At 41.9% G+C, this 64175-nt stretch overlaps 1 protein-coding gene across 3 annotated transcripts; it reads left to right on the forward strand.

Moving 5' to 3' along the window:
* The first annotated feature begins 9074 nt into the window (after window positions 1-9074).
* On the forward strand, window positions 9075-59074 carry nags (N-acetylglutamate synthase). Of its 3 annotated transcripts, XR_005941324.1 has the most exons (8): window positions 9075-9493; window positions 14127-14401; window positions 15695-15908; window positions 24379-24559; window positions 38999-39170; window positions 40411-40593; window positions 44303-44384; window positions 45659-45782. XR_005941324.1 is itself a non-coding variant. In XM_041173806.1 (7 exons), exons 1-7 carry the CDS (start codon window positions 9140-9142, stop codon window positions 59024-59026), a joined length of 1386 nt encoding a protein of 461 aa, XP_041029740.1. In that variant the 5' UTR covers window positions 9075-9139; the 3' UTR covers window positions 59027-59074. The 3 variants fall into 3 exon arrangements, 2 of the variants coding, with proteins under 2 accessions (XP_041029740.1, XP_041029739.1); XM_041173806.1 differs by lacking the exons at window positions 44303-44384; window positions 45659-45782 and adding an exon at window positions 59020-59074; XM_041173805.1 differs by lacking the exon at window positions 44303-44384 and having other exon boundaries at window positions 45659-46519.
* The last annotated feature ends 5101 nt before the right edge of the window (window positions 59075-64175 follow it).

Raw genomic sequence — 64175 nt, forward strand, 5'->3', positions numbered from 1 at the left:
GGCAGCTCACTCACACAAGATCACCTTCTACAGACAGATCACCTTCTATGTTCCAAGTATCTTCTGCACCAACTAGGTGACTTCAATGGGTACAGCATAAAATGGTGTGACGGTTAGGTTAAAATTAGCCACAAAGAATCAGCTTCCACATGTATATTGATAATATCCAGTCTCTCTCCATTTCAGGAAGATATAATAATTTTCATAGTGTTATTTGAGATTTATTGTAAAGTAGAGTAATAGTGGGGTCTGTGCCTATGTATGTGTGTGTGTCTGTGTGTGTGGGACTTAACTGAATTAAAGGCAGCTGGTCTGAAGGCTTTGATGTAAGAAGAGAAGCTAGGTTTGAAATGCTAAATAGGTAAACATGGGTAAAGTTTTAGAACGTGAGGCATAGGGGGGTATTTGCATTTTTAAATAAATCAGAGTAGCTGGAATTCAAAAGAGGAGGTGAAATGTTTCACCTAGCAGGAGGAGTTAAGAAACAGCGGCCTGAATTTTTCCTGCGTCGGGCAGGCTCGGTGGGAGCAGAAGGTGGGCGGTCAGGGAGCCAATTGGCTCCACACTGCGATTTCACACGGGTGGGCCAATTCAGGCCCGCCCTGCGTGGATCGCGAGCAGTAGCACGCCACCTGTGTGGCAGTGGGGAGGAGGGAGAGTTGGGCCTAGCACGCAGTTTGCACTTGTGCGTGAAAGAGTGCTTCAATCTCCCTGAGACATGGAGCTGCCTCAGGAAGATTGAAGTGCTTTTTAAAAAAAATTAATAAATGTAGCAAAAACTGAATGAAACACGTCCCCTTATGTGACTGTGCCACGTGAGATGGGACATGTTTTTAATGTCAAAATAAAGGTTTTATTTAATTAGTATTAGCTTTAGGAAACCTCGTACCGCTCGTGGATGAGGTTTCCTAAAAAATGTAAAGGTCGCTTGGCCTTTTTGCCTGCCCGCCAACCGTTAGGTTAGATGGGCAGCGTAAATTTCAAGTTAATTAGGTCCTTAATGGCCTTAATAGCCCTTTCAATTATCAGTGGGTACGTAGCTGACTCCAGCCCGTGCCTACCTAATGAAATATTGCGCGAGTGCGCAATGATGTCGGGACGCATGCCCAACATCATCATGCATCGTATTACGTTCCAGCATGTTGGGCACACGCCCGCACACCAAAAGTAAAGTTCTGGATGGTATGTTTATTTCTCCCAAAGATTACTTGTAAAATTTGTACTATGATAGATTTTTATTATTAGAGAGGTAAAGTCCAAAAACATAGTGAAACAATGGGAATTTGCATTTAAAGGAGAAAATATGTATAAAGGAGAGAAGGCTGTGTGCAAGGGAAGGCATTCTAAGATCTAGCAAGTGTGAAAAAGCCTCCAGCCTCTGTGCCCAAACTGCTGTCTGCAAGAAGTGAAGTTAAGAAAACTCACTTTGAATTCAACTGTTCAGGGCATTTTGTTATTTTGCCCAAGTCTTTTAAAATTATGTGTTTTACTGTTGCCTTAATGGAGGAGTAACTGGGAGTTAGATTAATTAGGGGATTTAAAATTTATTATAGCAATAATTTGTAGACCCATGAATGTGCTTAAAATAATTTATTTTATTAATAAATGTTTAATTTAGTTTAGTAAAAACCCTCTAAGCCTCGGTGGCCTTTTTACTGAATTCAAAGCTTCACCTCGAAATAAATACAAATTGCAAATAGTTGTGGCAGCTGCTTCAAGTTTCCCTCTGGGATTTGAGCAGCTTGGCATTTACCATCCACGTGCCATAACACTTCACTACCAAAACCAAATGAAGAGTTGTTGCTGTTCTGTCTCACTGCCCATCCAACATCAAGTCCTGCAGAGGATAAAGTTTCCCACTGATCAATGTTGACAACACCGCTCAGCTCTTTCCAACGCCCATGTATATCCAACACCTATTCCATCAGTCTTTTTTGCTACATCAAGCGTAAACAACATAATCAACCCGTCACCAAGACTGTCTCTTTTAAGCCTCTTTAATATTTTCTCTACCATGGCTCCTTCGCTTTGAAAATCAATTTCTCAAATGGTCAACTCATCAGTCACTCCACCTCCACCCTTTCAATTTTGACCAATTCAAAATCTTATATTTCATGTCCTCTCCCACACCCCATCACCTTGCCCTCATAAACTCCATGGAGTCCCTGTGCCCAGCAAGTCAATTTTGAGATCTCTTTCTTCAAAGTTTTCTCTGGCCTTGCTCCACTCTATCCAGGAAATTTTCACCAGTCCAACATACTCCAACTCTGAATTATTGCTTATTTCCCATTCAATTATTTCCACTATCAGAGGCTGATCCATAATCATGATGTTCGGTTCTCCTGAAATTCTCTCCCAGGACCATTTTTTCTTTGACGCTGCTTCCCTTACTTTCAAAAATCTCTTAATAAAACATTTTCAACCATTTAGGATTTAGTCAATCCTAAATAAACCTTCACTTCTTGGGATCCCTCTAACCCCCTTGTAAAGCAGGATGTCCACCCCACAAGGATGTAAGTTGTTGTTGAGAAGCCCTTTAATATTAAAATTGGAGCTATATTCTGGTAAGTATGAAATCATAAAATATGGAAAAACAAACACATAGAAAGAGTACATTAAAACAAGGAGTATGTCTCTGAATGAAAGATATCATATTGGTGCATGTGTAACCACTAGAGGCAGCATCTAAATGTTTACTTCACAGTGACAATGGCCAGGATTTTTCCCCTCTCAGGTGGGCTCGGTGGGGGTGGTCGGGAGCGGTCAGGAAGCCGACCGCCGCCCGCAATCGGGGCCAGACTGCGATTTCATGCTGTCGGGCCAATTAGGGCCTGCCGAGCGTGAGACGTGTACTTCAGCGCTCAGCACTGCCTGTGCGTTGGGGGGAAGAGGGCAAGTGTGCAACTTTGCACATGCGCACTGGAAAAGCTCCCTGAGGTGCAGAGCTACCTCAGGGAGTCGATGAGTTTAAGAATTAAAAACAAACAATTTTAAATTGTTAAAAAACATAACCCCTCGTGTCATGAGCAGGGACATGTTCTTAATGAAATATTAAAATGTATATTTTATTTTCAATTGCTGTTGGAAACCTCATCCCGTGCTTGGAACTCATTTCTTGCTATCTTGACTCCATTCTCTCTCCCCTTGTCCAGTCCCTTCCCACCTACATCCATGATTCCTCTGACACCGTACATCATATCAACAATTTCCAGTTCCCTGGCCCCAACTGCTTCCTCTTCACCATGGACGTCCAATCCCTCTACACCTCCATCCCCCACCGGGATGGTCTGATCGCTCTCCGTTTCTTCCTCGAACAGAGGCCCGAACAATCCCCATCCACCACCACTCTCCTCCAGCTGGCTGAACTTGTTCTCACACTGAACAATTTCTCCTTAAACTCCTCTCACTTCCTGCAAATAAAAGGTGTGGTTATGGGTACCCGCATGGGCCTCAGTTATGCCTGTCTCTTTATGGGATATGTGGAACATTCCTTGTTCCAGTCCTACTCTGGCCCCCTCCCACAACTCTTTCTCCGGTACATCGATGATTGCTTTGCTGCTGCTTCATGCTCTCGTCTGGACCTGGAAAAATTTATTAATTTTGCGTCCAATTTCCACACCCCCCCCCCCCCACCCCACAACATTTTCACATCGTCCATCTCTGACACTTCCCTTCCATTCCTTGACCTTTCTGTCTGAATTTCTGGTGATAGACTGTCCACCAATATTCATTACAAGCCTACTGACTCCCACAGCGACTTTGACTACGGATCCTCACACCCCGCTTCCTGTAAGGAGTCCATCCCATTCTCTCAGTTTCTTCGCCTCCGTCGCATCTGTTCTGATGCACCACTTTCAAAAACAGTTCCTCTGACATGTCTTCCTTGACCGAGGTTTTCCACCCAGGGTGGTTGACAGGGCCCTCAACCGTGTCCGGCCCATCTCCTGCCATCCGCTCTCGTACCTTCGTCTCCTTCCCAGAACCAAGATAGGGTCCCCCTTGTCTGCACTTATCACCTCACCAGCCTCCGCATTCAAAGGATCATCCTCCGCCAAACCCAACATGATGTCACCACCAAACACATCTTCCCTTCACCGCCACCCCCCCCCCCCCCCCCCGCCCGGCGGCATTCCACAGGGATCGTACCCTCCAGCACACCCTGGTTCACTCCTGCATCACCCTCTACATCTCAACCTCCTCCCACGGCACCTTCCCATGCAACTGCAGAAGATGCAACACCTGCCCCTTTACTTCCCCTTTCCTCACCGTCCAAGGGCCCAAACACTCCTTTCAAGTGAAGCAGCATTTCACTTGCACTTCCCTCAATTTAGTCTACTGCATTCGCTGCTCCCAATGCGGTTTCCTCTACATTGGAGAGACCAAACACAGACTGGGTGACCGCTTTGCGGAACACCTACACTCTGTCCGCAAGCATGACCCAGACCTCCCTGTCACTTGTCATTTCAACACTCCACCCTGCTCTCTTGCCCACATGTCCGTCCTTGGCCTGCTGCATTGTTCCAGTGAAGCTCAACGCAAACTGGAGGAACAGTACCTCATCTTCCGACTAGGCACTTTACAGCCTTCCAGACTGAATATTGAGTTCAACAATGTTAGATCATGAACTCTCTTCTCCATCCCCACCCCCTTTCCGATCTCCCTTTTTTCCAATAATTTATATAGATTTTTCTTTTCCCACCTATTTCCATTATTTTTAAGTGTATTTCCATCCATTGTTTGATCTCTGCCTTTTAGCCTATTTCGATCCCTTCCCCCCACCCCAACCCCACTAGGGCTATCAGTACCTTTATTATCACATTCCTTAGATAATATCACCAGCTTCAACCTCTTTGCCCTTTTGTCTATGACATCTTTTGGTTATCTCCAACTATCACTGGCCCTCTATTCAGCTCTACCTGTCCCACCCCCCCTCAAACCAGCTTATATTTCACCTCCTTTCTATTTTTCCTTAGTTCTGTTGAAGAGTCATACGGACTTGAAACGTTAACTGTGTTCCTCTCTGCAAATGCTGTCAGACCTGCTGAGTTTTTCCAGGTATTTTTGTTTTTGTTTTGGCCTTTTCGCCTGCCTGCCAACCATAAGGTTGGACGGGCAGCAAAAAACAACATTTAATTGGGTCTTTAATGGCCTTAATGGGCCTGTGAATGTCGGCGGGCGTGCTGCCAACTCCCTCGTGCACCCGCCGACTGAAATATTGCGCGAGTGCGCAATAACGTCGGGATGCTCACCCAACGTTATCGCTCATCATTTTACGCTCGAGCGGGTCGAGTGCCCGCCCGCCCGCTCAGCGAAACATTCTGCCCCATGTGTGATAAAATGCAATTTAGGGAAAGTGAGCATGGAGATGCAATTTCTCAATAACACTGAGGTCCTGATGTTTGTGGTGCTGAGGATAAGCACTTAACTTGGTCCAGATTCCTCTCACAAGGACGAGAAATTAGAGTGAGAATCATCACTGATAGACTATCAGGTAGAAAGAAGAAAACTTGCACTCATCTACTGCCTTTCACAGTTTCAGAGTGTGCAAAAGCACTTTACACCCAATTAAGTATTTTTGAAGTGCATCCACCGTTATAATATAGGAGGCATGCAGAGCAAGGTCCTACCAACAGCAACATGATAATGACCAGATAATTTGTTTTTTTTTAAATTCTTTCATAGGATGTGCACATCACATTTGTTGCCTTAAACTTAATGGCTTGCCCAGTCATTTCAGTGGGCAGTTAAGAGTCAACCACATTGCTGTGGGTCTGGAGTCACATGTAGGCCAGACCAGGTAAGGATGTCCTCCTAAAGGACATTAGTGATCCAGATGGAGTTTTCCAACAATCATTGACAGTTTCTTGGTCATCATTATTGAATCTAGCTTTACAGTCCAGATTTTATTAATTGAATTTAAATTTCACTACCTACCATGGTTTGATTTGAACCCATGTCCCCACGGCATTAGTCTGGGCTTCTGGATTACTAGTCCAGTGACATTACCACTACACAGCCGTTTCCCATTTCATGGTTTGGTGATGTTGATAAAGATATAAATATTGCCAATGCTAAGGAAAAACTCCATGCGGATATTCAAAATAATCATCCCAACTATCTTTTACATCTACCTGAGTGGACAGATAGAGTCTCGGTTTAACACCTCATCAGAGACACTTTCAACTGAGACAACACTGCACTACAGCTGCATTTTATGCTCAAGTCCCAGGAGTGGGAATTAAACCCTCAAACCTCTAGCTGGAAAGGTGAGTGTCACCACTGAGATATGGCTAATGGCAGGGGATTTCTCAGAATGGCCACAGTGCACAGTGTCTAATACTGCATTAAAAAAATACAAGAAATGTACATATCAGTTTTACATATAGTTTTTAATTAAAAAATATAAATGCTAAGAAAACATCTTGTAAATGTAACACATGAAGGACTATGGTTGTTAAGCTATTCAGTTTACTGAAAAAAGAGACATGCTGTCACAGCTTATCACTTATCAGGACAGATGCAAAAATACCAAATTTCAAAGAGAGCAACAATTTATACTGCATGATTAAAGGGTGCTGATTGGTTGGCAAGTATACTCTGCTTTGTAGAGGCATTGCCATGGCAACAACCATTCCATTTGCCCCATTATTACTATACCTCTTTCATTCATCCATCAGTTCATTAGAGAATTGCCAACCCTGGTTAGACATATTCCAGAATATGTCATCATATGACCTGCAGCCTCCAACCTCCAAGCACCCTGACCCCACACACTCCTGCCATCGGTTATCCAACATAACCATTAGAGTTCCAGGGAGAAGGTGTGGGAATGGTACTAAGTGAATTGTTCATTCACAGAACCAGCGCAGGCACAATGGCCAAATGACCTCATTCTGCACTGTAAAGATGCTGTGATTCTCTGATCTCAGTACCCCAACCTTCCAATGGCCGATTGGAAAGTGGACAAATCTTTCATTATCAGACTGGATGATTCTTGGCTGTCATCCAAGCAAGTCAGCAAAGATTAAATGCCTTTACGTTTTCTGCTCAGTTGCTCGCGGCTGTGTTCTCATGTTTCTCACACCTGAAAACCCCTGAGCAATCCTGGACGAATGAATGTTCATATGACTGTGGCTTTCAATTATTTTGCATTTTAGCTCTAGTAACTTCTTGCTGTTTGTAAATTCATTCCCTGTAGTGATGTTCCCATGCAATCCATTCACCCAACAAATTCTCCTAAATGTCATTAAAATGAAGGAAAATGCAGCAAATAAGTTTCAAAAACATGAATTCAAAAGCCAACTACCTCAAGGGCCTGCAGTTGGGGACGCTACCTGTGGGCCTACCCAATCTATGGAGCCATTTAGTTTCACTGAATCTACCGATGTATCCCTACTTTATTCCCTGTTGCTCACAAAGAGCCTTACACGGAAAATGCTTTGCCTGAGTCCAGATTAGAGTCCATAGAGGATCACACTGTTAGAGAGCTGGGGCCTTCCCAGGGTGAAAGTCAACTGGCATCCATACTTCAGTCCCAGCCGAAAGTCTACTTCTCTTCAGAGCTGGAGGGCAGCACAGAAACTGCAGCAGGATCTTTAGCATTTCAGAAGCTGCAGAATCCTATACTGCAATTGTGTCTCAGAGTTGATTGTCTACAAGAAATTCCTCTCATTAGAGATGAGGTGGTCTTGTCTCCATATTCTCAGCAATCCTTCCCATTGTCCATAATGAGTAACCTTGCACAGAGAGAAGTGGGGCTCTCTTACCACTGCTGACAAAAAGTAGATGGTCCTCCAGGAAAATCATTGGGAAATCATCTCTTCTTCTTTTCCTGACAGTCTTACAGGAAGTTGGTTGTTTTTTCCTTCATCATCTAAGTTCATTGAAATTTCAGATTGTCAATGTATTTTCAGTCTATGATACAGCAATCGATGATACAACTGTCACAGTCTTCCCTGGAGTTTGAAGATCATTCCTGTTCTAAAGCTTCTTCCCAAAGTCCTTTGAGAGAGCAACAAGTTCCTCAGAGTGTCCCGAGTTCTTCTCTTCTAGTCCCAGAGGGTGCAAAGGTTGATTCTCTTCAGTCTTCTCTTTTGAATCAGTCTTTTGTCAAAAAGCCTTTGTTGTCCTTACAGTTCAGTTATTCTGAAACCTACACTCAGCTTCCAAGCTATGCTGACAGCAATGCTGATGGTGTCCTATTCTGCAGATGATGATGTCCTACCAGATGTAGAAGAAAGCTCTGGTGCCTCCAAGATGTCTTCACTAAGGGCTGAGAATACTGAGGGAGATTGAATCCCCCAGCACTGTGACTTGGGGAGGGGAAAAGTGGGAATTGGAGTTGAGTAGAATCTGTAGTTATAAAAAGGGAGTTACAGAAATGTAATGTAAATAGTTAAAGACATAGTTTCATGTTGTTAAAAAGTAGGATAGCATTCTTGAGAAATGTACAATAAAGGGCTAACAGATGGGATATGCTATTGTATGACATAGATGATGATGATGTACCACTGACACTAGTTAGTCACGGGTGTTAGACTCCCAAGAGAGCTATTGGAATCATGCCTTGGAGCTGGGTGCCTATTATGTAACCTGTTTAGAAGTAGTGCTAATAACCAAGTGTTAAACAGATACCAGAGTATGTCTACAGTCTGTCTAAGAACCCAGTCGCATGCCTAGAGTTCAAGGACACAATCACAGAACTTTGCTGCCAGATCTGCTGGTTCTTTCCAGGATTCTCTGTTTTGAATTATTCTCTATTAATTACACCTGTCTAATGTGTATGTGTTGTTTTTCGGATTGCAATTCTTTTGCATTCAGTGTTCCCACCCCCCACCCCCCCCACCCCCCCAATAATTGGCAGTAATAATGTGAGATGTGACATATCCCGTTGAAGAGCAAGGAACCAACCAACAGGGTCTGGGATAGGTGGTTTGAGGTGCCCGGTACCTCCCAGTGCCAGGTGTTTTAAAGAGCTGACACTGCGACGCCCAGTCTGAAATCTGGGTGATTGACAGCGCCCTGTGTGCTCGTCAATTTCAACAAGGCAACTCCTCAGTTGCAGCGTTGGCGGTGAGGCTGCTGGATCCGAGCGCGGCATCGGTCAGACCGGACCGGGTCGGATCAGATTAGTCAGTCCATGGCTACCGCGAGTTCGGCATCAGCCGGCACAAGGGCCGTGGCCAAAGCCGGCCAGTTCCTCTCCTCCAAGCATGTCCTGAGTGCCGCCTCCTGCGCCCCGGTGCCCGGGCTCCGCCGGCTGAGCGCGGTGAAAGCCAGCGGGCACAACCGGTCGCGAAGCACTCCGATGCCGGAGGCGGATCGGTCGGTTCCGCTCGTCAGTCACCACCGGGCCACCCGCTCCCTCGTCTACAGGGACGTGAAGATGTTCCTGAACGAGATCGGCGCAGACCCCAGGGAAGCCCGGTACTGGCTCACCCAGTTTCAAAACGCCAGCACCAGCGGCAGCAACAAACTCTTCGCAGTGGTGGAGGTAAGAGGAGCAGCAGCAACAGCTCACAGCCGGCTGGTGGAGATTTGTAAATAACCTCTGCGCCTCAACAAACTTATCCGCTTTTAATTTCTGTCTACTTTTAGATTTGCCGTTCAGTTTTACAAAATACCATTGGAAAGTTACGAAACTTTCCTGTCATGGTTGGTTTTTGCCTATTTTTTTTTAAACAGTGTGTTCAAGCCCAAATTATTTGCCAACGTACTCATTGCGTTCAAAATAATTAGTGTTGTCAGCTTTGCCCGTTAAAATTATTTTTTTAAACTAGGCAAGTATTATTTGATTGTACTTGTTGCGTTTAATTTTTAAATTCTTCTGTCATGCTCTACTCGTCGGCTTGGTCAGGATGGAGGGAGGGAATGATGAAGAGTTCAGACGGACTCGAAACGTTAACTGTATTTCTCTCCGCAGGTGCTGTCAGACCCGAGTTTTTCCAGCCATTTTTAATTTTGTTTCGGAGGGAAGGAATCATGGCTTGTGTCCATGGGGATTCTAATCGTGGGCTGATTGCATCATGTTTAGAAAATTGGCAGGCTGGAAGCTCCTGCAAATACAGCCCCTCAACCCAGCTCGGATTAAAATGGTAGCTGTGCTTTACTGTTTCCCCCTGTGGAGCCACAAGGAATGAACAATAGGAGAAAATGGGCACCCAAAAATTTCTCTGGTTACCACGTTTGACAGATTGTTGGTGTAATTGTGGATCCAGCTCTACTGTGGCAGGATTTTGAAGGATTGAATCCTCTAAGTCACTCACCATCCTGACTTGGAAATATCTTGCCGTTCATTCAATGTCGCTGGGTCAAAATCCTGGAACTCCCTTCCTAACAGCACTTTGGGTGTACCTACACCACATGGACTGCAGCCGTTCAAGAAGGCAGCTCACCACCACCTTCTCAAGGACAATTAGGAATGGGCAGTAAATGCTGGCCTTGCCAGTGATGCCTGCATCCCATGAACAAATAATTTTTTTAAATGGTGAAGGGAGTTAGATGTGCTTTTATCTCTGGGAACTGGTTCAACCGCGGCTGTTGGAATGAAGGTGCCCCACTCATGTTGGTGGTAAATGTGAAATTAATATGGGCATAACTATCCCTAACTTAACAGCCAAAATGCAATAACATTGGAAGAAGCCATAGGGATGGCTGATCTACAGAATGGACATGTTAGACTTGTACAACGGTGGACAGTGCTTCTGAGTTTGGTACTAAGGTAGTAAATGCATATTATTAGGGTAGAGTGGAAAGATCTGGGAATTATACTGCTTTTTCCAGGAAGCTGGATTCAATTCATGGCAACAAAATCCCTCAATCTGAGAAGAGAATTCACCAGTAGATACAGAAGTATACAATTTTTTTAACCTAACAATGGTGTTTAGGCCTTGTCATTAAGACTGTTGAAAGCACAAAGAGCTATTAAGGAATTGATTTATTCAATGGTCAGTGATTCCCCTCATCTTCCACTTGATGGACTCTAGACCCACTTGAAGAATGCACAGAATCATGGCCTTTCACATTCGTAAAGTGAAGGCCATGCTAGTAAAGGAATAACCAAAATGCTTAATCAATGTGCTCAACTTCCCAATATGTGCACCAAGTTCTCAAAATGGAAAATTGTGGAGAGCACACAAATTCCCTATATGCACTCTCACAAGGTGGGAGTACAAATTCATAAAATTACTCCCATACTGTACAACCCTCTTCACTTGATGCACAATGCCACCACACACATTTCGCCTACCACATAACACCAGAGGATAATACATATTCTGCAGCATATTACAAGGGAATTGAGAGATGAGGAAGGTTAAGATGCCACTCTAACAATGAGATTAAAGTTTGACTATTTATCCTCTCAAGATCAAGAGAATTTTCTCTCTTGGACCTCAGTCTAGAATGTGTTATTCTGGATGACTTGCTGCAGCGTCTTTTCAGCCTTATAATCATAGACAAAGTTAATAGTCTTTTACAACTTGTATTTTTTTTGCTGGCTGGGACCAAGGACAGATAATACCTCCTGTGATACAATCATATGATTTCGCAAACCTTGATACTTCACCATGTGATGTGACAAGAAGGCCACTGACCAATACACACTGAATTTTAGGATTCTTGAAGCAGAAAACATCCAAACTTCTCAACTTCCAGCTTTGCTAAACATTGCTAAGTTTGATTGAGGGCAATGAACTCTTCAGTTACAGGGACAAGATGTTCTTCGAAATTGAATGGCATGCCTTTCTGCAAGGTGGCAATTTTAATCAGTTCATAATCTGGTGCTGCAGCAACTCGTGGATTTGCATTGTGAGTAGTCAAAACAATTCCGAACTCTTCTTCAACTACAAGAAGCTGTTTCCTCAAACCCCTACTGATTAAAAAAAAACATTTAGAGCATTACTACATCTAATGAACATGTTATCAACACGAATCCTAAAAATAAGTGATCGAGCCAAAACTGGAGTAGTGATAATAGTGAGCTAACAAGTTGGTGTTCCAGGGTTCCCTTGTCATCTGATCTTTTCTGTTTGTTCCAGGCTGCTTTGTGTTAAGTAATAGCAGAATCCTTAAGTGGGATCCACATAAATGTCTGGATGCTGATAAACTTAAAATATGAGAATGGTGTAATGCTTACAGCTGAATTAGAGGAAGGCTATGGAGCAAAATCCCACTTTGTCAGGAAGTGGTTTGAGTGCAGAAATATTTGTTGCACTGACTAAATATGTGCTTGCTCCATTCTGCAACAGCTTAGCAAGATTAAATTAGAAAGCATTACTTTGGAGTAAATGGTGTTCAAAGGGGCCTAACTAATTGATCACAGCAGACAGCTAGATTTACAAGATATACAGAATAGAACTGCACAGGCCTTGAATGCTGATGAAACGTGCTGGAATTCAGCAAAGGAAGACCTCATGGTGATAAACTAGCAAAACATATTCCTCCATCTTATTCATGCAAACTATAGTTGTCTATTCTTCTGATGCTGATTGAAGGTGATGCAGAACTTTTGAATCCAAGACAGAGAAAACTGCCAAAGATCGAGGAAGACTGTGTGTGCATGCTATTGTAAGCTTAATCAACAAAAACATCTGGGCAGTAGCATCAAATGACAACACAAGCAATGCCGGAGAACATTTTTATCATGGAATGGGGGCAGCTACACAAGCAGATGTTTAAAAAAATATAAAATAAAATGCTAGAAATACTCAGCAAGTCAGGCAGCACCTGTGGAGAGAGAACAAAATTAACATTTCAGGTCGATGACCTTTCACCAGAACTCAGAAAAGTTAGAGATGTTTTGAACAAGGGGTAGGTGGGACAAGGACAAAAGGAAGGTCTGTGATATCATGGAAGACAGATGAAAGTTAATGACAGAAGAGTTCATCTTACAGGGCCAAGGAATGATGATGGGACAAGAAAAGAAACAAAAGACCAGGTGTGAAACTGCCTGAAAGCAAAAATAAGAGAAAACCCAAAACATGGAAAGAAAAGGGGGGGGGGGGTGGTGAAGGGGGACAGAGTTTACCTGTCTGAATTTTTGAACTCAATGTTGAGTCCAAAAGGCTGTGAAGTGCCGAATCGAAAGAATGAGGGTCTGCTCCTGAAGCTTACATTGAGCTTCACTGGAACAGTGCAGCAGGCCAGGACACAGATGTCAGCGTGAGAGCAAGGTGGAGAATTAAATTGACAGGCCACAGGAAGATCACGTTCATGCTCGCGGACTGAACGGAGGTGTTCCACAAAGTGGTAACCCAATCTGCATTTGGTCTCCGCAATGTAGAGGAGACCACATTGTGAACAGTGACTACAGGATACTAAATTGAAAGAAGCACATGTAAATCACTGCTTCACCTGGAAGGGGTGGTTGGGGCCTTGGAGAGAGGAGATAAAAGGGCGAGCATCCTGAATGAATTTCAAACTTGTGCTTTGATAAATTTATATTTGAACATGAATGCTTATAGAAGGAGTGTTAGAAGCAAGAACATTGGGGCTGTTATAATATAACTGGGTGCTACAATTGGAAAGTTAAGGTATAAAAAGATGAACTTTGATGGACCAGATGATATTTTTCCATCCTGATTTTTCTTGTTTTCTAGTACTTTCTAACACCGACTAGGAGTTTCACCTCCAGTTTTAGTCAGGTGCCTATGACTCTACCAGCATAAAATACTGCGGGATTTTTTTTTTTTTGTAATACATGCCCTCTTGTGCTTCTGTTAATTAAAAGAAACATGAAACAGCAGGAGAAAATGCATGTCTTAAAAGAATAACTTTGCATTCTGACTCTACCACTTTTTCAGTGGATGTGTTGATATGGTAGAACCTTTGCATGAAAGTCTCTTTGTCTCTGTCTCATTCTGTTTTAAAATTCAGTTGAACCAAAATAGCAAGGAAATGTATTTTTGGTTGACTGAGAAGGACTTTTGAGGTTGTGAGAAGGCTACAGAAGGGCAGTCCCAACCTGACCCAGGATTCATATGACCCATGGTTTTAAAAAAACCCATTAACAGGCAGTGGGAAGTGGATGCTAAATATGTAATATGTTTGTCTAAAAATAGAACTATTGCAGTCACTACCTTATAACTGATTAGTGGTATTGGCTAACTTATCTTTATGTCTGTCAGGTGGACGAAGAGATCTTTTACTCAAAAGAAATGGTATCCAGTCTGGCTTTCGGCCTGGCCTTCCTGCAACGTATGGACATGAAGCCTGTGGTTGTGATGGGATTATCATGTCAGCATGCTGAAGACCGATCAAATTCATTCACTGAAACCAAATCCTTATTGCTCAGGAATTGCCGGATCCTGACTGATGCACTGCACAGGAATTCAGCTGTCACTATGCCATTTTTTAATGGGGGATCCTTACTGAGGGCAGAGCAGTCATCACCTCACAACAGGTACAGCTTTTTTAAGTATGAGCGGCAAAGTTGCTAAAATGCCAATGATTTATAGGAGAGGGCATGAAGAATCAAGTTGAATGTCAATAACATACTGTAAAGCAGAAATAATTGTTATCAAATCATTGTTGAAGTGTTAGAAATTTGCACGTTCTTGGTTCACTAAATTGCATAGTATATCACACAAACTAGCAAAATTATAAATTTCAAGACAGAGATTTCATTTTCCTTGCTCTAAAATTAGTTACACTGGAAAGGAGAAGGAGGGGGACGGGGGGAGCACTAAAGAGTGGACTGATTTTCCACCATCCTGTTCTCATGGGGATGAAATCATTGGCCGTAGCATGAAACTGTTATCACACACAACCATGTGGGGTACTGACTGCCTCTCAATAATTGTAGTGCTCAATTAGTAGTGTTAAGTAGCAACAAGTACTGAGCCTTTACAACTAAGCTCCAAAATATTGACCTATATATAATATTGGCCTATTAGCCATTCTTATAGAGAAGAATAGATATTCTGCCTTTATTCTTTAAAAAGAAATTTAATCCTCATGATCACATAATGTTTCAACCTCGGGAATGGAGTAGAAATGGATCCTCTATTCAGGGGTGCAGAGATTAAATTATCGATTAAATTTGCTTAAACTTTTAAGTTCTAGAATGTATTTGGAAAAATACAGGACTGTATGTCCATAAAGATTTTCTTTCACATTCAAAAGATAGAATATTTAGCCTAATAGGACCATTGTAAGACTTCACGGTATATTTCTTTCATCTTCTTATTTAAGATTCAGGGGTACGAGCAAGCTATTCAGTCACTCGATCCTGCTTCACCATTCAATTAGATTAAAACTGAACTGTATCTTAATTCCACTTACCCAACTTTGGTCAATATCCCTTAATACTCTTGCCTAATAAAGATCTATCATACCCATTTTGAAATTTTCAATTGACCTATAGCCCTAACAGCTTTTTGGAGAAGTGAGTTATAGATTTTCAACTGCCCTTTGTGTGAAGAAGTGCTTCAGGATTTTACCGCCAAATGGTCTCTCTCATTTAAGGTTGTTCTGAAATTGTTCGGAACTTCCCCAATAGAGGAAATAGTTTATGTCTACATGCCCTATAAAAACATTTAATAATTTTCATTCAATTTACATGCATTTTACAATGATGGTGAACCCAGCTCAAGGAGCGTTATGAGCTACTTATATTTCTTAAGTTCTTTGACTGCCAAACTCTGCATAAAAGACTTCAGCAGCAATTGGATTGACTCTGATTTCTATTGTGTAGTTTTGGGAACGTAGTTTCAGTGGAGGAAGATCTGTTAAATTGGAGCCTGGAGTCGGGACACATTCCTATCATCTGCTCTGTGGGAGAGACCTCTGATGGACAGTTAGTACTTCTAAATTCCTTGGGTGTGACAGCGACCATCGCCAAGTTAATGCAACCCCTGAAAGTGATGTTTCTGAACAATTCTGGAGGCATTCAGGACTATGAGAAAAAGGTGAGTGAAATCATTTTTCCTTGCTCAATCTATAAATTTGTTACTTCAGGATCTCCTAAAAAGGATAGATAATTAGGTTGACATTTCACACATGGAGTGTGAAAACTTATCAGTTGGTCACTTTTTCTTTGTTGTAAACAATTTAGAAAAAGGCATGGACTTGATGAGACACTGTATCTCTCCTACCCTTTAGCCTTTTCCCATTTCCCAGTCTACCCATGTCAATTCACCCTGATGTTAGCTTAAACCCTCTACACCCTCTCTCTACCAGTTCTCTAAATTGGTAATCCTTCTGTCAACCCTAAGTTGCTGCAGAGATCCTTTTCAGTCCTTGCTGCCCTCTGAGCTGCAATAATGTTCCTTTCACAATCAGGTGCTCAGTGAAGCGTTGCACAGGCAATATATCCAGACCTTGAAATGGTATACTATTTAACTTTTCCTCCCACCCCACCCCAACTTTGGGGCATCCTCCTTGGGAGAGCAAGTGTCAACATTACAGGTAAGTAGGAAGAAATGGAAAGTGCAAGTGAAGGTAATGGGCATTGGAGGGGATTTTCTGATACATGGAATACAGTTTCACACAATGCGGGTGGGAGATTCAAACCAAATAGTAAGGGCGGGATTTTCCGCACCCGCCCACTGCCGGGATCATCCGCACCCGCCCACTGCCGGGATCATCCAGTCCTGCCACAAGTCAATGGACCTCCGGCTGGGGTGCCGCCTTGCCCGCGGCGGGTCCTGCCCAAGACGGGGCCAGAAAATCCCATCCTAAGTATCTGTTGGATCAAGATATAGCTTTCACATACCAGAAACTGCTCTTGAAAGTCATGAACCTAAAACTAAAGAGAGGCAGCATTTCTCCCTGCGAAATATTAGATAATATGAATAACTGTATCACAGGATACTTGGATCTTTTATTCCCTAAACTGTGCCCAGCTTGCGCATGCATATAAGAAGATAATAAATGAATATTTCAGCATGATTTATTCTGCATTAGAGGAAGTGGGGCCAATTTAAAGTGTTTAGCTGAGGGGCTGAATGTAGGGTGGATCAGAACATGACCCTTTCAACTGTAGGACCGGCTTCAGATTTTCACTGGGTTGGTCTCACAAAGCAGCTTCAGATAATAATCTGGGACAAGGATAACTTGATATTTGTCTGTAATAGGAATCATTGTAACATTACATTCTACCATTAAGAACAGAAAATTCCTAATAATTCCTCATCCCCCAATTGTACAAGGCCAGACCTGTTGGGTCCTATCCCTGACGTGGCTATATTTTTCATTCATGCAGAAGGAAAGTGTGGGTGGAGTATTTTTAATGTAATGTACTCCTTTAAATTAACATCTGATATTCTGAAATTATATCATGAGATGTTAAAATATGAAAGCTTAATAAAATATGAATGCCTCTATTTCCTTTCTCCATTATTTTAGAAGAATAATTAGCTGCTTTATTTTAACTTGAAACAGGAATGAGAATATGCATGAATGCATTAAACTTTTACATGCTGAGGCATATCAGCTTGTAATATTAAAAGCTTGCTTTTTGGGAAATCCATCTTATATTTTGTTGTATTTTCAGCCATTCATTTTGGGGTCTTTCTACAATCGATCAAAGCAAGAGTTTAACAATAGTTAAAGAACCCACAAAGCAACATAACCAAAGGTGCAATAAAGAAAACCTTCCATAGTTTTGATTAATGTTTTCTCATACAGGATTCAAAGGTTGGCATAAGGAGTAATATATAGAAATACAGAGAAATTACGATGCAAAAACAAGCCATTTACCTCCACCAGACTAAGCTGTTAGTTCTAATGCCAGTTACCCGTTTTGTTCCCAAACCCCTACAACCCTTTCTTCCTCCATCCACCTATCCAGATTAATCTTCTGTATCAACTAAGTTCCTAGCTCAATCACAACCCTGGAAATGAATTTCTAATGCTCACAACTTCCTGTGTAAGGAAGTTTCTCTTATTCTAAACCTTTAGCGTTTAATTTTGCATCTCTGGCCCCTCATACCTGACCCTTCAACTACAGGAAACAATCTACTCTTCCCTACCTTGTCCCATTATTTCATCATTTTCTATTTATTGGCCCATAATCTTGCATTGTTCTAACAAAAAAATTTCTCAAGTCTTTCTGCATGTTTGTATTTCCATATGCCATGTGGCATCCAAGGGAGCCTGAGTTGTACCCTCCCTAAAGTCTTAATAGCCCTCCTATAGTGTGGAATCCAATACTTCATTCAGTACACCAACTGAAGCATTATTCAACATTTATATAGACTAATCATCTTCTCTTAATTCTTATATTCTATACCCCAATTTCTTTATTTATAGCCATATCAGCCCGAGGTGCGGTTTTTACTGTCTTGTTAACCTGTAACCCTAAATTCCCTCTACTCTCCCACAGTAATGAGCCAACTTCCATTGACATTAGTAAGTCACCTCATACTTATAGTAAATTCTGTCTGTCACATCTTAGCCCATCTCACCATCTTATCAATATCCCTTTGCAGCTTCCTTTGGTCTTCTATACCTTCTATTCATCTGGTATCACCTGCGAATTTCAACACCCCTCCAAATCATTCATGCACACAACAAATAGAAATGGCTCCAGAATTGAACCCGTTGAGGAACCAGTGCCCAATCCAATCCCAAATACTCTGAAATACTCCGATTAACTCCTGCTCTCTATTTTCTGCCAAATAACCAATTTTTAATCCAGTTTGCTAAGCTCCGTCTAATTCTATGTCCTTTAATGTACTCCAATAATATGTACAACATTATTAGTAAAACAACCAGATTAAAATAAGCAATGATTTTCAGCCGATAGCAGCACAAAGCAATATGTGTGCCCAGAGGAGTTGTGTAGTGCAGTAACATTGCTGAAATAGACATTTATGGAAACACTGATTAGATATGGGTTTTGTATGTATTGAAAGTACTCCCTAACACTTTCCTTTTACTTTAATTAACAGTGGTGCATGGATTTCTTTTGTTTATGGATTTGAATAGCACACTTCAGGAATCTGGATTTCAATCATCCCAGATGAAAGCCTTCTCTCTCTGGCTGTAAAGATCCCATGTGCAATGAGTTTGCGCAGCCTCGTTCCAATTTTTGATTGAGATATGCCTATACCACAAAAGCCCAACCTTCGGCACAATTTGGCACTAAATTTGCAAAGTAATTCAGAGATCATAAAAATGGCAGGCATGGGAAATGGAGTTGGGATTATAACATGTTGCTCAGGGAGAGTAAAGGGAGCTTTACTCTACATCTGACTGTACTATGTCTGACCTGGGAATGCTTAATGCTGACATCGGGTAAATAAATTAGGAAAGGTGTTGCATTGTCCAATTTTATCAGCACCAATATCCCTCATTTTGATGAGCACAACAATTCACCAAAGCTTAACTTTAATGATGCAGATCTCCCCGGTTTCAATGTAATCAGATATCTTGTTTCATTCCATATCCAGCATATCATGTGCCCCTAGCAGTAAGTCTGGGTCACTAACTAGGAGAGTGGCCATAGCCATCACTTCTAGCATCATTTGTGAAAGGTGCCTTCCCTCGCATTGCCAGTTTCAGAGTCTCTTCTGCAGCTGGCCTGCATTAGACAAGAAGACCTCACTGTAATTGTTTTTCAGTTTCGTCGTTCTCAACGCGTTGCTTCAAGTGCAAATGGGCGTTTTCAACGTCGAATCTCTCTTGGTACCAGATGTATGGAGAACCCTCAGGTAGGTTGGTGTAGTCAATTTTGGCACCAGCCCATTAAGAAGATGGTCGGACATGTACCCTACTTCTTCCCTGATAAATCTGCTTCTGCTGTCAACAGTAGAGATTGGTAGGAGTGAACTTGTCCCTTTTATGGAAGATCAAATCCAATTACTTTTACATGTAGGCCAACGTTTTGATAACACAGATCCCTCGAGGCTTTTATGTCATTAGTTATTATTGTATTTTCTTCCAAATCCATAAGATCCACAGAAGCAATACGTTGGAGCGCCAAACCTCAGTTGTACATAAGGTGAGGCACCAAGTCAAAGTAAAAATGTTCCCCCTGACAAGATGGAGGGAAATTTGAGGGAAAGCAGTCAGTATAGAAACAAGATTTGGAGATGTCTGACTAGCTTGCCTGCTGTCTTGCCTACGTTTGCATGGAAAACAAATTTACCCGGGTACTAAACAAGTTAAATCCACAGATGAAAATCCATTCAATTTAATGATTTTAAAATACTTTAATGGTGTTTGAATTAGAACAGAAGATTATTATATAGAAGAGAAGATGATTGAGAGCAAGTATCAAAGCATCTAATTACTTATTCACTAATTTTAAATTATTATTTTCCCTTTTTGCCCTCTTATATTTTGCCTGAAATCCTCTCTCTACCCTTCTGGGAAGAGATGTCTCACAGGATTACAAGCAGCTTCTAAATGGTGCGTGAAAGCTACCTCAAGAAAACATTTCTGATTTTCTCTTTTTTCTGTATGGGGATATGCCTTGGTTACATTCACCAACAGTGGCAATTTGGGGTCAGGAACTCCCTGTACGAGGACCTCTCAAACACCTCTTGCTGTCCTAGATGGGACCTAGAAAAAAGGTGACCTTGAAAGGAATCTCAGTTTCAACACAATGAGGACCTAAGGAAAGGGTAAAGTTTGTAACCATTCAAGTGTGGAGCTCAAGAAAGAAGGGGGGAGCCATGACCTTTGCAGACAAGAATGGTTACGATGAAGAAAGAGCCAGAGAGTTTGAGGTGAATGAATTGCCATTATTGCATCTCCAAAAGCAGAGTCAAGGTGATCCCTTAAAAATAAAGTTTGTATTTTGTTACTCAAAACTCCACTTTAAATGCTTGACTGCAACTGATAGTGTCCAAATTCCACCTTAATTTATTCAGTCAGTTTACTATATCTAGGAGCCATTTGCAACGCCTTCATTGAATTATTAGCCTTCCCCTCAAGAAAGTATGATGCATTGCACTGATGAATGCAGGGAAATTACTTTGTGAGCTAATTAAAACATCATCTGTCTCTAGTGTAGTAGTTCATTCAAAATGCACAGTAAGCTATAAGATATTTTAATTGTCTGATTGGTAGAGATGTTAAGATGGGCATGATTGACATGAGATCTTGAGTGAAAGGATTTTCTTTTTTTCTTTCCCTGCACTAAGGTAAAAGCTATGCTGCAGAGTCTGATTGTGTTCAGTATTTATTGCGCAGTGCATTTGCAGTAGTCATACTTAGGTTGTAATTCTCAAGCTAATATTTCAGAAGGATCTGAGATCAAGATCCCAATATTTGAACTAAATGGCTATCATTAAATCCAAGGTAGTATATCTAAATCACACTTAGCACCATTTAAAATATGGACCAGGTACTGACATTGCCCACAGAACAGTTCAAGCTTTGTGTGGTCATGGGTGATCCAATGTGCTACAATATGGGGTGGGTTTGGGACTGTAAACCGCATTGATGAGCTCAATTGGCCGTGGCTTTGAAGGAAAGTTGATGAACGGAGCTGAACAATTCCTGCATGAGGGAAGGAGAGAAAGTCACACAGAACGTAAGAAACAGGAGTAAGAGTAGGCCATTTGAACCTGCTCCACCATTCAATAAGATCGTGGCTGATCTGATTGTGGCCTTAAGTTCACTTTCCTGCCTGCCCATCATAACACGTGACTCCCTTGTAGATCAAGAATCTGTCTAACTTAGCCTTGAATATATTCAATGACCCAGCCTTCACCACTCTTTGAATGCCAACGATTAATGACCCTCTGAGAGAAGAAATTCCTCCTCATCTCCATCTTAACTGGAGACCGCTTACTTTGAAACTGTCCCCCCGAGTTCTGGTTTCCTCCATGCACAATTCCTACACATTATCTCCTACCTGGCATCAGTAGCTTGCCAACAGATTACCCATATGCTTGTTCAGCAGGGTAATGTGTGGGGACCTAAAATACAGGGACTGCAGTCCCCAGTAAGTTTATAAAATTACTCATAATTCCTTTTCATTATATCATACTACCTGCTTCCTCCTTTTCTTTTTGAAGTTGGTCACTTCTCCAACTGAATGGTTGCCCCCACAGCTACACCTGCCAACCCCCAGGACTCTGCCAGGGCTGCACTTAATATACTGGCACAAGACAGATAACAGTCACTTATGTTTGTTCACCTATTTTAAAAGGAATAGTTCTTGCTGCCTCAGCATGACAAATAAATTTGGAACAAGCGACAACCTTTAATGTAATCTATAATTTCTAACATTTCATATAAATTGGTTGAGATTAACTATACAGTAAGCTTTTTAAAATGGGAGTAATCATTTAATCAAGGATATTTGATGATAACTATAAGGAATTGATGTTTGTAACAGAATTGAGTTTTGTCGAGCCTACCTAAAGTGAAATAAGCACCAAAGCCAGAGTCTTCTGTTTGTGATCTTGCCAGCCCACAATTTCTCTCCATACATTTTGTGGTTGGAACCCAGTCCATTGCTCTATTGCCAACAAGTGCTTTTAGCATGTGCCTTTTAAATGGCCTTTTAAAGTCCTTTAGTTGCCATGCGTTTATTTGTGTGACTTCATTTTGGCGTTCTTTTGTGTGCGGATTAAGCCGATGGTGTATGATCTGCACTGTATGAGATTTGAGTTGGTTACTGCTAATGGCAGTAGTGAGGTAGGACATGTAGAATGTGACAGCTGTTATTGTAGAGGGTAAGCTCCTATTACAAGCAAATGAAGTGGATGTAATGGTTGCTTGGCTGAGGCAGCATTGTGCATGCCATGTGCATGGTTGAGATATTATTGTGTTGGATTTTTGAGCAGACAGAATGTAGATTATTATATAATGTATAGTTTATTTCTCAATGATCGTGCCTTGTCATATTTTGTAGTCACATATCAATCTGCTTTATTACTGTTTCACATACATTCTATCATGCACACTGGTCAGCCTACTGTTGTGCATCATTATCAAAGTTTTCTTTTAACTATACATTATATAATGTAAAAAAAAGTGAATCAGTGATATAAATTCACAGTACTAGTTTTTCCAGATGTTCCATCAAGTTAAAGTGAGCATCTGATTATCAAAAATTGTTCCTAATGCATAAAAAAGACATTCCTTACATATATAAAATGTCATGATAAACAGTGACAATTGGATAAAAATAACTAAACTTCTCATAAAATATATTTACAAAATTTTGTAATAGGATGTACAATAAGTAAGGAGCTCAAAATTCTATGTGGTCGATGGAATTGGATTGGTACAGTGAGAGCAGAGACATTGAAGTGTCATTGGATCATTCTGCGTGTAATTTTCAAAACTGCGGATTTTGCTGTAGCACTTTGAATTTTACTACATAGTGATTCATTAGATTGTCAATCTGTCCTATAAAAATGGGCATAAGACGTATCTCCAACAAAAAAATTCTACATTTTGACATTTTTAGCTGTGATTCTATTCAGTTGAGAGTTCCTCTTTTGAATGATCTATCCAAGTGTTACATCTATTGAGGAAGCATATCCTGAAAACTCCAAACTGACAGTTTGTGAAGTCCACTGTGAACCATTTTAAGGTTCCGTGGTTTCCCAAGAGCCCCACCAGAGTACCTGCCAAACTCCTTTCTTTGATGCCTCTGAAACAAATACAGGGCAGTCTAGCTTCAATGTGCCTCCTATGAGGTGCAAGTTGCACAAAGGAAACCTATTCCAAATTTGGGATTTACTGTTGGATTTTCAGCGGTAGCATATACAACATATTTCAGAATGATTCCTGCCTGACTAAACGATCGGTCTTGGACATTCCTGCTATTTGTTTGTTACGTTTAAATAGCATCTGTTTTAAAAGTGCCTTTGGTTATTGCTGAATCTTATGAAACAGTTACTTTAATATTTTAACCTTAAAAGTCAGTCTCTCTGCTTTGTAATCTTGTTCTGAGTATCTACAATGAAGACAAGGAAGTAACTGTTTAATCTGTGAGGACCACACTAAACTTTCAATCTAAACAGATAGTTGTGCTAAAACTGTGCTTCCCGTCAAATAGATCTTTCATTTTTCTTCCTCCTGAAATTCTTGACCTAAAATATAAACCCTACTGCCCAGTGTCCATATAGCAGTATATTGTCATTCCTGGGGGCAAAAACGTTGAAGGGGATGATTCCAAAATTTAGTGCTCCTGAAGTGATTTGGTACCTATGGCTTTTTTTGAAAACAGGGGAAATACCAGGTTTCACAGACTCAAATTGTCAATCATGTTGTACAATACACAGATAAAATAAGGCACATACTACAGGACAACATTCCCTGATTTATCCAAACCATAATCAACAATTCATTTCCAGCTCTCACGCTAAGTTCTGTGTGAATTAAGACCTATGTAATCTTCATGTCTATGGCTCTCCATTTCAATACCTTCCTAGGTGATTGATAAGCATGTTCTTTTGCACGGTACAGGTTGTGGGACAGGTCAATCTTCCATCTGATCTAGACCTTCTTTCACATGCAAACTGGATTAGTCAGAAAGAGGAAGAGAAAGCAAAAGTGATAACAGATCTCCTCAATCACATGCCATCAGAATCATCTGCTGTCATCACTTCTGCCGACACCATACTCACAGAGCTCTTCAGTCACAGAGGTATAGTTCTGTCATTTAAGATTTTTGCTGTATTCTAGACATTTATGTATTATAAATAGGAAATATTCAAAGCTAGTCAGTCAATGAAATGATATGCTACGGGTTTTAAATGCAATAATTAGATTCTACTTTTTTATAGATTGCAGTATTTATTACATACAGTGCAATTACCCATAAATACATAAAATCAACAAAACAGAAATAAGCCATTCAATCTAACTGGTCTATGTCAGTGTTTATTCTCCATACTCTTTTCCTCCAGCTTTAATTACCTCTGCTCATATAATGTCTGCTTGAAGTGTTTATTTGGATAGCAGACATAATAACAGCAGTAGCTGGCAATTGCATGGGGCAAGGAACCATCAGAATGGTTGGTCTAGTGTCAGTGAAATATACCAAAGCTCACTGTGCAGAAGCTACCAGCTTAAAAAAGAGGAGAAAACATGAGATAAGTCAGTAGGTAGTCATCAAATTATGCCATGTTTGGCATCAAAGCTTGTATGTTGTAGAAGGAAGCAAAAGTTGTGGGAGTAAGTAGATTCAGTCTTCATGTTCTTTGTAAAAGCCACTTCCAAAAGTAAATAGATGCATCATGATCTCAACACAGTGAGATAGAGGGAGGAGGACAGTATATTTGAAGCTTAGCCCAAACATGAGAGAAACATTCAGAGGATCAATGACCAGGATCTTGTTGATTAATAGAGATAAGCTGGGTTGCAATGGAGGCAGAGTGTGTGATTGGAAGGTACAAGTTTAGTAGGATATTCTATGATATCACAAACCTTATTCTGTCTCTTGTCCCGGTGCATAAAAAAAGTTCTATAAGAACCTTCACAGATCGAAAAGCAGTTTAAGTCTTGAATGGTCTTATCACTACAGAGGATTGATCACTCCTGTGCTCATTGAACTACATTAGCTCCTGGTCCAGTAATGTCTCATTTTTCAAATTCTCATCCTTATGTTCAAATGCATCCATGGTCTCGCCCCCCCACCCCCTCTATTTCTGTAATTTCCTCCAGCCCTACAACTCCCCAAGCACCCTGTGTTCCTCCAGTTCTCTCTTGTATATCCCACTTTCTGTTGTTGTCACCATTGATGACCTTGCCTTCAGTGTTCTGGGCCCTAAGCTCTGGAATTCCCTCCCTAAAATTTTCCACCCCTCCTCCTTCTTAAGATAGCTCCTTAAAACCTATCTCTTTGACCAAGATTCCACATCTCCTAATATCTCCTGAGGTGGCTTGATATCAAATATTTTCTGATAACTCTCCTATGGAGCCCCTTTTACAACAGTAAAGATTCTACATAAATGCAACTTGCTGTTGTTGGAGGGGGAAAGATGCTTTTGGCACAAAAGAGCAACCAAAAATTTTCAGAGACAGCTTGAACAATAATGGAGATGAAATGTAAGATCAGTTTGAGATAGTACGGCCAAACATAGATGAAGAACTAAGAGCAGCAACGTCAATGGGAACAAGTGAAACTGTTGGTTGAATTTCTGCAAAGCATGAAGAAATTGTAGCTTCTGATGAACTGAAAGAAGCAAGACTTTCATTGCTCTGTCAAAACATAGATGAGGTCAACATGTAGTGAATCAACCACTGTATTTTGAAAAGACGCAAGGTTGTGTGCACTGAAGATATTCAGTATGACAAATGTTGATGATCAACATCAAAAGTGGATCGGATTAGATGATGGGCAGAATTTTATGGCCCTGTTTCAGCGGGGATGGGGGCCGTAAAATGTGGCGAGCCTTTATAAACCCCATTGACAACAGCGGGAATGTAAAATCCCACTGTCGTAAAATTCTGCCCGATGGGCGGAAACAATCATTGATATGGAATAGAAACAGTGGGGTGAGTTGATAACAACATTGTGATGGAAAGAGAAAAGGGTGGAGAGAGCAACTTAGGGAAAATGTAATTGTATAGGCTAATGGAGTGTTGATATTTATCACAAGACCGTGGAATACAAAAATGATGAAGTGATGCTTCAACTGTATAGAACCTTGGTCAGACTGCACCCGAAGTATTGGGTTCCGTTTTGGGCAGCACATCACATCGGAGGGGGATCAATGAAGTTTACCAGAATGATACCAGGGTTTAAAGAGTTGAATTATGAGTTTAGATTGCGTAAACTTAGGTTGTATTCCTTTGATCCAATCAAGGTCTTTAAAATGACAAAGGGATTTAATCGGGTAGATGCAGAGAAATGATTTCATCTTGTGGAGGAATCCAGAACACGGAACTTAACCTTTAAAAGTAAGCTAGGCTATTTAGAATTGAAATCAGGAAACATCTTTAAACACAAAGGTTAGCAGAAATCTGGAACTTTCTAGTCCAGAAGACTGTGGTTGCTGGATCAATTGAAATTTTAAAGACTGAGTTTGATAGGTTTACATTGGTACCAAGGGATATTGAGCAAGGGTGGGTATATTGAGTTGAGGTGCAGATCAGCCATGATCTAATTGAATGGTGGAACAGACTTGAGTAGCTGAATAGCCTGTTCCTATTCCTGTGAGCTACTATCTACAGCATAAGTATATGTAGTATAGACAGTTCATGTTGAGAGGAAAACCGCATTGCTGTGTCTATCACTTTGGACAAAAGACGCTTAATGGTAACTTCCTCAGAAGTATACAGAGAAGATACTTTAAAAAGCTTTGGGGATTTCAAAGATGACAACAAAAATATGCATGAACAGAGTTCCAGAGCAGACGCACAACTTGAAGATATGAGGGATATCATTAAGACCAGGAACTTTGTTGGAAGATCCAACAGACATTGAGCAACAGAGCAAGGATCATTGCCAAAATCCTCAGAACAGACTTGAAGAGAAACATGAGACATAGGCTATTTTTCCTTTAGGCTGCTTGCAATTGAACTGATGAACGGCGGTAAAAATAAATTACAGAATTTAAAGAGACAGCCTGGGCAAAGAACTAAAAATGGAGAGATTTCAGAGGAGCAGGAAAGGCAGCAATTGATACTTCATTGTTACTGTTATCAAGTTCAATAGTGGACTCATAGATGTTATGAGCAGTGGCCAGGCTGGATTCAGGCAGATCAAGGTGCTGTGTGGAACAAACATGATGTTAGGATATCACATCATCACAGTTCACACAGTTAAACATCATTTTATATTGCTCAATAATCAATAATTGATACTGAAGGGTAATTTCATAAATTCTCACTCCTAAATTGAAGTTCCATACTGTGAGCAAAAATTCATAAAATTATTACTTAAATAATACAAATATTGTTAATGATACAAAACAGTTCCCAACTCCATGAATCCCACACCTTGCTGGGTTTTTATGGATGACTATTTGTTGCACTTTCTGCGCTACCTTTGTTCGCACTTTTTAGTCTGGAATCCTTCACCAGTCCACTCCATGTTTGTTTGGAAGGCCATTTTTGTTAACTCGTCATATAATTACTAAATCATTCTAGGTAGCCTGCCAAGTTTATTTTGTGTCACAAATCGAATTTGGATATGAGGTAACTGCCTCTGATGCCCCCCTTCCAGATCTGGGATTCAATGGTTCTGTGTGAACCATCTCCTCCAGCACATCCAACTCCCCTTCTTTTGAAAACTTGGTTTTCCAGAATCATAAGGCTATTTTCTGTACCATTTTCTGATGATTGTGTACGTAGAATATTCACATTTGTCTATATTGGGGTAATGGGTTAATTTTTAGTATGTTGATACCATTTGTCAGTATGCTGCTAAATAATTAGTGGTATAATTTTATGTTATCAAAATGATTGCAGCATCGTGTTGAATAACTTGGTAGAGAAAGTCAAATGGAATTTTAGCACAAAGGCAGCAGAAAATCCACCACAAGTTCATTCTATTGTTCCCTGAAAGCGCTGGAATTGTTTTGTCAAGGGAAAATGTGTTGAATTTGCAGTTAAAGTTTCTAGTTTTAACTCTGCTTCACCAATGGGTTGGGAAAGCTATTTGCAGGAAGTAAATATATATTCTGAGCGATAATTGATTGTGTGTTTATGACTTTCTGTAGGAACTCCTAAGTTGTCTGTCTTGTTGTGCACTCCTTTCTGCATTTTACCCTATTTGTTTCTTAGTGCTCGAATCCACAAATGTCAGTCTCCCCCTGGAAAGCTTATGCTGAGGTGCTTTGTGGCAAATTGACTAGTGCTTCAAGTAGTATATGGTACTCATCATCTCCTGTGTCTAAGACTGAAATAATTGCCACGCACTAACAGGCTATTTCCTAAAGTCAACTGAACACTTCTTTCCAGCCTGGAGCTCTCCAGGATGGTTTCCTTACTCTATACTCCTGATCTCTTATTTTTGAAAAAAACACTTCATAACCTTTCTTGAAATTGTAATATTAACCAAAATGGACACTTGCGCAAACCCCACTGGACGCTTTCAAATAATCAGAGGGCGGAATTTTCCGTGCCAGCTGGCATCAGGCATTTTCAGCAGCGTGAGTGGACAGGCTGGCATGAAGGCCAGAAATCAGTTTCACGACGTCCTGAAACCAGTTTGCGATCATTCACGCAGCCCACTGATGGCAGGCCGTGTTTCCCACCATCGGACTTCAGGAACCTCGTCGTGATACACCTGCATATCTTTATAAGGCCAGCCCCACGGAATCATCCCCCTCCACTGGATCATCCGCCCGCGTGTTTCACAACAGCATTGTGCACTTGGTGGGCTGCATTTTGAGGGGAACTCGGAGGTGAGTGCACAGTAACGTTGCATAGCGCTCGCCTGTTGGAGGGCGGGGGAGCAAAGGCTGCCCTGTGGTTGAAGGTAGTGCACAAGCACATGAGGGACAGGCAGCCACGGATTAAGAAAACCTTGTACAAAGTGACCATTCCTCTGCAGCTGAGACGGTTCAGACCCAGCCACATTGACATGCGTGGTGTCTGGCCTCCAGCATATCTGCCCACTCAAGCAACACAGAAGCATGAAAGTGCCACCATGTGGTCCAGAGCTTTTTACTCCTCAGGCACAGACTACAAACTAATGAGCATTTTAATGGACGACAGAACAGTTGGACGACTGGGCACATTGTACAGTCTCCTTGCTGAAGCTGGCCATGCAGCAGTCACTGGTGGAGGCGCTCACAGCCCCTCGCAATGTCATCATACCAGTCTCCCCCATGGTTCAAGCCAACAATGCAGCCTTGAGCGTGGGTTAGGAGAATGCTGCGTCTGAGCTGAGGGCACAGCATGCAGTCCAGTGGGCAAAGCTGCTGCCAATCGGTCAGGCGGAGTGGGGCAGAGCTAGTTTGGGTTTTAGGCAACCACGCAACACACTAATCTCTGGCCATCAAAGTGGTGGCCAGCACTCTCCAGGATGCGTTAAATGCATCCATGAGGTCACTGATGCCATCTTTGCGAAGGCACAAAACTTTGCTAATTTCACCCGGGACCAAGAGAGCCAGGATGCAAGAGCGATTGGATTTGCCCAGATCCCAGGTTTCCCACAGGTGCAGGGTGCATCGACTGCACTCACGTGGCACTCAGATCATTGTCACAACAAGCAGTCAACTATGTCAACTGCACGGGATTCCATTTGCTGAATGCGCAGCTGGTGTGCAACCACCACAAAAACACATCCTGCAGATTTGCGTACGGTTCCCAGAGACTCCTACATTCTCAGTCGGTCACAGATCTCTGGAGTCTTCCAGGGTCCACAGAGGTTGCAGGGTTGGCTCCTCGGGGACAAGGGCCATCCGCCGAGGTCGTGGTTGATGACACCCGTGCAGCGGCCTCAGACTGCAGCAGAGCAAAGGTATAATGAGGCTCATGCTGCAACTCGCAACTTGTTTGGAACAAATCATCGGGATGCTGAAATGATGTTCCGGTGCCCGGACCGGTCTGGTGGAGCCCTGCAATACCGTCCGCAGAGGGTGCCACTCATTGTCATCACCTGCTGTGCCCTTTACAACCTGGAGCTGCAACAGGGAGAGGAGCTGGCTGAGGAGGAGGTGCAGGAGCTGGAGATCTCCTCCGATGAGGAGGATGTCGACGGTGGTGACGATGAGGAGGCCCTCAGGTGATAATGATGGCAGTGAGGCCCCCACACTGACCAGACGAGGCCGACGTGGGGAGGCCCTCATCGCTGCTGGATTTGTGGAGGATGATGACAACATGCAGTGAACAGTAACCATGTGTCCTCACATTTCATCTGTGAATGTTTGACTCCAGTGTGGCTTATGGCAGCACCAATACCCTCTGTGAGAACGCTCTTGTCATGGAGACACAGTGGAGGCCCTAATAGCCGCTCGATTGCAGAAGGATGATGACGACATGTGAGGACACTCCATAGATCTTCACATAGCCTCTAAGAATGTCTGACTCCTGTCTGTCTAAGGGCAGTTTGATATGCTCTGTGATAAGGGTCATATCATAGAGACACGGCCATGAATCTTTAAAATCACCTGATCCTTTGTCTTCCTTCAGCACCTGACCCACTTCAGGAGGACAGTGTCATTGGTCACAGATGCTGAAGAGCCAGCCCCACCTTAAAGGTGCTGAGAGCACACAGATAGAATGACGGAACTCTGTGATGCCTGCCCACAACCTTCTGGCAGCAATGACAAGCACTGCCGAGGTGCAGGTATCCCTACTATGTCCAGGGAGTGTGAGGCTGGACCATCACTTCAGTCTGAAGGCTGCACAAAGCACAGGGAAGAGGCCCTGGACTGAAACATCTGCCTTTATCTTGTGCATAAAAGTTTCACATCTAAGTGACATGAACACTGCTCATCAGAACAAGGATCCAAAGGGTAGGGACACATTCTTGTTTACAGTAGTGAACATTATGTACAAGTGGTTAATATCCGTGCCCAGGCTGTGCAACTACATCTTCTTAACTTTCCTAACCCTGCCATTATGTGTTGGTGCTCCCCTGACATCCATAGTGGAGGTGGAGGCAGCCTGCTGACTGCTCTGCCCTGTCTGTGATGACCCTGGCAGGCATCCTTTGGAGAGCCGAGACCTGGAGGACCCCGGCCTGCTTTCAGGGTCCTGCTGTGTGGCAGTGACACCCTCCTCGGCGGTGCTTGTCATTGCTGCCAGAATGACAGTGGCACCCTCCTCGACTTGTGGAGCTGGAGCTGCTGCGGTCACAGGAAGAGGAGATTCGGACGGGCTGGACACCCTTGAAGTCACCTGGATGGACTTCCTAAACCAAAGTCTCTGTGGCAGATGCTATCCTAACAGTGTTGACCTAGGTGCATTGGCGTGCCGGCACTATCACCTCGGCCTGAAGGTAGACAGATTCCTCCAACTTGCTTTGCAATAAGGAGTGCAGCGGACATCCCTTCCTAATGTTCCTGAGTATGCCTTTGCAGCAACTGTGACATGACTGAGTCCAGACGCTTCTCATCTGATTAAGACTCAGCAAATTTCTGCCCTCCAGCAATCCTCCGAGCACCTTGGACCTGGGAAGTCCCTGTAGCCACCTGCTGTGGATCAGACAGTGCGATGTGCTCACCAGATTGTTATCCCAAGGCTACTGTAAAGCTAGGTCCCACTGAGGTATGTGACTCTGCGTAGGTGTAGGGTGTGGTGAGCACTGTGACGGGACTTCAGAGAGGGTTTCAGCAGATTTCTCTTCTGAACTTCCTTTGGAGGACCTGGGTCATGGACTTTCTTCATAGTTTCCCAGATGTGCCTGCGAAAGCAAGGAGAGATAATTAGTGCATGGCAGCAGCCTGTGAAAGAGGACACATCACTCATGGCATGTTTATCTGTTGGATGTTTCACTACTGGATCCTCACTTGGTTAAGAATCGCCGACCTCACTGTCAGCACAGGAACGGTCCAGATCCTCGTCGACCAGTTAGATGACTCACTTTTCGAAGTCCGTGAGGACCTTGATGTCAGGCATTCCTCCACCGGTCTGCAACCTCTCCCTGTTGTTGTGTACCAGCTTGTCCTGTATGAATAGAGATGGAGAGAGTGTAAGCAAGATGCCTGCCAGACCAGATGATAAGTATGTCTGGCGTGTGTGGGTGATGAGTGGTCCCATGGCTGGGATGATGACAATGACAGTACATGTGAGAGAGTGAATGGTGATGTCCCTTATACTGGCAGTGAGTGATTTGATAGAGTGAGAGTCAAGAGTAATGAAAAGAGTGACATACCCTGGTGGAACGGAGGAGATCATTCACCCTGTTTCAGCGCTGGGTGGCTGTCCTCTTTTGCAGGGCATTGGTGCTAACCACTGCTGCCACCATCTCTCAAACTAAATTGGTGATGCAGCTGGCCCTCCTGCGGCCAAAGTGGGGGGTAGAGGACATCACGGCAGGCCTCCACAGCATCCAAAAGGCACTTCAGGGACACCTCACTAAGCCTGGGGTTGTCGTCTTTTTGCCTTTCACGGCCATCTGGTCTCCCGTGTGGCTGACCTGGGCTGAAAGAACTGAGGTGTGCGCCTGGCTGCACTTAAATGTGGCGCCTGGTGTAATGTAGCAGCAAGGCGATGGCATGGCGGGTAAATGAAAGCCTACCTGCCATGGAAACAGCATGTTTCCCGGGAATGCGTGATTAATGCAGTGGGTTTGGGAAGATATGGCGTGAGTAGCCTCCATTGCGGCCAACAGCTAAAACTTGGTTTTCCCCGCCCACGAATGCTTTAATGCCAATCTGTGACGATTCCACCCAGAGTGTTGAGAAATCTCACTTGGGCTTCATGCAAAATCAAGCTACTTTTATAAGCTTCTCTGACTATCTGGTGTTCGGGGTTTGCCAGTGACAATTCCCGTGGGATGCATTCAAATCTTTTTTTGTATAGCCCATATCTCACATCTATAAAGATTAGAATAACTTAAAGATGGGCTTGGATTTTACAGCATGTTTTTGGCGAGGGCTGGGGTAATCATGTAAAATATGATGGAAGGCTAGCCCACCGCCTTCCCACCCACCCCTGACCTGGTCCCCATAATACAGTAGACAGTGGAAAGCAATTAGGCCATTAACTAGCCCACCTCACACCCAGGAACAACTTGGGAAAGGCAATGGAGCAAAAACACGAGATCTGAACATTATATAGTCACTGCGTAGACTCTTTTACAACAATGACATCATCAGGTTGTATTGCATTCTACAATCAGGCTAGGCCAAAGCAACTGAGCAACTTTCTATATTCAAGGTCTGTTCTTCACACTGGCTTGCAAGCAGCCACCCTTCTCTATCCATTTCATTAGAATGTTCATCTTGTCTTCTGTTCCACATGCATGACCAGTTTGTGTTACTGTTGCAGTAAGTTTAACATTTAGTTTTTGTACCGTTACTTATTATGCTTCTCAATGGAATCAGGAATGCAATATCAAAGTCTGTGGATGACTTCAAGTTGGGCGAGGAGGTCTAACAAAATTCAAGACATTAACAAACTTGCAGAATGGGCATGTAAATAGCAAATTAATTTCAATATAGATGAGTGGGAAGTTGTCCATTTATGATAAGAGGAATATGGATGCCATTTACTTGAAAAATAGTCTAATTGCAATAAAGGTACAAAGGGATTAAGAAACAGATTCACAAATCATGAGGAGGAGCTATGCATGTTAACAAAGCCATAAGAATGCAAACCAAGCACTGGGGTTCGTTTCTGGAAGAATAGAATTCAAGAGAAGACAAGTTATGTTAAATTTACAGAGAATGGCACTTGCAGTTCTATGTGCAGTTCTGCTCTCGATGTTAGAAAAAAGACACAGAGGCACTGGAGAAGGCGCAAAAAATGATTTACAAGGTCGATAGCAGAAGGGAGAGGTTATAAATATCAGGAAACACAGAACAGGCTGGTACTCTTTTTGTCTCTAGGAAAGAGAAGACCAAAAGCTGAGCTGATAGAGGTCTTCCAAACTATGAAGGGGTTCAATATTATAGTCACAAATAAATCCAATAAAGAATTCAGGAGACAATTCTTCACTCAGAATGGTTAGAATTGGTACATGAAGTAGTTGGGATGAATAGCATAAATGCCTGTAAGTGGAATCTAGATATGGTATATGGGGAAGAAAATAGAAGGATATGTTGATGGGTGAGATGAAGTGAGGTGGGAGGAGATTAAGCAGAAACACTGACCGGCCAGCGTCGGGTGAGTTCGGTGGCGTGAGCAGATAATATGGCGTGATCGGTTTCATGATGGCATGATGGATGATCATCCACTCGGCCAACCGATGGCAGCCCGTGTTCTCCGCCATCGGACATCAGAAACCTCTGTAATACATCTGCACATTATTAGGCCAGCCCACCAGAATCGTCCCCCACGTCTGGATTGTCCGCGGGAAAACATGCCAACGTGTTTCACAACAGCACATAAGCGACGTGCACCTGGCAGGCTGCACTTCGCTCGGGATTTCAAGGTTTGTTTGCCTACCTTGCTTCGGTCAGCACTCGCAGTCATCAGCACCAGGCTTCACACACAGCGCCACATCACTTTTAGGGGGGCTCACAGCAGGTTTTGACCTACCAGACCAGCCATATGTGGGTGGCTTTTCAATGGTTGCAAGGCTAGGGCTTACATTACCAAGGGGGAGAAGTGGCCTCAGGCAAGGGAAGAGACTGCAGGACGAGAGCTGTACAGGGTGAGGAGGGTAACCCAGGGTGTGTGTGGGGGTACATGTTGACCTGTTCAAGTGGCCTCAAGATGGTGATGCCTGAGGAGGCAGTCAACAGAAGGAATGAGGCCAGATGAACATGTTGAGGGTATGTGTGTGAGAATCGGTGGTGATGTCCCTTGAGCTGGCAGTGAGTGAGATGCCAGTGAATGTGTGATGGGCTTGAGTGTGTGCATTTAGAGTGATGAGATGATTGCCATACCCTGGCTGCAAGGATGAGATGATTCATCCTCTTTCTGCATTGATGGCCAACCTCTTCTGTGCAGCATTGGCACTGATCACTTCCATCGCCTACCAAGCTATAAAAAAAAATGCCCTACACATGACTCTATGTCCCCAATTATAAGCTGTATTTCTGGCATCTGGAAAGTTCTGGAATGTTAAGGAGCATTTTCTGCTTTTATGCCTAGATTTTTATTGCACATTGAGCGTGGTTTGTCGGGTGCTAATTATCTTAGTTTTCAAGATCACACGTAATCAAAAATAAAATCATTCTGACTTGTTTTCAAAGTTATTTTCAGCCCATTTTCCCCAACGTACTAATTGGGGTAAGGAATTGATATAGGCTCATTCTACATATATCTTTACTCAATAAGCCCACAGATAAATATCAAGGTTAACTCAGCTCCTCTTGCAATTAGTAGCCCATTATGTTTTACCATGGAAACACAGGGCGGAATTTTACCACAGCAGGATTTAAAGGCCCCACCGAAGTCAATGGAGTTTTGAACAGCTTGCTGTATTTTACAGCCCAGATCCTGCCGTGACAGGGAAGTAAAATTCCGCCCACAGACATTTGGAGCTGCATGTTACAGCGAGGGTACGAGTGTTGACTCCCTGGCCTGTTTGCTTCTTCAGCCCATTGCTGTTAGCTAGCTTTAAACTTGGATGGACATTAATTAAGTATGAGCTTCCTTAATTATCAAAGAGTTAAAGCCTATCTTTGGAAGGTGTCAGCTAATATAATGGTACTGAAGGAGAGTTCTGTATATAACATGGAGCAATTTTTGCATGCTTTCTGAACTATTTGTGCTTTGCTTCACATTCTGCTTCTACACACAAAGACTATTGGTGCTGGTCTACAAATACGCCCAACTTTTAATTGAATTGTGAAGCAGATGATCAAAAAGGTTAAACGTCAATCTCAGCCTGTGTAACTGGCGAATTGATACTTCAGCTGATAGTTACAAAATGTTTTGGCTGTTTAACTCTATGCAGTGGAAAGATGTATATCTATAATGACACGACAATTCTATTACTTGCACACACGTTGGCCAGTATATGATCTAGTAGGCAAGACTTGAATTATGTGACTCGGTCACGCTCCCATGATACTCATTCACTTGGCTGTATTTACCCGAAAGATCTAGTCCATGGAATCCAAGTATCTCCCTCTTTTTTAGTCGTATGTTTCTTGAGTAATTCTCTGCAACCTCTCTTTCTTCCCTGGGAAAATACTAGGGTGGTGATTTTGATGGCAATTGTGGTGGTTACGATCTGGAATGTGCAAGAGGCCAGAATTGGAAGAGTGCAGACATCTCAGACAATAGAGGTTACAGAGATAGGGAGGAGCAAGGCCGTAGAGGGATTGAAAACAAGGGATGAAAATTTTAAAAATTACAGCATTGCTGAACCAGGAGCCAATACAGGTCAGCGAGCACAGGGTTGATGGATTAACAGGATTTGATGTAAATTAAAACACTGACAGGAGATTTTTGTACGAGCTTAAGGTGCAGATGTAGAGAAAGATGGGAGGTCAGCCAGGAGACCCCTGTGTTACAACCAAGTAAGGAAAGGTCAAATGGCTCCCCTCTTTGTCCTCTCCTCGTTTGACCGCAACAGGTTTTTTTCTTTTAAAAAAAGAATATACTTGCCAGTTCAGGTTTTATGAAGAATTGGGATGTCACTGGTCTGAGATGCATGTTCCATGGAATCTTACCAAGGATATAAAATGGCATAAGATAGTCACCATCACTTTTATTTGCAAGACATTTGGCAACTTTATCCTTAAAAAGGATAAAAAATATCTATTCAGATGATATGCCTTGTTCAAATCCATATTGTATTAAAATTGAGATTAACAGTTCCAGTTAAAATTCTTACTCTCATCCTAATTAGTTTGATTACCGAACTGATTCTGCAATAGAAGGATGCAGTACATTAAGGGTTAACCTGGGATTGAGTACAGTACCGCCCACTGGTGATGTAAGTTCAGCAGTGTAGAGCTTGGTAGCAACATGTAAGGACATGCAACAGAGTCCTCTCCATACCTGTATCCTCGACTGTAAATATATACATAGTTCAGTAATGTTAATAAAGACATCTTGGTAACTTCCACGATACTGCTTAATGCTGTCAAAGCAGTACACACCATGGATAATGACAACCCAACAAACCAATAATGACAGCAATGTACTCCCTAATGTCAGTCACAATATGGATATGTGCCCTCTTGAAGGGAAATCATTTAAGATGAAAGCTGATTCTCAAATCCAACTGAAGATAGAGTTCAGTGTATATAATGGGTCTTTTGCCTAGATCCTAAACCAGCTGATAGGTATCGACCAACAGAATTGATTCTAAGCCTAACTAGATCAGGACATTCCAAGCTTCTGGTCTCTGGGCTGCACTGGTTTGAATTACGAGGCAGAATTTTTCTCTGGGCGTGCAAGCGTGCGCCTGGCACACCCGAGCGTGAAAAAGTGCGTTGACGTCAACAGCGCGCCCGCCGACAATTAAAAGGCCTATTAAGTCCATTAAGTTAATAATTGTCCTGAATTTTCCACTGCCCGTTCAACCTAATGGTTGACAGGCTGGCGAAAAGACCAAGCGACCTTTGCATTTTTTAGGAAATCTCATCCATCGGTGGGATGAGGTTTCCTCAAGCAAATAAAAATAAAATAAAATTTAACACTTGAATTAAAAACATGTCCCTGGGGACATATTTTATGACATTTTTATTTTGTGCATCAGTCTTTTTAAACAGCGATTCATCCCCCTGAGGCAGCTCCGTGTCCATTCGCACTCCTCTCCACCCACCCCCCCCCCCCCCCCACCACCCGCCAACCCCCCCCCCCCCCCCCCCCCCCCCCCCAAAAAAATCCATCCTGATCACCCCTGCCAAGGGCAAAGTTCTGCTCATGGTGCCTCAGGGAAAATACACAAAACTTAAGTTCAAGTTCCTACTGAATTGCGTGCATCTCAGTTTCTCGTGGTAACAAGATCTTGGTGGTCTGACTGATCCACCAATCAGACAACAGCACTAAGAATAGCCCTCTCCAAATTTGCAGGCCCATACGACTCAAACAGGATAAACCACTGAACTAGAAATACAAATACAAATGAGTTACAGGCTTATCAAGATGCTTTCTCAACCTTCTCTATATGGCTTACAAGTTTATTCAGTAAAAGCCCACATTTAATCCACAGTCTGTCCTAAAATAGCTGATTTTAACTGGGTAGGAATGCTAGTTCCCTGAGGGGGTGGGGAAATTGGCCAGAGTTTTTATTTGATTGCTGTTCAGCAACTTCCTTTGAAGGATCATGAGGACTCGAAACGTCAACTCTTTTCTGCTCCACTGATGCTGCCAGACCTGCTGAGTTTTTCCAGGTAATTCTGTTTTCCTTTGAAAACAGTATGGGTTGAAGGACAGTATGGGGCTTGGATTATGAATAGTGGCTATTTGGGTAAGCTACAGAAACTGCCTTCTACCTGAGGTAGTGTAACTTAACAAGAAATATATCGCTTTCATAAGGTGAGAAAATGATGGCGATACCACCCCTCTGACAGATTAGAGATGATGATTGTGAATATTCATTTTGAATTTATTACAGGAGCTGGAACACTATTCAAAAATGCTGAACCCATCCGCAAATACACAAGTCTCGATGCAATAGACACAACCCGTCTAATATCACTAATAAATAAATCTTTCGGAAAAGATCTATGCAAGGACTACATTTCAGTGCTGAATCCCAGGCTACATTCTATTTATTTGTCTGAAGGGTAAGCCTGTTCATTTGTGTTTAATTACTGTTGGGATTTAATAATCTATCATTTTCATTTTGTAATACATTCCCTAATATCAACAGTTAAATAGTTCCTAAGGATCACACCTGCTTTCATTTGACTTCAAGATACCTGGAAAATGACACAAGCTCATGGTGTAGGCGGAATGAAGGTGCACTTAAGAGATCTCAGTGAAATTCAGGTTACAATCCACCCCAAACAGGAAGAATGGGAATTTCTTTTACCTCTTCTGAAGATTGTTAATCTTAAAACATGTCCTCAGCTCAGGCAGCAAGCTATCCAACTATGTGTGATACTGCAGCTGAGCCCAAGCTCATCCTCACCTGATGTCTGCGTATGTATAATTTCCAACAAGTGATCAGAAATAGGAATCCTAATTTCTTTCCTACCAATTCAACCTCCCTCCCCAGCCCAGGGGCACTCAGGCCAATTTGATGGTCTTTTTGTCACCCTAACTGGAGATTGAATCACTCAGCACACAGTAAAGTCCGACCTTGTGGATGCAATGCATTTGGTTCTTCCTACTTCACAAAATTAACGGATGTCTCTTCTCTCCAGACCCTCATGTGATATTGCGTAACTTAGATGGGGAGAAAGCCGGATGAAAAATTAGTTGTACCATGCAAAGCTAAACATTAAAGTTGTTGCTAAATCCGACAGTTTTGTAAAGCAGGTCAGGTTAACCCCATGAAGACATGAGTGAAGCAGGGCTATGGTCCTCTCTATAGCTGGAACACAATTGCTCAGTGTGTTTGGACATAATGAGACACATTTTCTGTGCAAGGTGTTTATGAGTACGTCAGGGATTATATAGATTACATATTTCTCAGATAAGGGGTCAACTGAGATGAGGAGAAATTTCTTCACTCAAAGGGTTGTAAATCTTTGGAATTCCCAGTCTCAGATGTTGTGGATGTTCCATCATTAATTATATTTAAGGCTGAGATAGACAGATTTTTGGTCCCTCGGGGAATCAAGGGATATAGGGAGCAGACAGGAAAGAGGAGTTGAAGCCAAAGATCAGCCATGATCGTACTGAATGTTGGAGCAGGCTTAACAGGCCACAAGAACTTCTACTGTTCCTATTTCTTATGTTCTTATATTATGTTCTTATGGAGAAAATAGTGACTGAATTGCTGTAGCATGCAACATGATTTCTTTTGATAATTAATGGTTTGAGCAGTCACAGCAACTATTTTCTTATGTGTTGCCACAGATACAGTGCTGCTGCAATTATCACCAGAGAGCCTGTCCTGAATGGGATGCCGTACCTTGACAAATTTGTTGTAAGCACAAATAAACGTGGCCAAGGTACCAGCTTGATGCTATGGGAATGTATCCGGCAGGATTTTGACGCGCTGTTCTGGAGATCAAGGGCAACAAACAGAATCAATCCGTGGTACATTACTTTCTAAATTTACCATTTATCAACTGTATTTCCTTTAAATAATTCATTATCATCTACGAAGTTTACATTTCAGGCTGAGGTTGCAGGATATTCATAGGGATGTTCAAAGAACCATTAGACAGTTACATAATATAGTGCTTAGACAGGGATTGTGTCCATTTATGGAACACAACTGCTACACAAAGTTGTAGAACAGGGTTATTAGTGCTCAAGTCCTGATGCTCAATACAGAACAATCAAGCATAGACATATGGTCTAGATTTCATCATCAGGTGACTCCGTTTGTAGCAAGGGTGACCTGTCCAAGGCCAGGTCTTCTGGTCATTTTTCCACTCCTTGCAGTCCTGCACTTCCATCTTCAGTTGCTCATAACAGCCTCCTGTTTGCAACTTCAATGATTAGGGAAAAGAATACATGAGGTGGTTTCCCTTCCTTATATGTGCTTAAAAGAAACACAAGCCCTCTTCCTGAAGGATCCTCTACAGTGCAATAAAATCTAAAAAAAATTCAATTACACAGCGAAGGAATAAATAATAGTCACCTTCACCAGTTTCAATGCAATAAATTTTCTTAATTCTTCATACGTTCATTTGAAATAGTAATGGTGAAACAGATCTAATCCTGGACCTCTACCCCAAACCATAGTTTTGAGTTTGACTCTACTGCAAAAGGTATCTTTCTCAAGAATCACTAATACCTGGATACGGTTTCTCTAACAAACCAACACGTCTTGTGGCAAAATGGAACTTTTCAATAATTTAGTTAAAGTTTCACAATTGCAACAGATGTCTCTGCACCCTTCTTTGCTCCATATTGATGGTCATGCCTTCAGCTGCCTTGTTACTGAGTTCTGGAATTCCCTGTCTAAATCCCTCCATTCTATCTTCATCTTCACCTTAATTAAGAACTTCATTAAGATCCACCTCTTGTCCCAAGCTTCTGGTCACGTCTCCTAATACCTTCATCCTTGGTTCAGCATCCTTTTTTTTTAAGATGCCTATGACACACCTGGGATGTTTTTCTAGTTTAAAAGTGCTATGTAAATGCAATTCTACATTTATGATCTGGAAGCAATTAATAACTTATTTAACAAGCTATGTCTTCACATGTAAATCACACCTTGTGGCCTTGTCCATGTCTAACAAAGAACTAAATTTCATTGTGTGGATGATTGCTTGAAGCCCGACTGGAACAATAAATCTGTATGTTTCGTAACCTTGGGCCGAGATTTCTCTCTCTAGGTGGGTAGCGGGTGAGTTGGGAAATTTGCCACAGCAAAAAGTACCTCATCAGACCAGATTTCCTCTTTGGGAGGGTGGGTGTGAGATGGAGTTGAGCCTGCTGCCCCTGAACGCAGATCGGAGACAGCCACAGGGGTGCTGAGTGTACCACCTCGGTTACCTGGGACCGCGTCCATTGTTTCCTTAAATTTTAGGCCCCTCAAGCCCTCACTCCTCACACCCCATCACCCCCCCACACATACTCTCCATGCTACCTCCTTTTCCCCATGCCAACCCATGCCTCCCACCCACCACCCTTTGTCCTTACACCCTCCATGCCAACTCAACCAGTATCCACCATGGGCAGACCTCAGGAGCCGTTGTTGAGATGAAATAACACAAAGGTCTAAATATCTAATACAGCTTTCACTACTCCTGTTCATGAAAGCCCATTCAAAACTTATAGATCCCCTCACTACTTAATCCCTTATAAAAACAAACAGACTTGTATTTGTAACCCCACATCAAAAGACAGCTAATCCTTTAACAACCTCTTTGAGTTGTCAAACTGTGAACCTAGGTTGTGGAATGTAGGTTGTGGAAATCAGCCAAACATTAATAATGACATAATGATAGCCCTTGCGGAAATGCCAACAAACAGTTATTGTAACTACTCAAACAGATTTTCTTTACTCTCACTCAGCTTGCATTTTTTTCACCTTTCGCTGACACAAGCCAGCAGTTCCTTTAATTTTTAAAGGGCTAGGGATTTAAATAAGTTCACATCATGACAGTTCTATAGACTTTATCTGCACTTCATGAGCATTTACATCTACTTTAAAAATTTGCGACTCCCACATTGAGGGTTAAGGTTCTTGCTACAGCGAAAGTGAGGTCTGTTTGAGTTTGGGTTTCCCTCGTGTGTGTCACACCGCCCCCCTCTCCCCACCACCAACATCGCCTTCCAGCAAAAATGGAACCTGTCAGAAATAGGGGTGGGACTTCCACATTCAGATTCTGCCTGCCATTTTTAAAGGTCCACAGAGTCATGGAGAGTTTGCAAAAACCCAGTCCTTGTGTCTAGCAACTTCTGTGATTTCAGATGTCGTTATTTTGGCTCACATCCCAATTCCCTTGTCAGATAATAACTGATAAGGTAGGACCATACGATTCAGAAGTGCGAAAGGCAGAATGAAAATGACTAATAAAGAAATACCAAAGTATAAATGTTACAAAATCAAGGATCAGCAATCTGTACAAGAACCAACAAATGAGAATAGGAATCAAGTGAAGCACTCAGCAACAGCTCCTTTAGCATAGTAAAATATCCCACGGTACTTCACAGGAGTGATGATCAAACAAAAAGGTTTGGCATCGTGTTTTATCAGTCATTTCAGAACAAAAATATTCTTCCCAACATTAACAAATTATATGATTAATATGATTTAACAAGACTCTAGTTTATATTTGGAGGTTTTAGAAATGTCTCAGTTGATGATTTCAATTCAGAGGCATCTCCCTCTTCAAACATCTGAGGCTTGAATTATGAACACTAGCAGGTAGGAAGTAAAGAGGCTTAACCAACTAATGGATCTCCACAGTGTGCCAGTGCCACTTTATGCATGGCACACTGGTGGGCTACACTTCACATAACGTACCAGTATCAGAGCATATGTCTCACTCTGACAGATTCTAACTACCAGAATGCAGTTTGCACAAAGGAAGACTTGGCTTGCTGCATGAATAGCAAGTCTTACAATTAATCATAATACAACCCCGAAACTTTTAAAGATACATCCCAAACACAGCTTCCTGAGTGGAAGAAGAACAAGAATTCTCAGAACAGTTGCTGTCATGGTTCTTTGCAAAACTACCATTAAATTGGTAGGTCTCTATTTTTCCTCAAGGCCCAATCATTTGATTTTAAAATTTAGTGCCCATTGCTCTGTGCTGCATTCCCTGCCCACTTCCTACTGAGATCCACCTCAGCCTGCACGCAGCTGCCCCTCACTCCCACCTGCTACGCATGGTCTTTTGACCCCTGCTATTCTGTGCTCACTGTCTGCTGTTCTTTGGCTCAAGCAAGAATGCTTAACTACACTCCCATGAGCAAAACAGCGGGCAATCAGCTTGTTGCTTATAAACAAATGTAAAAAAAAGACTAAATACAACATTGAAGCCAAGCAACAAACAGGACAGTGCATGCCAGACAGAACACAGTCATTGAGCTGTGACAGGTACTATTCATACAATTCTGTTGCCAATTCTCCCATTCACCCATTCCTCTACCACTGCCTTTCTGCTTTTTCTACCCCTCACTCATCCTGTTTTCCTTCGTCTTTGTTGCTACCTTCCTCATTCCCCAACCCTGCCCTCCGTTTCGGAAAATGTCTTTCTTCCTTTTCTTCTGCCACTCTTGTTCTTCCTGCCTCTGTCTGCTTTTCTTAATCTTCTGTTATGTTTACTTGCGTAACGTACAGACACGCCAGCAAACCGAAGCAGAGACTGAGTGGCACAGACAGAACTGGATAGCCAGAGTGACATAGAAACTAATTTATAGAGGTAAGCCTGCTTGTATGCAAGAGCCACCTGAATGAAATTTTGGCAAGTCGATGCCACGTACAAGCCGGCTTGACTGTTAAAGAACCAAATTGTAACCAAATATGTGCAAAACCAAATTCTCCTAACTCCAGACAGTTAAAGAAAGGGCATGGCAGATTAAGGGCCTATTTTCTCTTGGGATCTTGATCTAGAACCGCTGCTTGTTAAATTAAACCTGGACCAATACATTTTTTTCTCCCAATTTTCTCCCTTTTTTATTTCCTGAGGTACAGTCCTTTACTGCTAAAATCCCTCTGGCATCTTGAGTGATTGCCCATTGTTTTTTATGACTATAGGCAGTGAGTGCCAATGGGCTATTTGATCATTGTTAACTTCGTCAGTGCTGTCTTCGGCTGACAACTGTGTGTGCATTTTCCGCCAAGTGTCCTAAAAGCTGGATGTCTGGTTGGATTTCGCCATCCCACCCCTCCCCTCATTCAGTATGATCTCAACGATTTGTGGCCAATTGCAGGGAGGCCTACCAGCACTGTGCTTGAGTAACTTCAGGAGAGGCTGTGTATTCAACCTGGGATTTACCTGGCCTGTATTGAAATGTGTTTGCATTCCAAAACCCAGTCTTGGATTTTATTTACCAAATGGCACAATGTATTGGTCATTGCCAGACTGGTATAATAATGATTAAATAGAAAGAAGTGTTGTGAATAACTGATTCTTTCTCATTATATAACCTCGCCTTTTTTCCTAAGAACATAAGAATTAGGAGGAGAAGGTCATTTGGCTCCAGCATTCAGTAAGATCATGGCTGATCTGATCTTGGCCTCAACTTCACTTTTCTGCCTGTTACCTACAACCCTAGACTCCCATGTAGTTAAAAACCTGTGTAATTCAGCCTTCAATATATTCAATGACATAGCCTCCAGTGCTCTCTGCGGTAGAGAATTTCCTCTGAGGGAACAAATCCCTACCTCATATCCATCTTAAATGGGCCAACCCCTTGTGAAACTGTGCCCCCTAGTTCTAGATTACCCCACAAGGGGAAACATCCTTTCAGCATCTAACGTATCAAATCCCCTCAGAATCTTGTACATTTTAATAATATCATATTCTTATAATCTCCAATGAATGTAGACCCAACCTGCTCAACCTGACTTTTTCTTGTTTTCATTAATTTGGTTCTCATTTTGATTTAGTTTTTCTAAAGAGTTGATGTGCATTTTGTGACAACCATGGGCAATTCAGTTCACAACCAATATACACGGTTTTCTCTTGTGCAGGTATTTCAAACAATGTGATGGAAGCTTTACAACTGGACAGTGGATAGTATTTTGGTACGGCCTGTCTAACATGCGTGACTCTTATGAACTGGTGGACCATGCTGAAATTTTACCTGATTCTTTTATACAACCAAAAGAGCCTATAGATCAACAGACATCATCTGTTACCGAAAACTAAATCTCGTCACTTTTACTGTGCCAGTTTTCCTTTTTTCTTCAATGTCCAAAAACTTGCTGCTCTAAGGTTGAACATGCCTTAAGTTTCCTCCTTTGGCACATCCAGTTGCTGTGAACTTCTTGACTTTTTCAAGTTGGCTAATGGGATTGGTGACCTTCAAATTCCAGTCTGGCAGAAGAGGGAATATTCTATTTACATAAACTGTAGCTAATAAAATCAAAGTGAATCAGAGCTCCCAAAAAGTGATAGTTTTAAACGCAACTTCATTTGTTTTTTCACAGGGTATTGACTTTTACAGGATATTGTTTTCTTTTGTAGTGAATAATAACTGAAGGATTAGTAAGTTTGTTTTAATTAAAACTGAAGCTGCTACCCCTGGGGATGGTAGCATGGTGGCTTCTTACTGGACTTGCAATCCAGAGGCCTAGACTAATAATCTAGAGACATGAGTTCAAATTGCACCATTTTAATTCAATTTAATTCAATTAATAAATAAATCAGGAATAAAAAGGTAGTATCAGAAATGTCGACCACGTAACTGCCAGATTTTTGTAACAGCTCATCTCATTCACTACTTCCTTAAAGAAAAGAAATCTGCCATCCTTTTCCAATCTAGCCTGTTTGCAGCTCCAGATCCACAGCAATGGTTGATTCTTAAACAAGCTGGAAAAACTCTGCAGGTCTGACAGCATCTACGGAGAGGAAGACAGTTAATGTTTTGAGTCCGTATGACTCTTCGTCAGAACTAAAGAAAAATAGAAATGAGGTGAAATACAAGCTGTTTGAAGGGCGTGGAGAGCTGGATAGAGGGCCAGTGATAGGTGGAGGCAAAGAAGAGATTGCCAAAGATGTCGTAGACAAATGGTGACATTGAGGGTAGAAAGCAGGACGAGTAAGTGACAGATAGCCCTGGGGGGGGTGGGGTAGGGGGAAGGGATCGAAATAGGCTAAAAGGTGGAAATGAAACAATGGATGAAAATAACTTTAAAAATAATAATAGAAATAGGTGGGAAAAGAAAAATATATTACAAAATATATAAATTATTGGAAAAAGGGGGATCGGAAAGGGGGTGGGGGATGGTGGAGAGAGTTCATGATCTGAAGTTGTTGAACTCAATGTTAAGTCCGGAAGGCTGTAAGGTGCCTAATCGGAAGATGAGGTGCTGTTCCTCCAATTTGTGCTGAGCTTCACTGGAACCTTGCAGCAGGCCAAGGACGGACATGTGGACATGAGAGCAGGGCGGTGTGTTGAAATAGCAAGCAATGGGAAGGTCATGGTCATGCTTGCGGTTGATTCTTAACTGCCCACTGAAACGGCCAAGCAAGGCACTCTGTTAAGGACAGTTAGGAATGGCCAATAAATGCTGGCCTTGCCAGCAATGCCTAAATTCTATGAATGAATTAAAAAATATTGTGATGAGCAGTGTGGGAGTTACAAGATTATATCACTTCTAAATGTAGATCACAAAGAAACAGCTAAAAGCTTAGCATCTAATTAGAGGTCTACATCTGTTGTTCAAGAGAGTCAGTATAACTTGCAACTGTGCTATTGACCTGATTGATTTATTTTAGAACTGTTGAATGTAAAGACCCTGTTATCAGTTCCTGAAAGGCAATCATTGAATGTACTATACCCTATATAGTATACATAGAATGCAACCATAAACTATGCCTCTGGTTAGAGCACAGGAATAGGCCTTCTGGCTTGTCCTGTCCATGTCTGCTTAACTCAGCTAGTCCCACTCCCCTGCCTATTCCCTGCAGCCCTGCAAATTTCTTTCTTTAGATGCTTACTCCCAGCTTCTCCAATCTATCCACGTAACTGGATCCTCTGATCCCCTGAACCATTCTCCTAAATCTTTTCTGCCTTCTCATCCTTCCTCAAGTTTGGGCACAATACTCCAGTTGAGGCTGAACCAGTGTTTTATAAAGGCTCATCATTAACTTGCTTGTTTTTGGACTCTATATGTCTCTATTTATAAAGCCCTGGACCCCGTGTTCCTTTTTAGCCGAGTTATCAATCTGCCCTGCCACCTGCAACAATTTGTACACATATACCCTCAGGTTTCTCTGCTTCTGCACCACCATTAGAATTGTCCCATTTATTATGTATTGCCTCTCCTCTCTTCCTACCAAAATGTACCACTTCACATTTCTCTTCATTACATTTCATCTGCCATATTCAAAAACTTATCTATGCCCTCTTAAAGTCTATCGCTACCCTCCTCACAATTCACAGCACTTCCATGTTTTGTGCAAATTTTGAAATTGTACCCTGTACATCTGATTATAGGTCATTAATATAGATCAAGCAAAGCAGTAGTCCTAAAACAGTGGTCCCTCTGGGGTACCCTACTAAATACCTTCAGTCTGAAAAACAAGCGTTCACCACTACTTTCTGTTTCCTGTCACTCAGCCAACTTCACATCCATGCTGTCACTGTTCTTTTTATTCCATGGATTTCAACTTTGCTGACAAGCCTTTTATGTAGCACTTGATAAATAAATGACTTTTGTAAGTCCATGTTCACCACATCAATCCTCTTACCCTCATCAACCTTCTCTGTTACCTCAACTCAATCAACTTAGTTAAACACAATTTCCCTTTAACAAATCTGCTGATTTCCATAATTAATCCACACTTGGTCAAGTGACAGTTAATTTTATCCCAGGTTATCATTTCTAAGCTTTTTCCCACCACTGAAGTTGAACTGACAGGCCTGTAATTGCTGGGTTTATCCTTACACCTTTTTTTGAACAAAGGCATTTGCAATTCTCCAACTTGCAAGGGTTGGCAGAACTGATTGGCATCTAAACATAGGTACACAAATTTCAAAAGCTATCTGGGAATGAGATTTCCCCAGAAGGCATTGTCAAGATTGCAGGCTGAGATTGGAGCAATTAAAAATTGGTTGAATACCATTCTGATTGGAAATCTTTACAGATTATTCTGCGGAGACAACTGAAGTTAGATTATTTGTGGTGGTGTGAAGTTATGAAAAGCACCACAAACACTTTAGTTTTCTCTTGTAGTCTTAATGAAGATGGTGTTGGGGAGGACCTCTGAGACATGCCAGGGTAGTTAACTGGCAGATCCCACCTGATCCACTTATTTTGTTTTATGTTTGAAACACACAACTGACTTTGATCGAGAGGTTGGCAGCATCTCATTTTGCTGCTCCTTCAAGTTGCCAAGTAGGCGGTGGTAGGCATTGGCATGATCCTGCCTGCTCCAAAGATCGCAAACATAAAGATGGCAGCTTGTGAGAGGTCTCTGGCATGGTCAAGAGAAGTGTCCTCTTCCCAAGAGAACAACTTATTTTCTTCGCTCTTTCTAAAAACAGTCGGAAACATTATGGGTGAGAAGCTGGGCTCCTTGGTGTCAATTTTTGGGTGCTACACCTGACCCCCAAGCTCCAAGATGACAAACACACACTACTGAGGAGGCAATCATGACAGATGCTATGTTGATGCAGGCAGTGAATATCCATGGGGAAATGCAAAGCAGGTAGATTGTGACATTGACTTAATGCCAGTGGTGCTCAACACTGCAGCCAACATCCTCTCTTAACCTCATACAACTGAACACTCATGCAGCAGCAAGAAGGAACTCTCCCCAACACGACTTAAATGAATCATCCACAATTTACAGGCTACCTGCTGGTTGAACGCTTCTGGCTGTTGCTATGATTTCACAATCATTTGGCACTTTCTAAAGTTACTTCAAGTTACAAATGTTGACAGGGAGTGATGTGGCCAGTGTTGAAGGACGTTTTGCTCACTTCAAGTCTTTTGTTCCTGGAAAAAGGTGCAATAGCAGGCATTCTCCTTGGAATACAGCATGACTAGGAAAACGAACAGGGTCACACACAGCAGGACATGCTGCTGGAAGTGGGAGGAGGATTAGGGTTCTCAGCATGAGGCCACAGCTGCCCTGGGTGTTCAGCAAGCAATTCTCCTACCTGATCCTTTGTGAGGAACAACTTGTGAGATAGCTGTCTCAGAATTTTTTTTTTATTCATTCAAGGGATGTGGGCTTCGCTGGCTAGGCCAGAATTTATTGCTCAGCCCTAATTGCCCTTGAGTAGGTGGTGATGTGTTGCCTTCTTGAACTGCTGCAGTCCATGTGATGTAAGTATGCCCACAGTGCTGTTAGGGAGGAAGCCCCAGGATTTTGACACAGCAACAGTGAAGGAATGGTGATATATTTCAAGTCAGGATGGTGAGTGGTTTGGAGGGGAACTTCCAGGTGATGGTGTCCCCATGTATCTGCTGACCTTGTCCTTCTAGATGGTAGTGGCCGTGGGTTTGGAAGGTGTCTAAGGATCCTTGGTGTGTTTCTGCAGTACATCCTGTAGATGGTACACACTGCTGCCACTGTGCGTCGGTAGTAAAGGGAGTGAATGTTTGTAGATGGGGTGCCAATCAAGCAGGCTGTCTTGTCCTGGATGGTGTCAAGTTTCTTGAGTGTTGCTGGAGCTGCACTCCAGGCAAGGGGAGAGTATTCCATCACACTCCTGACTTGTGCCTTTTAGATGGTGGCTTTGGGGAGTCAGGAGGTGAGTTACTCACCACCAGGATTCCTAGCCTCTGACCTGTTCTTTTAGCCACAGTATTTATGTGACTAGTCCAGTTCAGTTTTTGGTCAATGGTAACACCCAGGATATTGATAGTGGGGGATTCAGTGATGGTAATGCCATTGAATGTCAAGGGGCAATGACTAGATTCTCTCTTGTTGGAGCTTGTCATTGCCTGGCACTTATGTGGCGTGAATGTTACTTGACACTTGTCAGCCCAGGCCTGGATGTTGTCCAAGTGCTGCTGCATTTGGACATGGACTGCTTCAGTATCTGAGGAGTCCTGAATGGTGCTGAACATTGTGCAATCATCAGCGAACATCCGCATTCCTGACCTTATGATGGAAGGTAGGTCATTGATGAAGCAACTGAAGATGGTTGGGCAGAGGACACTACCCTGAGGATCTCCTGCAGTGATGTCCTGGAGTTGAGATGACTGACTTCCAACAACAGCCACCTTCCTTTCTGCTAGGTATGACTCCAACGAGCAGAGAGTTTTCCCCCTGATTCTCATTGACTCCCGTTTTGCTAAGGCTCCTTGATGCCACACTCGGACAAATGTGGCCCAAATGTCACGCTCACCCCACCTCAGCCTTTTCGTCCATGTTTGAACCAAGGCTGTAATGAGGTCAGGAGCTGAGTGGCCCTGGTGGAACCCAAAGTGAGCGTCAGTGAGCAGGTTATTGCTAAGCAAATGCTGTTTGATAGTACTGTTGATGACCCCTTCCATTACTGATGATGGAGGGTAGACTGATGGGGTGGTAATTGGCTGGGTTGGATTTGTCCTGCTTTTTGTGTACAGGACATACCTGGGCAATTTTCCACATTGTTGGGTAGATGCCAGTGTTATAGCTGTACTGGAACAGCTTGGCTAGGTCTGCAGCAAGTTCTGGAGCACAATATTACCAGAATAATGTCAGTGCTCCTAGCCTTTGCAGTATTCAGTGGGAGTGAATCAAAATGGCTGAAGACTGGCATTTGTGATGCTGGGGACCTCTGGAATAGGCTGAGATGGATCATCCACAGCATTTCTGGTTGAAATGCTTCAGCCTTATCTTTTGCACTGATGTGCTGGGCTCCGCCGATCATTGAGAATAGAGATATTTGTGCAGCCTCCTCCTCCAGTGAGTTGTTTAATTGTCCATCACCATTCATGGCTGGATATGGCAGGACTGCAGAGCTTAGATCTGATTTGTTGGTTGTGGAATCGCTTAGCTCTGTCTATCACTTGTTGCTTATGTTGTTTGGCATGCAAGTAGTCCTATGTTGTAGCTTCACCAGGTTGATCCCTCATTTTTAGATATGCCTGGTGTTACTTCTGGCATGCTCTGCTGCATTCTTCATTAAACCTGGGTTGATCCCCTGGCTTGGTGGTAATGGTAGTGTGGGGGATATGCTGGGCCATGAGATTACGGATTATGATTGAGTACAGTTCTGCTGCTGCTGATGGCTCACAGCACCTCATGGTTGCCCAGTCTTGCGCTGCTAGACCTGTTCAAAATCTATCTCATTTAGCACGGTGGAAGTGCCACACAACATGATGGAGCGTATTGTCAATGTGAAGTTGGACTTCGTCCCCACAATGACTGTGCAGTGCTCACTCACCGATACAGTCATGGACAGATGCGTCTGTGGCAGGCAGGTTGGTGAGGATTAGGTGTAGTATGTCCTCAATAAAAGCTGTCATCTCCTGCAGTCACAACTGCAACCTCAGAACAGGGCATGGACCACACTGTTTGTGGCTTTTAAAGGGACAATGGCGACAAACGATTATGTGCCTGACGCCTTCCAGGCTGGAGTTGGAGATATTTGCAACATCTCTCAGTTTGCCATCCGCTGTTGCATAAGGGAGATCACTGTGTCTGTCTACTTAGAGCTAACCATATTTCACTTTCTTTTGCTATCGACAAGCAAGCAGAGCGAGTACTCAGCTTTGCTGGGATTGCTCGGCTTCCCCATGGTGCAAGGTGCCATTGACCATATGCATATCACATTATGGGTTCTGTATGTCAGCATCACCCTGGATCAAAAAGGGATTCCTTTCTCTTAACATCCATCATAGGCAGTGTATCACGCAGTTCAGTGTCTGGCAGCGGTCATGACACATTTCATTCTGCAGCAGTCCGCTGCATAACAGCCACCAGGGCAGACCAAAAGCTGATGTCTGGGTGACAAGGGCTATCCTTTCTATTCAAATGAGCAGGCAACAGTTGGTGTCCTGCCTCAGGCAAGGGTTAATCGTGCTTCGCATTCCCCGCACTAATTTTTGGGGGCTATCCAATTTAGCCAACAATATGTTGATAATCATTTGAGATATTTGTATCTGGAAAGGGGTGTGACACAAACCATTAACTGAGAGAAATGTCCTCAATGCAAGATGCATGATATCTGTGAGCAGTCTGTGCTGTTCTTCATAATGGTGCAGGTGAGAGATTTTATTTAATTTTGGCAATTTTCTTTTGGTGGTGCTTGATGGTAGGCATTCATGATCCCATCATGGACCTGCAGTGATACAAGTTTGTATACACTACATATTGTAATCCACATACACATTCATTCCAAGGCCTACCTTTCAAACAGACAAGCTATTGCCGCAGATAAACCATTGCCTGTCCTAACTTGTGGAATGTTAGGAAGACAAAAATAGAGCTGGAATGAATGCGACTCTTATCTTTAGGTCTAGTGTGCATTTTTTTTTCCTTTTCTCCATTCGTACTTTAAATTTTGAATTCCTGCTCCCCTCTGCAAAGTCTTAAATTGAAGGCTATGTAACCGTGAAACAACTTGTTTTAATCAAAGGAATGAAAACGCCAAACCCTTCAATCTGGGTGTAGTTGCTATAACATTAGTGATAACATTACAAAGAATTAACAAATCGCTTTTGAATTCTGTGCTATTGAGAGCTTTCAAATTCTACTCTTTATCCAGCCCTTATTAGTTTTAGACAGGGATGATGTCCCAAAAAAAAATTTGAAAAATGGAAGATAGAACTGAAGCAAAAGCAGAGACTTTTATCCATCATAAACAGCACTTCAATGGAAATCTTTACTCTGTGAGAGGGACACATCATTCTAGTAATCTATTTAATGATAAAAATGTTAGAACATTAACATAGTATTGGTATGGTGATGGAGGTGACTCAATTCCTTTACCACAACACTGATGATAGAAGCGTAATTTTTCAAGGCTTTGCGTCTAATGAAGAGTTCAGTTCTACTGAGACTGTGCACTCAATTAAAGTCACATTTAGTTTTATGATGATTCAATCCACTAATACGGCAAGGAGTCTGACTGCACTAACCGTTATATTCCTGTCTGATTGGTTACTTTCAAAAACAATGAGATGCTACTTCAATAACATGTAACCTTGGGTTGTGACATCAGAAGCCATTAGAAAATGCTAAGTGTTTTCTCTGGGATGCATCTTACTAATATGCATTTCAAAGAACAGTTTGAAACTGCAGGATTCTTAGAGTCTGATTTCCAATTATCCAGTTGCTTTATGACCTACAGGAGTACATTCTTGTAGGCCACTATTGGTAGGTGGCCTGTTATTGGATGGTGAAGAAATTGGATGCATTGAAGCTGCTGGCCAGTTTCTCTAATCCACTTTACACCCTCAGTTCTTTGCACTTTGCCATTGTGGATTTTTTTTGGAAGAGTTAAAATGTAATTATTATGATATTCTAATTCACTTCTAATTGCTATGACCATCTGAGATTTGTGACCAGTAAAATTACAGAGAAATGTGCCTCTGGCAATCTAGAACACAATCAGTCCTGGATCATCAGGTACTAAAGTCAACATTAAAAGGTCATAAGTTGTAAATTGAACCTGCCTTAAAAAAACATTTACAGAGGTAAAAGATAACTTCACTTAAATATTGACAGGCATCAGAAACTCGTGCTAAATGTCAAATCACTTAAAAAAGATTTTATTAGCAAAGATATCTGATAGTACAAATAAATACCTGATCTTCCAGAGCAAGGCAGCTTGTCCACAGCAGTTAGCATCACTCTTAAAGTGTATAACTTCTTGTGAAATAATTGTGTATGTTATCCAATTCAAAATCTGTATATATTTTGTCTGCACTATCATTCACTCTGTTTTGTTTACCTAGTTCAGGAGTAAATTTATTTTGTTAAGCAATGTTTAAATATATTGTGTAATGATAAGCCCTGATGAGATTAATGTTTTTCAGTCTTAATTAAAACTTCCTTTAAAGTACTTATCACCATGTAACAAAAGTCACATTAAATTTTTAGTACAATGGGACAAAAACATTATTTAGTTATATATAGATCTTCCAGGGGACACTTTCTCCACAGCTTTCAAAAAATACTACTCTTCGTCTGGCTGTTTGGAATGACGGAAGCCATTTCCTGATGGTTCAATAAATTTAGCCACACAGCCCACCATGAACTGTGCTTAGCTATAGGGGCAGAGCTATAATGGGCCACAGGGTTAGATAATGGAGAAATAGGCATGGGTTCCTGCTGATGATCCCTATCCAGTAACCCCTGTTAATGCATGTATGTGGAAAACAGCCTTTGATTGTCATGTTCCCTGTGGTTGAACAGCCTGCTGTCAGGGTCTCACGTATGAATAACAGCAAAATAGATAAATCTGAGTACGTAGTTATTGCTAGGTTTCTAACTGTGTACAGTTTGCTAGTTCTACTGATCTGTTTCATTTTGCAATGTTATTCATTGTACTTAAAGTTGCTGGTTTTCTTCCAGATATTAAAAAACAAATGTTCCTTTCCTAATTAGAATTATAAAAACCTAATTTAATTCAGCAAATGCCTCAAATTTATAGTCATTATCAGGTATTGTTCAAAAGTATTAAGTGTACATATCTGGCTTTGAACTGTTTATTTAAAAAGTGTTGGGTATAATCCTATCTTAAATTAATTGGGCCAAGTTTAATACTTGCCTTAACATGGAAAGAAAAGGCACCTTAAACCACAAAAAAGTGTGCAAAATTTATTGCGTGGGTGATTTATTTCTTATGCTATACCTGTTGCTATTGAGTAGTTTTGAATATGCTTAAATATATATATAAAACCAAGATTTGATGCATACACACTCATTCAGTTCACCTTTAAGCTATAATAGGTGCTAAATTTGTTTATGAATAATTGACATAGTGTTACTTCTCCCTTTTTGCTTAGTCTCAAGAAGGTTGTTCCATTCTCCAAAGGATGGTGACCAACCCCTTTTTATCCAATTACCCTTCTTGCCTTCCTTCCCCTCTCAACCACCAGTTCAATTTCTCGATCAGCTCCCTTTTTTTCCCCCCTCACTGCTCTGTTTTAAAATTTCCCTCTCTGGTTTAAACTTGCCCCCTCACTGTTCAAAGTGTTAGGAAGACTGCACCTAGTTGGGAGATAATGTGGCTAAGTCCAGCTCTACTATGTGGCTGCTTGATAGTGAGGTGGCTACAACCATTGGTATCACTTTGGCAACTACTTCCCCAGCAGCATGAGAAAATTGCAGTTTAACTGCATTGTCAGTTCAATGCTTAGAGGGCTGTCATGCATTTTTGTCTGGAGAACATTGCCCTGGCCACCAATTAGCCACAGAGCACAACAGATGGAATCCGTCCACATGATGACATTGGCAGTCAATGGTTCCTGTTTATTTTCTTATCAATCATATGCAAGATTTTAAAATCACCTGAATCACTGTTTCAGAGATGTTTGAAGCATCACCAAGAACAATTACTGCTTCCTCTTCTCATTCATGCATCTCTGTAATGTTCATGTCGATTTTGCCCATTACCAGTTCAACTCCTGTCTGTGATTGAAATCCAGGTTTCAACTTGAGTTTGAAAGAAAATTGAAAAGTTCCAGAGTTGTCAAGGTTAGGAGAATATTTGAGACAACAGATGAATTTAGTATGGTGGAGTTAAGACAGGTGATTCAAGGGGAAATGGAATAAAATTTGTCTACATGTATCCATAAGCATCCAGCAGTTCAGTGATCTAGATTTTGCTCTTAGCTTTGACTTTACACTGTTGTTTCACTTCTAGGTTCTTCTGATGCATGATCATATGTGCTTCTAGAATATCATAAATTTACTGCATAGGTTTGTATTCCCTTAGGTATAGAGATTAAGGGTTATCTAATTGGGCTGTTTGAAGTAATTAGTGGAGTTGATAGAGAGAAACTACTTTCTCTAGTGGGGGAGTTAAGAACAAGGACATATCCTCAAAATTAGAGCAAGGCCATTCAAAGACAATTCCAGGAAGCGCTTCTTCCCACAAAGGGTAGTGGAAATCTGGAATTCTCCTGAAGAACTGATGAGGTTCAGTCAATTGGAAATTTCAAAACGGAAATTGATGGATGATTTTTGTTAGGCAAGGTAATTACAGGTTAGGGAACCAAGACAGATAGACACAGATAACCAGGATCTAACTGAATGGTGGAACAACTCAAAGGGCTGAAGGGCCAACTCCTGTTCCTATATACTCTTTAAAAAAAACTCATCTAGCTTGACATTCTAGTCCTAGCGTGCAAGAAACAGAACTACTGCTCCTTGGCTTTTCCAACTGCTGAACCCACAGATTTAGACAACACAGAACCTGCTTTTAATGCTGATTAGCAGTTCAGCATAAACAGTTCACAGTCATTTTAGAGTGTGACAAGCAGTATGTGCAGTGTATAGGTGCAAGCTGCAGGCCACTAGTTAGGGTACAAACACTCCAGAGTTCTCTGTAAAGGTCCTTAGCTCAAGGTAGCTTAGCTCACAAATGGTTTGACTTGGGTTCTCAAGACCTTGGGTTCCAGTCAACACCTGTCTGTATTCATCATTTTGGGGAACCAGGTAACATCAGGTCTTAACGATCCCATTGTGTAGTGGTTATGATGCAATGAATTGCTAGTCCAGTATCGGTCTTCCTGTTTTGACCTTGAATGTCTCAAGGAGACGAGCATCCATCGCCACCAGCTTTTGTCTCCCAGTTGCCTTCCATCTCATTCCTTCTGCCAACTGAAATTATGGCGATACTGTGGATTGGTGTAGCATGAAGGAATTATGCCAGCTGCCAGGATATTAGTCATTCATGTGCATGATTCTGTATCTATTGTCATAGAGAAACTGCATATTAATGAATTCAAAAACCTCACTGTTCATAAGTGGCATTGGGAGTAGAAGCCTGCAGTGCCACATCTGCACTAATAATGCCTTGCACTTTAAGAATCTTGACAGATGGTGAAGGTGCAGGGCTCTGAAGTAGCTGAGAGCCAAACCTGATCCTGTTCTCTTGCAGCTGCCACAAGTGTATTATCAGAGGAAATTAAATCCTGCTAGGTGAAACAGTTGCAACAGGAGAAGAATCAAATATGTTTTTGGGAAAAAATATCAGAGAAGCTGGTTAACATCAAGGTTACATTTCACGTCAAAAGTAGGGAAGGTATATTAAAGTTTGCAATATTTCATGGTTTCAATGTTACACAGATTTACTTTTTAGTCTAATATATAGTGTTATGATCCCAGATGAGACAACCAATTGTATGATCTCAATAAAGACTAATAATGTTTATTTTTTCAGAATCTGAAAACCCCAGATATTTACCAAAAGAATGAAATTACAAGATTCACAGTTTAAATCAAAAGATGTTTACTAAACAAAAAGAACATGAATATTCAAAACTATATTCTACCTTAAATGGTCAGTTACATTAGAAGTATTAAAAGTACAATGAAGTTATTTATTTTCTAAACAGAACTTCTTGACTTAAATATTCTTCTACATCCATTTGACTTACACTCCCAAACTCAAGTCAGATACTTATCAAAATTTGGAAGGTTAACCATTTGGTTGGAGTACTGCTTTGAAGATTCATATAATGATTGAAATTTCTTGGGCCTTCCACTTATCTGGTAAGATATTCCCTTCAAATCTCCTCCAACTGTCCCACTGTTGTCTCACTGTTGTCCCACCTCAGGTCAGATCTCTCCTGGTTCTGATCTTCTTTAACACTGGAGAATTGTAACTAGTTTTGTATCTAGCACTCACTCTCTCTCTCTCTCTCCTCAGTATGGCTCCTCAGTATCCATAAGTCTAACTCACTGTTAGGAATTCTTCAGTTAACAAGAGGTTTGAACTCTTTTAGCCAGCACACTGAATTTCAAATAAACTCTGCTGGAAAAAGATGTTCCTTGCTCTGCAGCCAGATTTTTCTAAAAATTAAAACCCCTGCTTGAGACCATAGTCACACTCACAATCTACTCACCCCTATGATTAACTTCTTGTCGACCCTTGGTTAGTCAATTGTTTATCTCCCAGGAAACTTAGTCACATGATCATTTACTGGAAGTCAGGTGCTTTACCAGAAATCAATTCATAGATAAACCTAGTTCTTAAAGAGACCAACACACTGACATAAAATAGTGTTTTTTTTCTCCCAGAAGTGCATGGGCCATCTGAATGAAGGGATTTAACAGAGCACAGCAGCAACAAATAGTGCATGCTTTTGAGTAGATTTTAATTGCTACTGTAGTCTTAGAAGGAATGAAGTCCACAGAAACATACATGTGATATATTGGAGCTTTTCAAGTTTGTGAACAGTTGATCAACAGTTATTTTTTCTGTACACAAAAGTGAGTGAACATGGCACAGAACAATAGAAAGAAGTGTCATAAAAACAAGAAAAATCAAAGAATGAAGAAAGGCATTTTGTCCTATGTATTCACACTCTAATGCTCTTAGCATGAAACTGGACTTTGATATCACCAGTATTGTTGCTTCCACTATACTTTCCTGCAGAATTCAAGCATTTATCATGCTGATTAAAGAAGCTCTTCTGTGCATATCTACATTATCAAAAACCTTGGTCTTGTGTCCATTCATTGCACGAAATAAGAACAGAAACTTTGAGTCCGTATGGTTCTCCTTCAGGGCTCTGAAGAAGTCATACGGACTTGAAACATTAACTCTGTTTCTCTGTCCACAGCTGCTGTCAGACCTGCTGAGTTTTTCCAGCATTTTCTGTTTTTATTATGATGGAAGAGGTCGTTTCAATTGAGTTAAGCTATCACTGAGGAAGAAAAAGGTAGCTGAATAAAATGTGAAGGAACTATTTCAACATTTCAACAGTATTACATTTGCAAGTTAAGTGTTATACTTCAGACCATCAAACCATTAGACATCTGAAATTAGCACTTATCTATTATATTACCAATCAAATATCCAATTGGCCAAATGTGAACTCATCAAAAAGCAGCAGAAAAACACCAATAAGGAATGAGTAACCAGCAAAAAATTAATCAAATCTCTCCACTTTTTTCAAAGCTATCAATCACAGGCAAATGTATCAAATCATGCCAAAAAAAATCACCAATAACTCCACGTTTTATTCAGCTACCTTTTCCTTCCTTGATGATGGCTTTACTCAATTGAAATCACCTCTTCCATCAAAATAAAAACAGAAAATGCTGGAAAAATGCAGCAGGTCTGACAACATCTGTGGGGAGAGAAACACAGTTAACGTTTCGAGTCCGTATGGCTTCTTCAGAGCCCTGAAGGAGAGTCATACGGACTCAAATTTTCTGTTCGTAAATCAAACTTACAGCATCCGCAATATTTTGCTTTTATCTCCCATCATAATGTTGTGGATCCAAAACCCATTAATCTACCATGACACTTGAGTGCAATCCAAGAGAATGTTGCATTGCCAGGGACGCGATGCATTGAATGAGATACGAAACTGATTCATGTGAACAGTAAAGATGTGATGCCATTATTCGAAGAGCATAAATTTTCCTAGAGTCTTAGCCATCATTCTCCATCGATTCTCACAAAACATTCACTTACATAACAATACTGATTGCACTCAAATAACTAATTTCTGAATGATGCGATTAGGTCCAAACTAAATGCAAATTATTTATTTCATTTTTTCCTTCAGGGAGTATCCTGAAATATCAATTATTAGGTATGAAAATAAAGATAGATCATTAAACCTATCTGTGAGATTGATGATTTAATTTTAGAACTCTCTGCAAGAGGTTTCTCTCAAATAGGTTTGTCCTTCTGGCTGGAGTCGCAATTTTTACCCAGCCCTTGATTCACAGCTCCAATGAACTGATTGTGTGTGTTTGTGTGAGAAATGTATCATGGAAGTTGTTGTCTTCAGTCACCTGCTAAGGAACTACAATACCCAGAATATACTAAGGCAAACTGTGTTACATGACAACCAATAAAAAGGGGGAAAAACTGTGAAAACTGGAAATACAAGTCCACCAAGAACTGTACAGGTTATGGTTAACATTTTTAGTATATACCCTTTATCAGAACTGGTAAACAGAGTATGAGTGGTCTTATTAATAGGCCTCAACCAAAATAAAGTAGGAAGAAAATAAAAGTACTGTGGATACTGGAAATCTGAAATGCAAACAGAAAATGCTGGAATCACTGAGCAGGTCAGGCAGCATCTATGGATAGGAAAGCAGAGTCAAAATTTCAGGTCTTTCACCTTTCATCTGAACAGAAGCCAACACTTCCAGGTCCAGCTCCTAACATTAGTCACATCAGTCAGTTAGCAATGCATCACTGGATTAATTATGTCCCTGAATTCATTCAATTCTATATAGATCCAGCAAAGCAGAGAGGCCCATAAGTTTCTTCCAAATCACTGGATTCCTCCAAGTACAGGATACGATTGTTAACCATTCATGTTGCTATAAAGGCCCGGTTGGAAAATCCCATCCACTTCATGGGGATTTTACGCCCTGAATGTTTAGATAATGAGTGATGTTATGCACCTTAATATGCAGGTCACTGCATTCTACCTGTGGAGTAGCAATGATGCATTTATTTTCAAGCAATCCAGGATACCTGCACTGCTCAGCCATAGCAAGGTAACAAGGGGCTGATTGACAAAACTTTGCCTTAGCTGATGGCACCTTTTCAGAATCCAAAGACAGAGGCCAAAATGAAGTTCAGTGAGGCCTTGGACACTACCAAGATCATGATGAAACAAACCATCAGAATTCTGAATTCCTGAGTCCAGTGCCTACAGAGTTGGAGAGCCCTGCAATACAGTCTAGCAAGGGTTTCCAGGATTGTGATAGCTGGCTGCATCCTGCAGAATTTGGTCCCTGGAATTGGGATTGGGCTTTGGCTTTCCAAGCACAGGCGATGAAGAGGGAGAAGGTGCTGGGGATTAATCCATTGCATAACATTAAGAATCTCAGGCTTGGGAGATGGGCCTTTGCACGCGGCTGCCAGCAACATGACCCATCAATCCAGAGAGCATTACCAACTTCTTCAAATATAGAGCTATCCCTCCATCTGCACAACAAAATAAAGCCTTCTTCCTTGCCTTTCCCTCAGATAGCCAGTTAATCTGTAGTACCTCTCATATCTTCTCTGGGAGGGGGACGTTACACATTAATCAGAATATAAGATGGATTAACAGGAGCAGAAATACACCCACTTTCAAGAAATGTACATAGTTACTGCCAAAAAAAGACTTACATTTATATAGTGTCTTTCACAATCTCCAGATGTCCCAAAGCGATAAGCGATTTACAGCCATAGAAATACTTGTTTACATGTTGTACTCTAGGAAAACAGCGCCCAATTTGCACATAGCAAGCTCCCACAAACAGCCATGTGATAGTGATCAGATAATCTGTTTTTGTGATGCTGATTGAAGGCTTAAGATGAGCATGAACACCGGGGGGGGGGGGGGGGGGGGGGGTGGGCAGGGGGCTAAGCTTACCTACTCTTCAGAATAATGCCATGTGATCTTTTACATCCACCTGAGAGAACAAATAGGACCTTGCTTTAACACCTCTTCTGAAAGACAACACCTCTGACAATGCAGCACTCCCTCAGTACTGCAATGTCAGTCTAGACTTTTCTGCTCAAGTTCCTGGAGTAGGCCTTGAACTCACAACTTTCTGACTCATAGTCAAGCAAATTTTAAAATTACTCTGTGTCTTCCTTTTATCATTGTGACCACCCTCAAGCCTAAAACTCTTTTTATACACGACCCTAACATCTTACACTTATGTCACGTTACCTCAGTTGTCAAGAAGTTCTGAGAAGTGTGAAACTGTGCTCTTACGACCCTCAAGGACTGAGTTAGCAACTGAGTCAGGGAAGTTGTTGTTCTTGAAGGACCTATTTCAGGTTTCGAGTTGCTTGCACATCTGATGCCTATCAGTCCATGCCAGAAGCCATGTCCACTGCTGAATTTGAGGGATGAATTGATGCAGCCATGAGAAGTCAACATCTGTACTCATTCCTTGCAGCCATTTAGTGTTTGGAATGGACTCAGCTGGTCTACCGGTCTCCATGAAAAGGTAATATAGTTCTAATTAAGATCTGAAAGTCCTGATCTAGGGTACTGCTCAGGCTATCTCTGGAAGCAGTCAGTGTTGCCATTGTAGAAGCAACAGTTGCTCAGAGCCTCTTCCTGCTGCCTTAAGGCTCAATTGATCTCCTCGTGAATCATGTTGAAGACACATGTTGTGGACTCCTCCTGCTGTTCCACCATCTGTAACATTTGAGAAGAGACCTGGACAAGAGATCTACGTTCCAGAATTGTAAACCTTTTAAACACCAGGTCTCTACTCTAAGATTCCTTAGCCAAGGTGGCCATTTTTGCCACCACCTCCAGAGAGCGACAACTACTTCAACATCACCTTGATCCTCTGACCCCCACCAGTTCATTTGAGCTCTGTGATTTGCCCCATTATACCTCCGTCTCAGAAACACCCTCATCTCAAGTGGCTGCACCTACTTGATGCTTAAGTGGCTACGAGAGAACATGTGAATCAGGTAGGTAAATTATCACTCTGGAAAAAGAAATGTGCTCATCAGATGTTTAATCTGTAAGCTTTCAGCACCTGTAAGGGACACAAAGGACAAATTTTAGTAAGGTGCTCTCTAACTTGCGAATCAGAGATGTGATTGGGCAATTGCAGATCATCCAAATGTCTGTAGACAAAAACTCAGCTGTGTGAATGCTTCATCCCATTACCAATCTGAACTGACAGCTCTTTTCCAGATTCTCCATTCCCATTGGCTTCCCAATGTGCTGAGTTGGAGAGCTTCCTCCTAATGTCTAATGTCTATTGGTAGTTCTTTGCCTCTGGTTTCGTGCATATTATTTCTTTGCAGAGAACAGAAAATTTAGAAAAATAACACACATTAGCAATGGAGTAAAATTTCAAGAAGGGTCCTCTGAAACTCTTCCCTTAACTGGCAGAAACACAAAAAAAATGTTTACGCAACAAGTTATGGCTATTCTGACAGATCAAGAAAACCTTTGGAAACTCTATCCCAATTTGTTTTCACCAAGATTTTTTCCATTTGCTTTTGGGATGTGGATGTTGATGGCATGGCCAACATTTATTGCCCATTCCTAATTTCTCTTAAGGTGGTGGTGAGCTTCCTTCTTAAACTGCTGCAGGACATGAGGTATAGGGAGACCTGCAGAGTTTTTAGGGAGTTCCAGAACTTTGGCCCAGTTACTGTGAAGAAATGGTGATATAGCTCCAAAACAGGATGGTGAGTCAAGTGGAAGGGAACTGACAGGTGGTGATGTTCCCATGCATCTGTTACCCCTAATCCTCTGGATGGTAAAGTTCATGGGTTTGTTAGATCTTGTCGACAGAACCTTGGTGAGTTGCCATAGTGCATCTTGTAGATGGCACACACTGCTACCACTGTGTGCCAATTGTGGATGGGGTGTCAATCAAGTGGGGCTGCCTTGTCTTGGATGACGTCAAGCTTCTTCAATGTTG

Source organism: Carcharodon carcharias, chromosome 23 (assembly GCF_017639515.1).
Source record: "Carcharodon carcharias isolate sCarCar2 chromosome 23, sCarCar2.pri, whole genome shotgun sequence".
NCBI lineage: Eukaryota > Metazoa > Chordata > Chondrichthyes > Lamniformes > Lamnidae > Carcharodon > Carcharodon carcharias.

Excerpts from the sequence above, each read along its gene's own strand:
- nags (XM_041173805.1), top strand. The coding sequence starts at position 9,140 with ATGGCTACCGCGAGTTCGGCATCAGCCGGCACAAGGGCCGTGGCCAAA. Across the intron at positions 39,171-40,410 it reads TCTATTTATTTGTCTGAAGG|ATACAGTGCTGCTGCAATTA; the intron begins GTAAGCCTGTTC and ends GTGTTGCCACAG. Across the intron at positions 40,594-45,658 it reads ACAAACAGAATCAATCCGTG|GTATTTCAAACAATGTGATG; the intron begins GTACATTACTTT and ends TCTCTTGTGCAG.